The following is a 72,089-nucleotide window of genomic DNA, read 5'->3' as shown; positions in this document are numbered from 1 at the left end:
ATATGGGAAGCGGTGATTCAAATTCATGAGGGAAATGAAAGAACCAAGGAAAACAAGATAATGGTGGCTACTGTTAGGATCGGGGACGCCCTTGGAGGACCGGGGTGTTTCCGGTTTTAGAAAGGGTGGCCTCTTACAACACACACAACACTTTGGTGATAGTCCGGTTAGAGACTATAACTGTTCTCAGCACTTAGCAAACTGTCACAGACTCTTGAACCGGGTTCAAGGGTGGAAATGTCTGTTTCAGTCTGAAGCAACGTAAGCGACTTAGATGATGTTTTAGAAGGAGTAGGTTTTAGAGATATTAGTGGACCGGTTTACGGAGTAAGATTGATTTTGGTTAGGTTAGTTGAGCAAGCAGTAAATGAAGGAAATAACACGAGACAAGATTTTTTATGGATGTTCGGAGCAAACCCTCCTACGTCACCCCTTCTTCTCAGGTTATGAGAAGGATCTCCACTAACCTTCAACGTTACAATAATTACAATGCCGGTCGAGCCCAACTCGCTACTCGCCGGTTACACCAATTCACTCTTTGATGTAATACACAACACAGTACAAACACACACAGACAAAGCTTCCGGTTAATGACACACCGATTTTGGATCGTAAGATTTTATCTCTCTAAGATTTTTGTAACCTATCGCTTGCTTTCGTATATGTTTGTGTCATTAATGAGGTCGCTTCATCTTCCTTTTATAGTAAATGAGATCCCAACGGTCACTTTCTTCTCTCACCGTGGGATTGGTTGATCCAGCATCACGCCGGTGTAGGAAGGTTACTTGCACGTTTCACCTTCCTCAACACTTGGCAAGCATGCAGGGATTCCTCAGGTAAATATGACGTTGCCGGTTTGCAGATTTGGACACGTGTCAGGCATGCACCTTCCGGTTGTCAACATCGGATCAGTAAATCATCATCGCTTTCCTCGCATGCTTCTGATCGAATCTTATCTTATTTTATCCCTTCGAAACACGTCTATTTCGTCATATTGCGTCACTCCTGCAGATTGAAGTTTCCGGTTTGTTTCTTACATAATATAGTCCAGCTGGAATGTGAATTTTGTCTTTGCTAGCCGGTCTCTTGAGAGAGTTAAAACCGGTTCATCTGATCTTGACTTGATCACTTGGAACTGGATTTCTTTGAAGTGTTTCAACAGCCAGTTCATGAGGCTCCAGCCGGTTTATACGATTTGATCTGTTCCTGCACATAGAAGTTAACAATTGTTTAGTTTTTCTAGCCGGTTCCAAAAATTAACTTTACTTAATTTTTCTTATCAATTTCTCCCTTTTTGATTATTTAGAATAAATATTCAAAACTTGTAATGTATGGCCGGTTTGAAAATTAACTTTCTTAATTTTTCTTATCAATTTCTCCCTTTTTGATTATTTATAATAAATATTCAAAACTTGTAATGTATGGCCGGTTTGAAAAATCTGTTTAGCAATTTCCAAAGACATGTGTTGAGTTTTCAAAGGATATGTAAAGACTGATAAATTCAAAACATGATAGAACGACTGAGTTCTTAAACCAAATCAAACATAAATTATTCTTAAGGAAAGAAAAGGAAACTAAGGCTTCGATGGTCCCCCCTTTTCAAGTTCTTTTTCCAGTTCTTTTTCCAATCGCCTCCTTTCTTCTTCCTCCCTTGCATTCCATTCCCTGTTTCTTCTTGCAGCGTCAATTTTCCATCCGTCAACTATACTTGATATGCCGGGGGTTCTTTTGCCGAATCCAAAACCGGCACAGACAGGTTTTGGTGGTCGAGGCGGTTGAGCAACAGTCGGTCTGGAGCTTGGAGTTGCGGTTGAACTTTCGATTGCCCTCTTTTTACGCCGGTTAAGTTCTTCGAGGTCCTCTTCTTCTTCTTCATCAAGAGGTTGTACGTTCAGTGCGACTGGTTCGATCACTCTTTGACTGTTTTGTTCTGCCCGCTTCATCACCTCTGCAACCGCTTTCCTCTTGTTTTTATTCCTTGTCTTCATAGCGTGTGAGGGTTGAGCCGGTATTTGTTCCTGGATAGCTGCATGTTCTTCCTCATTACACTGCTGGGCGAGCGCATGGTCTTTGTCTTCAAGTTCCTTCCTTGACCGTTCCCTTTCCCTTTCTTCGTCTTGTAGTTTCTTTGCGGTTTCGACGTCAGAATTGATTTGCTCTTGAGTTTTGCTCACTTGGAGTTTGGACAACTCCCCAATTTGAACATCCATAGCCTGTAACATATCGACTAAGGGAGCGGTTGCGGTTTGAATGGATTCTGCGATCAATGATTTGACGGAAGTTTGCACGGCTTCATCTATCATGGATCTGATCGAGGTTTGAACGGTGTTGGCCATTTCGGTTTGAACGGATCCCCGGATGGTATTCGACAGATTGGCTTCAGCCGTTGCAATCTTCTTATTGGTTGCGATGTTGTAGTTCCCAAGGCACGACTCAAGTGTATCGATCACCACCTGCTTTACCTGCTCAAGTTCCGGAGCCTTATCAGTTTGAGGAGGATTTCGTCCCCGGTTTTCTGCTGTCATGGATGTCTCCCCGGCAGCAAAGAAGGGTTTTGCTTTGATATAAGTCAGCATTGATTAATTGATGTCTGCAGTTGTTTCTCCATTGTGCATCGAGCCGGTCAAGATTTTTAAGAAGCTTTTCTTGTACTGGGTGAAACCGTTCAGTCATTCTTAATTCAATCGGAGTTAACGCTGCTCCTTCTGCTTCCTTTAATGCGTCTTCTACTGCTTATAACCGAGCGTATTCGAGAATTACCATGGTTTTGCTGAATGCGGGTTGGATAAGGTTGGTGTTTGCCAGCTTGAGGGCCGATTCTTCTAATTCTAAGAGTTTCTCCCAGTGTTTGTTACCGCTCATCTCCGGGATCATATCTGACAACTTTGTTTCACAACGAAGCTGTACCCATAAGAGGTATGGTGATATCGCTCACTAGCATCTCTGTTCATTTCCCAAATGAGCCCCTCAAACATCTCCTCCTCTTCTTCTGCGGAAAAAGTGACCTTGGCCTCGGTTATAATCTCGGGTTAGGAGCCGGTTTGCAGAACACCTTTTCCCTTTACCGTCGAATCTTCAAATAAAACCTTTTTGCCCTTGTTAACCTGAACTGGCCCTTCAGGTATGATTGTTGAAGTAGTTGGCCCATCTTGGGCCGATTGGATCGTTGTATCATTTGGAGCAGACTTGTTCCCTGCTGAACCGGATGGTTCCTGTTCTTCAGTATTACCCTCCTGAGCCGGAGGGGTGATGTTCACGGTTTTGGCCGTTTCTTCGACCAGTTGAATTTCACTTTGATCGGGTATCTCACCCTGATCAGCTGACTTAAGACGACTTGACACATCGTCTTCGGTTTCCCTAGCAATATTTTGGACTACGTCCACAATGACTTCCGAGGTATTTAAGCCTACGTCGGCTATTACCTTGTCTATCTTCTTTCTTGGGGATTTGGAGTTTTCAGAGTGAATACTTACCTCTGCTGCCTCCTTTAATGCTGACTCGGTTTCGTGGCTCCCCGAGGGTTCGGTTTGCCTTGATGGTGGAGAGTCAACATTGATGGGACGAACGATGTTGATGGGAATGGGCTGGAAAACGTTTCCGGTTCTCTCAAGTGAATTGTCCGAGGAAAGGGTTTTCTCGGAGTCAACCGGTTTGTGGGAGCTCTTCTTTGCAGAAGACTTCTTCCTTCCCTTCTTCTTCTGTGATGCTTCGGCTTGAACCGCCTTCCTCTTCGGTTTTTCTTGTTATGAACTTTCTTCTGCCGGAACGGAAGAACTGGTCCCTTTTGAAGACTTCGTTCTGGAAGACTTCGGCTTAACCGCTTTGTTAGTCTTCTCACTCATTGACTCGGATTTGAGAATATTGTTGGGTGGGAGCGGTTCACCTTCACCAAGTTCCATCTTAAGGAACTTGAGAATTTTGACGATCAGCATTGCGAATGCCTGAACCCGGCCATCCTTCTGTATTACCATTTCACAGAACTCTTCGAAAATGACGGCTCCCCAATCTATCTTGTCACCGCGGACAATAGTCATCATCATCTTAAGCTTAAGTTTGGTCAGGTTATCGAAGTTACCTCCTCTACCCTGAATTGAACGAGAGATGATGTTCAGCAACCACTTGAACTCCGGTTTCAGTTTGTTCTTCCGGGTTGAGTGAATCACCAGATCCTGATCGTTAGCTGATATCACCAACCGGACCGCATTAGATTCTGCAGCGGTTAGGTCAGTTTGAAGTCCAAGCCGGTGTTAGGCAAACCGAGGGCTTCAAAGAAAAGCTCCTCCGTGATGTTCACCTCTTTGCCGTTGACGGTGGCGGAGACTTTCCTCTTCGTCAGAGTCGCCGTCGCCAGAAACTCCATAACTTCTGTTGGATACACGACGAACGGTCCAGACAAGAACGCCTCCAATCCCGAATCTCTTAGAGATTGAAGCACAACCTTGTTTTTATCCCCAGTGTGTTCGTCGATGTCGTTGAAATCGACCTGCAACATCCATTGAAAGGGTGCTTTACCTAGAGCCATGATAAATTTTTGAAGGAAAGATGTAGAACAGCGATAAAAGAAAGTTGGAGAGCCTTTTGAAGATTTGAGAGTTTTTAGAGAGAGAAAGCGTATGTTGAAAGTGAACTGGTCTGAACTTATATAGGAGGCGGTTTCGAACGGTTGGAAGGCGAACTGTCACTTGATAGTGTTTTGGCGCCATTTTTTCCCTCCAAAAGTTACTGTAGTAACTTTCGGCGGTAAATGCGGAGAAAACAATGGGTGGTAAATTTTGTGCGGTAAAACCGTGGGCGGTAAATTTTTCAAACTTTTTATTTTTTCTTGAGATTCCAATTTACTGGAAGCGTTGTTAACCGGAAGTTTCGTTTAACATGAAGTCTTATGTTTTTTTTTTAAACTTTAAAACCGGAAAGAAGGATATGGAAAGAAAAATCGGAGACTTTAAAATTAGAAAGTATTATAAATAAGTCTAAAAGATGTCGTTAAGCGGTTTTTTGGTCGTACAACAAAATGACCAAAAACCGGAAAGAAAGACAAACAACTTAGTTTAGATCGACCCAATCCCCTTCCACCATTCTGTCAAGCCACTTGTCCACGGTGTTGTCGGGTGTCCGTTCCTCAATCCTCGATATCCATCTATCTAGCATGGATAGAGTCATAGTGTTGGCCGGTCCGACAGGAACACCGGGTCCAAGGTTGCGGCGCTGAGCCTTCAGAAGTCGAGTGACTTGAGGAGCGAAACCGGTCCTTCCCCTTGAAGCGGTTATGAGCTGCTTCAAGTTGTTGAAGAGGTAGGTAGCCCAATTGATTGATGAGTTGCGGATGATGGCTATCATGATGTCGAAAACCTCCCGGTTGTAGTTCTGGTTTGGCATTCGGCCCATGATAGACCGCTGAACCAAGTCGTGAAAGACTTGGTAGTGAGGAGCAAATCTTTCTTTCTTCCCGTGGTCTTTGACCGGTACGATGGAAGAGGAGAAGATATGAGTGAAGTCTTCCTTAGCCCGAAAGAATGGCGTTGGAAAGTCAGAGAAACCTTCGGTTGGAAGGTGGAAGAAGGCGGTAAATTGATCTTCGGTAAGCCAAAGAAATTGTCCTTCAATGATGGTCTGAATGCTACCATCGTCTAGAATATGCCCATTGTTGAAAAACTCGCACACTTCCTCTATGAGGATGGTGTTTGAGCCTTCAAGGAATCCCTGAAGCCCCGATTCTATGATCGGTTGGAAGATGTAGTCCTGATACCGACTATCTTTTACTTCTTCGAAGTTGACGATGAGTGTGTTTCTTAGCTCAGCAGACATTTATTGAGGAATGATGAGAATGAGAAATCGAAAGGAGTTCTTTTTGAATTTTCAAGCTTTAGAGAGAAAAGTGAAGGAGGCGTGTGTTTAGAGATGCAGGATTGAGTCCCTTTTTTTATAGCATGAGCGGTTGGATGCATTAAATGAGGATATTTTGAAAAATCAGACCGTTTATGTCTGGTCATAAATGTTTTGTAACTTTTCTAGAGAATAAAGGCATGTCTGGTCAAATCGGATCAGGCATGCTTCTTGAAAAATTGAGATTTTTGTTTCCAAGAGTGATTCGATTTGATTTGATACGGCACATTAAATTTGATAATTTATGATTTTAGATTTTAGACTAAAATGGAAGGAAATGATCTTCATTAATTCATGGTACCAAACCGGTAGTACACCAAAATTACCGGTTTGGAGAGGAGACAAAGGACTAGAGATAATTTAAACATTGGATGACCCAGCCGCTTGATTCCTCTTTTCTTTGGCTGCTTCCCATCGGTCGATCAGCTCTTGAACTCTCTCCTTAGTGAGCACATGCTTTGGATGGAGGGTTACGAAGGGTCCGGAGTGGATGTCCAGACTGGCACAGAAACCGCTTAGCTGAGGAGCGTAGCCGTTTTTGTTTGAAAGAAGCATCTTCTTCAGGTTGCTGAAGATGATCCAGGACCAATTAACCGGTGTCCCAACCGTAACAGCGATCATCATCTCGAAAAGCCTTTGGGTGTAGTAATAGCTTTTCTCTCTGCCCAAGATTGATTTTCTCAGAATCTCATAAAGAAGCTGGTACTTGTGAGAGAGTTGGCTTTTAGCACCCCAGGGTCTAATCGGGATGTCAGAATTGGAGAACCGATGACACATTTCTTCCATGGTCACCGAAGAGTAAGTTAAATCGGTTACCCCTTCAGTGGGCAAACCGCAGTATTCAGCCAAATCCGTATCGCTGAATAGAAATGACTTACCGTAAACTTGTGCAACGATTATGTCTCGATGCACCTCCTTTGCGGTCTGGAAGAATTCTTCGACAACTAGGTAGTCGAGAATGAATCTGTTTTTGAGAAATCCTCTTAGCCCGCTTCTTTCAACGGCTAAGAACATTTCTCTAACCTCATGATCTTCGTATTGGTAGATTGAGTTGAAATTAGCCAAAAGAATTTTCTTTGCTAGAGAGTTGGAGTTCATGTTCTTGAAATGGTTTAAGCTCAAGACTGTTTTTGTGAATAGTGAACTTTGTGAAGATTTATGAGGATTTAAGGGTGGTTTATATAGCCAGGGGTTCAGCTAGATTAGTAGGTTAAGCATGCTCGATGATGTCATCAATTAGTTAATAGGCTTTAACTTGTTGAAGTGTATAATGTTTATTTCCAAAGCAAAACTAATTATTACCAAGATATTCATGATGACAAAAATCTATTGACAAGATGTGAGTCTCCCTCTCTTGATGATGGACACATGTCGTCATCTCGATTGCGGTAGACTGTTTTTATTTATTACAGGCTTCATTTCTCAAGGTATGCATGAAAACTCAGTTAGTTATCCCAGATGAACTGGAAAAGTTCATTCCATCAAAACCAGAGTACATTTGTACTGAGCAGTTTTCCATGACCGGTTTTAGTTGGATATTTTGTTCCGATTGTGAAGAAATGTTGAGTCACGTCAACATTTGTTCAACTTTGGATTGAGTATATCCACTTCTACTAGGTCATTTCAACCATGTAGTAAGTATACACGTGATTTGACGTTATGAAGTAATCAGGCATAACCGGAGACTTCCTCCCGGTTAGCATTCTTGAATTTTCAATGGCCTATTTGAATATGGTTTGAGAAGCAAGAGCTTCTCCCTGAACACATATCCCGGTTTTTCATTATGTGTTTAAGCAATATGCATGCAAGATCATGATATAAGTTGCTTAACATCAGTAATTCCCAGAATATTTCTAAAGTGAGAAAACTTAGCTTCCTGTAGCGGTTTTGTGAAGATGTACGCTACTTGTTGCTCGGTCGAGACGTATTCCAACCAGATGTGTTTCTCCTGAACGTGCTCCAGTATGAAATGGTGTCTTATATCAATGTACTTTGTTCTTGAGTGCAACACGGGATTGTATGTAATCGCTATAGCGCAGGTGTTGTCACAGAATATTGGAGATTCCTTGGCTTCTACACCGAAGTCCCTTAGTTGTTGTTGGATCCAGAGGAGTTGTGCACAGCAACTTCCGGCTGCTATATACTCTGCCTCTGCGGTTGATGTTGCAACTGAGGTCTGTTTCTTGCTGCTCCAGTTTACTAACCGGTCACCTAGGAATTGGCAGGTTCCACTTGTACTCTTTCTATCAATCTTGCATCCTGCGTAATCAGCGTCTGAGTAGCTTATGAGGTTGAAACTTGAGTCTTTTGGATACCAAAGTCCCACTTCTTGAGTTCCATTCAGATATTTTAAAATTCTTTTGGCCGCAGTATAATGTAATTGCTTTGGATTGGCTTGGAATCTTCCGCATACCCCGACCGCAAACAAAATGTCAGGTCGGCTGGCTGTTAGATAAAGCAATGATCCAATCATTCCTCGATATGCTGTGATGTCAACGGCTTGACCATCCTCATCTTTATCTAGTTTACGGAAGGACTCATTGGCGTAGCCGCTTCAGCGCATGTATCCATTCCAAATTTCTTCAATAGTTCAGCTGTATACTTCGGTTGACTTATGAAGGTTCCGGCTTCAATCTGCTTAACCTGAAGTCCTAGGAAGAAACTCAGTTCTCCCATCATACTCATTTGAAATTTGTCAGTCATCATCTTTGAAAATGTATCACATAATTTTGAATCGGTTGATCCGAAAATAATATCATCGACATAAATTTGAACGAGTAATATCTGTTCCTTTCTCTCAAATTTAAAAACTGTTTTGTCTACTGAACCTATTGTGAATTTTTGATCAAATAAGAATTGTGTTAATGTATCGTACCAAGCTCTTGGAGCCTGTTTCAAACCGTAAAGGGCTTTGTTCAGCCGGTAAACATGGTTTTCGTGTTCTGGGTTTTTGAAACCTGGAGGTTGATTAACATATACCTCTTCATTTACTTTACCATTTAGAAAAGCGCTTTTAACATCCATTTGAAAGACTTTGAAGTTTTTGAAAGTTGCATATGCTAAAAATATTCTGATGGCCTCGAGTCTAGCTACAGGGGCATATGATTCTTCAAAATCAACGCCTTCTTCCTGTTTATAGCCTTGAGCCACTAACCGGGCTTTGTTTCTCGTAACTAAACCGTCTTCATTGAGTTTATTTCTGAATACCCATCGTGTTCCTATAACCGGTTTATTTTTCGGTCTAGGGACTAGGTACCAGACTTTATTTCTCTCAAACTCGTTTAATTCCTCTTGAATTGCTAGTATCCAATCGGGATCTGACAATGCTTCATCCACATTTTTCGGCTCAATTTGGGATATGAAAGCTGAGTTTTCATAGTGTTCCAAATTTTGTTGCCTAGTTCGGACGGGTGAGGATATGTTACCTATTACTAGTTCAAGAGGATGATTTTTGTTCCTTCTGAGGTTTATCCGAAACGTGTCTATCAAGCTTTCGGTTGGCTGATCAAGGTTAGACTGATCGGTAGGTTGAACAGAGTCAGACCGACCAATTTCTTCAGTCAAAACTGAAGAGTCAAATTTCAGCGGTAAAGCAACTTGAGCAGGCTGAGGTTCAGCATCAACCGCTTGGTCATTGACAAATCGTCTAAAAACCGGAACCTCGTCTTCATCATCAGAATAGATATTGAAGTTTTCCATTCTGTTGTGAAGGTCGAAGGGTAATGCAATGTTTCGTTCAACCGATTCATCAAAAACAACGTGGGCTGTTTCTTCAACTGTTAAAGTCCTAGTATTGTATATCCTGTAGGCTTTACTTACAGCTGAATATCCCAACATTATTCCCTCATCGGATTTAGCATCAAAAGCGGTCAAGTAATTTTTGCCGTTATTGTGAACAAAACATTTGCTACCAAAGATTCGAAAATTCCGTATGCTTGGAATTCGATCATAGTATATTTCAAAAGAAGTTTTGGAAAAGCGTTTAGTTACTAAAGATCGGTTTTGTGTGTACCATGCGGTGTTGATAGCTTCAGCCCAAAACTTTTGATCAATACCCGAATCAGCTATCATTGACCTTGCGGCTTCCTTGAGAGTTCGGTTTCTTCTCTCAGCCAGGCTGTTTTGTTGAGGAGTTCTGGCACTAGACAACTCGTGTCTAATACCGGAATCATCAAGAAAAGTTTTTAAATTGCTGTTTATAAACTCAGTTCCTCTATCACTTCTGATTTTGTTTACTCGAATAGATTTTTCATTCTGTATTCTCAAAATCAATTTGATCAGGTTTGGAGTTGCTTGATTTTTAGAAGTTAGAAATGTTACCCAAGTAAATTTAGAATAGTCATCAATAACTACCATAGTATAATGCATGCCTCCTAAACTGGTTACTTTAACCGGACCAAACAAATCCATATGCAAAAGTTCTAAACACCGTTCAGATTGATAGTTTCCTTTACTTTTGAAAGATGACTTTATTTGTTTGCCCATTTGACATGCAACACATACTTTGTCTTTTGAGAACTTAATACTTGGAAAACCGTGAACTAGTTCTTTGGAACATATGAAGTTAATTGTTTTGAAATTCAAATGGTTTAGCCGTTTATGCCAAAGCCAGTTTGGATCATTTCCGGCTATCATGCACACGGGTTTTTCAAAATCAGTTTTCCAATTAACTTTGTAAATATTTCCCATTCGGTTACTGGTTAAAAGGATATCATTTTCCTGATTCTTAACTAAACATGCATTTTTATGAAATTCAACTTTGTAACCCACATCACACATTTGACTTATACTCAATAGATTAAAACGCAGTTCTTCTACCAGTAATACATTATTTATGGATATGTTACCATGGACAATCTTACCCTTTCCCACGGTTTTACCTTTCGAGTTGTCACCGAAAGTTATGATTGCTCCGGTTTCATACTTGATGTCGGTTAGTAGCTCATTGTTGCCGGTCATATGTCTTGAACATCCGCTGTCCAGATACCATTCCGAGTTCTTTAGCCGGTTGCTTCTCCTAACCTGCAAAAGAAAATTATTTACACCTTTTTGATACCCACATTCAGTTGGGTCCATGGTTGATTAGTCCCTTTTGGATCCAGACTTGAATAAGTCGGATCACTCTCCCGGTATCTGTTCTTATAAAGTTTGACTTGACTTCTTGACCGTTGCTCAAGAATGCCTTATGTTGTGAGTTTCTTTGAGACCGAGATCTGTTTGTTTTGTTTGGTTTCCGGTTGGCTTTTCTTCTCTCAGGATGAAGCCAGTTTTCCGATTCAGTCGGACTTACATATTTAAGTTCTTCTTCCGGTTTTAAGTCATTTTCGGTTGTTGAACTCTTGACAAATCTTATGAATGGAAGATTGTCTTTCGTGAGTTTCATCCCGTTAGGTTGTTTTGATTCGTTTTGTTTATTTGGTTCGTAACCGATACCAAATCTACATTTAGGATGTCTTTTATAATTACACATTTGTTTTACGGCTTGAAGAGATCTCTCCCACGCAGCCGTAACATATAGTGCTCGTTCATCGGTTTCAGTTACCGGTTGAACTGCTCGTTCATCGGTTTCAGTTACCGGTTGAACTGTCTCTTTATTGTCTAAGGATAGTTCATCCGGTTCATACACTACGGTTTCACATGTTTTAACAGTGGTACTATTTGACTCTACGGTTTTAGTTTCTACCGGAGTCGGTATGTATGCAGATATGTTTCTGAACTCAGCGACCATTTCGTTGAGTGTAGAAATCAAATCTTCTTTAGTAAACTCATCAGAAGAGAAATCAAATACCTCTTCGTCGTTTGCCATGAAACATGTTACCCTTTCTTCATTGTCTTCGTTGTCGGAGTATGCCCACTCGCTTCCACCGTCAGATGCGATGAGTGCTTTCTAAATCTCCTTCCCTTCATCGGCATGCTGGTCATGGTTTCTCTGATAGTCGTTCCGTTGGTTATCATTTCTTCGGTAGTTGTTCCCTTTGTAGTTGTTACTCTAGTACCGGTTGCTTTGATAGTTGTTGCCTTGATAATTACCTTCCGGTTTTCTATCGTCTCTCCTTGGTTTTCTACATTCTGACCTGAAATGTCCAAAACCGTCACAGTTATAACATCTTTTATTTGATTTATCTACATAATTATAATTAAAGTTGTTGTTAGATGGTGGCTGGCTCTTCTTCATGAATCTCCCAAATTTCTGAGCTAACATCGCCATCACATCTTCACTGATCTGATCAGCATTTTTGACTGGAGCCGGAACGGTTGATACTTGGACCGCCGGTTCCACTGATGTAACCAAAGCTCTGGTTGCGGTTGACGTGGATGCTTCATCTTCGATCCGAGACTTAATCTCGAACTCGTAGGCTTTTAGATCCTCAAACACATCATGTAATTTTATTTGCCCGAGGGTGCTTGATTCCCTCATCACCATGGTCTTGATATCCCATGTGCTCGGTAGTGATCTTAAGGCTTTGATGATTACTTCTCGGTTGTCATACTTCTTTCCGAGTGTTTGAAGCTCGTTGACCACACTGGTGAACCGGTTACTAAATTCCTTCATGTTTTCCCCCGGTTTCATCCTGATGTTTTCATATTTCTGTGTAGCCACCAAGATTTTGTTCTCCTTTGTTCTTTCGTTTCCTTCATGGATCTGAATGATCGTTTCCCAGGATTCCTTTGCATTATCACAGTGTGATATCTTATTCAGGGTGTTATCATCTATAGCCTTATAGATGTGCCTCATGAAATGGTTGTCCAGGTTACTCCGTCTTCGATCTTCATTTGTCCATTGGTCTGACTCCTTGTTGATCTTGATCGATCCTTCTTTCAGGACTCGGCTCATTTCATCATCTAACGTGATCAGATGTAGATACATCTGTTTCTTCCAACTGCTAAACGCTTCACTATTTAGCATTGGCGGCTTGTCGCTGTGGGTCATTCTTCCCATCTTCTTCTGTTGCTTGAGTGCTAAGAACCTCGCTCTAATACCACTTGTTAGGATCGGGGACGCCCTTGGAGGACCGGGGTGTTTCCGGTTTTAGAAAGGGTGGCCTCTTACAACACACACAACACTTTGGTGATAGTCCGGTTAGAGACTATAACCGTTCTCAGCACTTAGCAAACTGTCACAGACTCTTGAACCGGGTTCAAGGGCGGAAATGTCTGTTTCAGTCTGAAGCAACGTATGCGACTTAGATGATGTTTTAGAATGAGTAGGTTTTAGAGATATGAGTGGACCGGTTTACGGAGTAAGATTGATTTTGGTTAGGTTAGTTGAGCAAGCAGTAAATGAAGGAAATAACACGAGACAAGATTTTTTATGGATGTTCGGAGCAAACCCTCCTACGTCACCCCTTCTTCTCAGGTTATGAGAAGGATCTCCACTAACTTTCAACGTTACAATAATTACAATGTCGGTCGAGCCCAACTCGCTACTCGCCGGTTACACCAATTCACTCTTTGATGTAATACACAACACAGTACAAACACACACAGACAAAGCTTCCGGTTAATGACTCACCGATTTTGGATCGTAAGATTTTATCTCTCTAAGATTTTTGTAACTTATCGCTTCCTTTCGTATATGTTCGTGTCATTAATGAGGTCGCTTCATCTTCCTTTTATAGTAAATGAGATCCCAACGGTCACTTTCTTCTCTCACCGTGGGATTGGTTGATCCAGCATCACGCCGGTGCAGGAAGGTTACTTGCACGTTTCACCTTCCTCAACACTTGGAAAGCATGCAGGGATTCCTTAGGTAAATATGACGTTGCCGGTTTGCAGATTCGGACACGTGTCAGGCATGCACCTTCCGGTTGTCAACATCGGATCAGTAAATAATCATTGCTTTCCTCGCATACTTCTGATCAGATCTTATCTTCTTTTATCCCTTCGAGACACGTCTATTTCGTCATATTGCGTCATTCGTGCAGATTGAAGTTTCCGGTTTGTTTCTTACATAATATAGTCCGGCTGGAATGTGAATTTTGTCTTTGCTAGCCGGTCTCTTGAGAGAGTTAAAACCGGTTCCTCTGATCTTGACTTGATCACTTGGAACTGGATTTCTTTGAAGTGTTTCAACAGCCGGTTAATGAGGCTCCAGTCGGTTTATACGATTTGATCTGTTCCTGCACATAGAAGTTAACAATTGATTAGTTTTTCTAGCCGGTTCCAAAAATTAACTTTACTTAATTTTTCTTATCAGCTACCCAGAAGTTTGAAAACATCAAGATGAAACCAGGAGAATCAATGAGGGAGTACAGTGACCGGTTCACAAATGTGATAGACGAGCTATCAACGCTTGGAAAGAAGTATGACAACAAGGAAGTCATCATGAAAGCGTTAAGATCTCTTCCAAGTGCATGGGACATAAAGACAATGGTGATGAGGGAATCAAACTGTCTAAGTAAAATGAAGCTACACGATGTATTCGAAGATCTTAAGGCATATGAGTTTGAAATGAGATCTATGACTGAAGATGAAGTCTCAGCCTCAACCTCAACCAGAGCATTGGTCACATCCATAGAACCGGTTGCTCCTGCACCAATCAGAACCGTTGAACAGTTCACCGAGGATGCCATGGCAATGCTTGCACAGAAATTTGGCAGATTAATGAAGAGAAACCAACCGATAAACAACAACTATAACTACGGTGATAAATTTAATATTAGATGTTATAACTGCAATTGTTTGGGACATTTCAGGTGGGAATACAGAAAACCAAGACGGGATGACCGGAAACCGGACGATCAGAATCACCGAAATAACTATCAACAAACCGGTGAAGGAAGTGAAGTTCAGAAAGCACTGATAGCCGATGACGGAGTAAGCTTATGGGCACAAAGTGACAGTGATGATGAACTCACATGCCTCATGGCAAATGAGGAACATGTATTTGACTCTCCCTGTGAAGAATTTACTAAAGATGAGTTATTTAATGCACTGAATGATATGGTAGCAGAATATAAGAACCTATTAACATTAATACCTACCCAACTCAACTTTAGAACCGAACCCATAGCACCTACCTTGACCGAACCAAAAATCATCAAACCTGATAAAACCCTGGAAACCGAGATAGCACGGGAACTATCCTCTAAAACCAAACAGTTCAAGAAATCAGTCCAAGAGTCGACCGAAGACGATGATGCCCGAATCCAGTATCAAATAACTGCATGGAAAAGATCTAGTGACATGGTGAACCAGATGTCTAAGTACAAAAGACATCCCAAATGCAAACTGGTGCAATGATCACCTTCGGTGATAACTCAAAAGGTAGAACTGTGGGCAAGGGTAAGATTGTCCATGGTAACTTAACAATTGACAATGTACTTTTAGTTGAAAACCTGCATTTTAACCTGTTAAGCATTAGCCAAATGTGTGATGCTGGATACACTGTAGAATTCATTAAACATGCATGCTTAGTTAAAAATTCTCAAGGTATTATACTGCTAACCGGAAATAGGTTAGGAAATATATTCAAAGTAGATTGGAAAAATAAAGTAGAATACCCTGTTTGCATGGTGGCTAAAACCGATCAAACCTGGCTGTGGCATAAAAGGTTAAACCACTTAAACCTGAAAACTTTAAACTATATCCGCGGTAAAAAGCTAGTTGAAGGAATTCTAGATATAGTATTTAATAAGGATAAGGTTTGTTCATCATGTCAAATGGGTAAACAAACTAAGTCAACCTTTAAAAGTAAAGGACACATTCAATCTAACTGATGTTTAGATCTCCTTCACATGGACCTGTTTGGACCGATTAGGGTCGTCAGCCTAGGAGGTATGCTTTATACTATGGTAGTTGTTGATGATTATTCTAGGTATACATGGGTAATATTCTTGGCATCCAAACGTGAAACCGCCTCAAATTTAATTACACTGCTTAAACGGTTAGAAAACGAAAAATCAACACGCATCAATAGCATTAGGATTGATAGAGGAACCGAATTTACAAATAGTACTCTAAATGCATTTCTTGATGAATCCGGTATTAGACACGAGTTGTCTAGTGCTAGGACTCCTCAACAGAACGGCCTGGCCGAGAGAAGAAATTGAACTCTCAAGGAAGCCGCAAAGTCCATGATAGCCGATTCGGGTGTTGCCCAGAAATTCTAGGCTGAGGCTATCAATACTGCATGCCACACACAAAACCGGTCTCTAATTAACAAGTTCCACAACAAAACACCGTATGAAGTATACTTTGATAGGATACCTAACCTTAAGTATCTTAAAATTTTCGGTTGTAAATGTTACATTCACATACATGACAAAACTTACCTATCTGCTTTTGATGCAAAATTCGATATTGGGAACATATTAGGTTACTCAGCAGTAAGTAAAGCTTATAGAGTGTACAATACTAGAACTTTAACCGTAGAGGAATCACTTCATGTTGTTTTTGATGAATCGGTTGAAAGTAACACTGCATCATCCTTTGATCTACACAACAGATTGGAAAACAACAATATCCATTCTGATAGTGAAGATGAGATTCCGGTTTTCAGACGGTTTGTCCATGACCAAATGGGTGATATTGAAACCCAGCCGGATCAAGCTGTCACGCGGCAGGAAGCTGACACCTCAGTTCAAACTGAGGAAATCGATCGGTCTGACACTCCTGTTCAACCTACCTATATGTCTAGCCTTGATCAAGTAAACAGTGATTTGGTAGACATTCCTGAACCGAATCTCAAAAGGAACACAAATCATCCTCCCGAGCTAATTATAGGTGACCCTTCAAAACCTGTTCGAACTAGGCGACAAATCTTGGAGGAATACTTTAATTCCGCTTTCATATCCCAGATTGAGCCGAAAAGAGTGGATGAAGCATTGTCAGATCCGGATTGGATCTTGGGAATGCATGAAGAGTTAAACCAGTTTGAGATTAATAAAGTCTAGTACCTAGTCCCTAGACCGAAAGATTAACCGGTCATAGGAACAAGATGGGTATTTAGAAATAAACTCAATGAAAACGGTTTGGTCACGAGGAACAAAGCCAAATTAGTGGCACAAGGATACAAACAGGAAGAAGGCATTGATTTTGAAGAATCATTTGCCCCTGTAGCTAGGATTGAAGCCATTATGATTTTTCTGGCCTTTGCTGTATGCAAAAATTTTAAGGTTTTTCAAATGGATGTCAAAAGTGCATTTTTGAATGGTGAACTACGTGAGGAAATATATTGAACAACCACCCGGTTTTAAGAATGCCGACCTGCCTAATCATGTATACCGCTTAAATAAAGCACTGTACGGTGTAAAACAAGCTCCTAGAGCTTGGTATGATACGCTAACCATATTTTTCTTAAAACATGATTTCACCATCGGTTCGGTGGACAAAAACCTATTCAAATTTGAGAAAAAGGAACACATCCTACTTGTTCAAATATATGTAGATGATATCATCTTCGGCTCAACCGATCCTAAGCTATGTGATAAATTCTCAACCTTGATGACTAACAAATTTGAAATGAGTATGATGGGAGAATTAAATTTCTTCCTAGACCTTCAGGTTAAACAACTCGAAGGAGGAACTTTCATCAGTCAACCCAAATACACAAAGGAACTTCTAAAGAAATTTGGGATGGATACATGCTCGTCAGCCGCTACCCCAATGAGTTCATCGGTCAAATTAGACAAGGATGATGACGGTCAGGCAGTAGACCTGACAGCTTACCGAGGAATCATCGGTTCTCTCCTATACCTGACAGCTAGTAGACCGGATATACTATTTGCGGTCGGTGTGTGTGGAAGATTCCAGGCTAATCCAAAACAGTCTCACTACACAGCCGCAAAGAGAATCTTGAAATACTTAAAGGGAACCCCTGAAGTCGGTCTGTGGTATCCAAAGGCCTCATCTTTTAACCTCACAAGTTACTCAAATGCAGACTATGCAGGTTGCAAAGTTGACATAAAAAGTACCAGCGGAACCTGCCAATTCTTATGTGATCGGCTTGTTTCATGGCACAACAAGAAACAGACATCGGTTGCGACATCAACCGTAGAAGCTGAATATCTGGCAGCTGGAAGTTTCTGTTCACAACTTCTATGGATCCAACAACAACTGAAGGATTTTGGAATCACAGCCGAAGAATCTCCGATATTCTGTGATAATACAAGTGCCATAGCAATTACATACAATCCGGTGCTACACTCTAGAACCAAGCACATCGACATAAGGCATCACTTCATCCGGGAACATGTCATGTTGAAGCATATCCGGTTGGAATACGTATCAACAGAACAACAAGTAGCCGATATCTTCACAAAGCCCCTGCAAGAAGCTAAGTTTTCTCACTTCAGAAACATACTCGGTTTAACCGATATTAATCAACTTATATCTTAGAAATGTCTAAAAAGGGAAAAACGGTTCGGACAGACAAAACCGGTAGTTCCTCCTAAATTGTCGGATTCCGAATTCACCATGGTACCTATTGAAGAACTGCTTTGTCTATCAGTTACAGTAAACCGACCGGTTACTTAGTGCACGCACCAATTAACCGCATCGGAACAAATAACTGAAAACCGACCGGTTTGGAAATAATGTACTCCGGATTATTTGGTCTTCGAACAAAAGTGGAATAATTATCTATGTTTAGAGTTATCTGTTCTGAAAAGATACCTTTTCAAAGCAAAATGGTCATACCTCAAAAGACGTGAAGATATGATATATTTCCCCGTCCAGGCCTATGACTCACATCCTAGGTTGTAGACATGCCTATTTTATGCAATATGTTTTATCCTATGGTCAATAGAATACATCAACTGTCACACACTGGATAATACTATCATCCCTCTACTAATATATAACTTAGGCAAACATCAGACAAAATATTCACAAGTATCAACTTATCCTCTCAATAAGACAAAAATGTCTCAGTTTCCAAACATTCTTCAAGTTGATTTCGATTCAGCTCAAAGTACAAAGTACTATGAAATCTTCAAAATTATTAAGTCACTTGAAGATACCGGTCTAAAATCCTTCCTAGATGACAAATATGTCATCTTCCTCGAAACCGTCCTAGAGTTCTTTTATAATGCTAGGGTTTTCCGTGGTACCCCTCATTTCGACACCCTCATTCAATCTAGGGTCGGAGGGACCGTGTTTTATTTTTCGGAGAGTGACTTCGCAAGATGTTTCGATCTTCCAAAGCAAGGGATCATTAATATGAACGTCCCGGTCGGACTGAAAGCCGGAATTTCCTTGAGCTTCTCTCGTTCAAACCATCCGGTCAGTGACCACGGTGCTAGGTCATCATTGAGAGCTGAATATCAGCTTCTCAATCATATCATCGGTCGTGGCATCCTAGGTAAGGATGTGACCAACACCTACTGTGCTACAACTTTCAACATAATGACCGCTATCACAACAGATACGTCGGTCAACTAGTCCAGGGTGTTATTCGATGTCCTAATCTGGATGATCAGCATCCTCCAAACCGACCTTATTCCTCCAATCAGCTGCCTACTCATGGAACTCGGGGTTCCACTCTATCCGGGTGAAGGACTGAATCAGGCCCAGGTCATTACCAATGAAGTTGCCGACTCATTCTATGAGCGGTTCGAGAAGGCCTGGAAAAGTAAGAACCGACACCTCAACTCCTCCGGCAATTAAGTCACTCCTTCCTACAACCGGTCATTTTGCTGTACGCACCGGTTGTATTATTATCCCACTCCATTATGATCATTTCGGTTTAGTCTATGTCGTTTTCAGTTTCAACTATGTCTCTTTCGGTTTCATGTACTTCAAGCTCATTAATGAAAAGTAACGTTCAACTTCCAACTACATGGGAAATTACACAAACTTAGTTACTTTCCAACTAGATTCTCCACCTCGAGCTCCGCAACCGGTCAAAAGTAACTCCTTCCCAAGGCGTTTTGGAAACATAAATATTCCATTCATAAATAAGACAAAACTGAATTTCAGCATTAAATGCCCTATTTTCCCTCCAATCTCAAATCTATATAAGGAACCCCATGTTATCAATTCACCATACCTTCAAACAAATCAGAATTTCTTAAAATCTCTCTCTCTTGGAAAAATCTGAAAAAATGTCGAACCGCACACTAAGAAACTATCTGAGCATTGATTTCGACTCAGTCCTTCAATTTGATGATCTGGAAACGAAGGAACTTCTCTTTGAATCCCTAATCGACACCGATCTTCGTGATTTTCTCGAAGAATCCGGACCTATGCTCATTCCATAAGTGTTGGAATTCTTCAACAATGCATCCAAAAGTGGCGATATCATTGTTTCCATGATGAAAAGGCGCACTGTTTTTCTGAACGAAAGCGCATTCGCTCAAATGTTTAATCCGTCCACTGAAGGGTTTTCCGATTTCCCATCCCGGGTGGGCAGTGCAGCGGCTGACTATGCACAATTTTTCTCCAGAACCGAAGTACCGGTGGAGAACCACGGTCTGAAGACCCGCCTTGCCCATCACATCCAACTCCTTCACGAGATTATCAACTGTTCCATCATCTGCCAATCTCCGAACCAACATTACTCTAAGAGAGTCTTCGACATGATGACTTACATCGTCAGCAACACCCCCATAAATTGGTCATCGGTCATCTTCAATAACCCGAGGACTATGGTCGAGACTAAGAAAGGTCTCGGCTACGCCCCTCACATAAGTTGACTCCTTCTTGCACATAGTCCAGATTTTGGACCGGGTACACCGGCGTACCTATCAAACGTTCACAATGAGGAAGGGGTGGAAAGACAAGCTCTCTAGAATAATTATTACATAAGTTATAATCTTGTATCTTGTGTATCTTAAACCGATCTATATATCGGTCTATATTATGCTCTCTATCATGTTCCTTTTCATTGAATGATTATTTGAGTTTTTAAGCTAGAGTCAAAATCACATTATTCAAATATCTATCTAAATGACTAACCGGCTAAAAACGCTAAATACCTCATTGAAAAACCGGTCAAAATCGTAAAACCGCTTGATCATCGGTTACATGACCGCTTCACTTAATAATCGGTTACAAGAAAAACCGCTTCATCGCCGGTTAAATAACCGCATCAAAAGCCCGCTCAAAGTTTCCCGCCCATAACTTGCCGCCCAAAGCATTTTGGAGGGAAAATTCCCGCCCAATCCTGATGTGACGGTTCGCGGCGGTTGAAATTCCAACCCGCGACTATAAATAGGGTCCTTAGCCATTTTCTTTCATTCTCACGCGAATCGGCTTTCTCTCTCTAGCTCTCAAACCTTCCAAAACCCTCAATCCTTCGATCTTTCATTATATTCTACCTACAATGGGTCGCGACTCTGTGCTCTTCACCCACATCGTCCAGGTCGACTTCGATGAAGTTCGAGCAAATGGATCGGCGGAAGCAAAGCGGGTGTTAACCCAGATCTCCGAGTCCGGTCTCGAACATTTCTTGAACGGACCGTTCGTCTTATATCAGGATGCGGTCAACGAATTCTTTCAAACCGCCGTCCTCACCGAAGGGACGATAATCGCAACTATAGGCGGACAACCGCTCAAACTAACGAAGGAGTCGGTTGCTGAAGTACTACATCTACCAACCGAGAGGAGCGACTTCTCGGTGGTCACAGACGAGGAAACTTTCTAGGCGGCTTGCCGGGATCTCTCGGATACGGAGGTCCCTATCACGGTATCCGGTAAGAAAACCTCACTTAAACCGGAATATAGACCGCTGTGCGAGATTTTCACCAAATCGGTTGAGGCGCGAGGAGGCAACTATGATAGCCTCACCCGGATAAAGATTGAGATGATTTCCGGTTTGGTCAACGGCATCAAAATCAACTAGGCGAAAGTGGTCTTCGCAAACTTATGTGAGATGGTGGATCCGACATCCAAACGGTCATGGGGATACGCCGTCCCACTTGGTAAACTGATGCGTCACTTCAACGCTAACACTGGCCCTGGTGTTTTCCTCGCCCCTAGTAAAGTCATTAAATCCCATCAATTTCTTAAACCGGAGGACAAGCAAGGCAAAAAGAAGGCCTCCGGTTCTACAAGCGGCCGAAAGAAGAGACAAGCTAGAAAGAAAACGGCTCCGGTCAAAGAAAAATCCGGAAGCAAGGCGGATAAGCAATCAACCGGATCGGCTAATCCGCAGTCCGACACCCTCAACACTGAAAATTCGGCATCCAGCTCGGGCCGAACCGCTTCACAACACACCGGAGAAGATCAGACTGGCAAAAGGAAAGGACCGACGGTCGAAGACCAATCGGTCCGACATGATGATGTTGATGCCGACTCGAACAGACAACAGGGGGAAGATGAATCCGCGGATGAGCACATCCGATAGATGGGCGAGGACCTCGTCACCCAAATCATGAAAGAAATCTCGGTACAGGCTCATGAGCAAACGACGTCTACTTTCGGTGGGCCCTGAACCGACAATAGATTTTCTACTCCAACATGCTACCGGACCTCCCTGCTGACCGGAAATTCCAGAAGCTGGTTGAGATGGAGGCGGAAGTCATCAACCTCACAAAGGCTCAGAGCGTCCTGACCGCCCTCCGATGAAGTAGGTAGGTCGAACCGCATGCCCGATTACTGGGGCTCACCGAACACATCCAACATCTTCAAGGAAAGCATATCCCAAGGACAGTGGACTCTTAGTTTGAGCTGATGGTGTTGGACATGTTAGCGGTCAAAGAACGGGAACTGACCGAGGAGATGGCACGATTGGAATCTGAACCCGAACATCAGGAGGCGTCGCATTTCTCTAGATCTCCACCTAAGGATGTTGGCGGTCCGAATCCGACCGAAGACGAACATTTCTCTCCTCCACCAGAACAGGAAATCAACAACACCAAACTCAGGACGAGTACACCGCCCACCGACCAACGAGTTTCTCTTCAAACCGGGGATTCGGTAGCGGCTATAACAGAAGATAGGGTAAAGTACCTTATCGAGGAATTCGTCAATGTCGCGATTCTGCTGTGGTAAAAGAAGATAAAAGGAACCGCGACTAGATCCATCGAAATCATTGAGTCTACAAATAAAGAGCTACAAACCGCGGTCAGACGGATCACGTTCGTTGAAGACAATTACGGCATGACCGATCAGTTGTACAGTGGCTATGCTGACAGAACTAAGGCATTGGAGGAGGAAACTAAGAAACTGGAGACCGACCTCGCTCTTACCCGCCAAAAGGTCGGTATGACGGAACAAACCCAATTAACAACGATCAAAGGTTGAATAAGATTGATGAGGATTTGGCTCAATTCGGTGTCCAGGCCGGTTCTACACTTGGGAGGGTGGCGATGCTTAAGGAGAAGCATGCCAAGACCGAGGCCGAACTAAAGGCGGTCACCGAACAGATGGCGGAGTTGATAGCGGCAAAGCTGACTGCCGATAAGGCACTTGAGGAAGCAAATGAGCTCGCGGCTCAAAAGATTCAAGATGCCTTGGACGAGCAAACTAGGCTTCAAAAGGAAACGGCGGAGGCAGATGCGAACCTGGCCGGACATCTGCAAACATTAGAAAACATTGCACCAATCGTGGCGATCCAGTAAAATAGAGGATCACCTATTAACAAAAAAAAACAAAAATCCTCCATTTACTTACTCTCACAAAATATATATTATCAAAACTAATCATTACAAAAAAAATTAAATTAATTATTTTTTAAATAATAATGAAGTCTCAAACTTATCCTACATTCACACAGTAAGTATACGGATCTATTACTAATTTAAATAAAATATATTAATATCCTATACAAATTAAAACATAAAAAAATTAAAGATTTTCACAAATATACGGAATACGACAAAGAAATTAAAGAGTTTCACACTCATACAGAATACGACAAATAAATTTAAGAATTTCACATTTTTGCATTATACGACAAAGAAATTGAAATGTTTCAAGGTTTGAGATATTTTGGTAGCATAATAGTAAACTTCATAATTTATATAGTCTAATATCCATATTGTGTTTATTAGATTTTCCTATGTTTGTGATTTTAATGTTTTATACATATTTTCTCAATTTTAACAAGCTTTAATTCTAAACCACATATACCTTATTCTAACTACTTGTAATTATTTTGTATAATTTATTATAGACATATACCTTAAAATTTTAATTAATTAAATTTTATAATTATATTTCATGTTTGTTCAAGTGGGAGATTATTCTATTCATTTATGTTAACAATTTAAATTTTGGACTTCAAGAAAAAAATGATTCTATATTATTAGTTTTTTTTATTTATTAGATTATTAATTTAATTTAAATATTTTTCTCAATAATTTATAAAGATAACCAATAAGTACACCTAAGTTTTTTTTCCTAATAATAATTTTAAAAAATCTTCAATTAAATTTAATATATAATATTAATATTTGTATTCTAAAGTGCTTATATTATTCAGGTTTGACATATAATATTTCTATTACATTAAATAAACTTTTACATTTTAAAATAATTCTAAAAAATAAACACTTAATTTTAAAATACTTTAAATCTCAATTTCAAAATTTTCCGATTAAATATGTTTATATTTGAGTATAATCAAAAAAATTGACATTCACTATTTAAATAGACATATATATATATATATATATATATATATATATATATATATATATATATATATATATATATATATATATATATATATATAATATTAATATGTTATCAAATATTTCATTTCCAAAATAAAAATATAAGTCACTCTTTCTTTATGTTAATTTATGGTGTTTTGATAGTACTAAATTTTTTATTTTTATATAGTATAATGATATTTTAAGATGGATGTTTACTATATAAAAATTTATTTTAAGAGCTATAGATGGAAATTAATCAAAAATATTGAATATATCTCTATCTAAAAAAAATATTCATATTAATAAGTTACTTACATATATTTTTGTATTAAACACATAAAATTTATTTCTAAACTCTAAGCATGATTATAACAAGTTTAATATAATTTTTTTTTATCTAAATTGATATATATAATAAAATATTAATAATATTTCATTTTCAAAATAAATAGATAAGTGATTTGATCTTTATATTAATTTATTGTTTCTTACATTGTAAAATAATATTTTAAAATTTATGTTTACTAAATGAAAATATATTGTATGAGATATTTAAGGAAATAAATCTAAAATATTAAATATGTATTTATCTAAATAAAGAGTTTATTTTTTTATTAATTAATTACATAAATCATATTTTATATTATACATAAAAGTTTTTTCTAAAATCCTGATAAAAGTTATTTCTAAAATCCTGGCTAAAGTTATTTCTTAAATCCCTGTAGGATTACAACAAGATTAATACAATTTTTATTTTTATTTATTATATTATTTTAATATAAATTGAATATCTAGATCAATAGAACTATATAAATATAGAAGTTGTTTTAACTTTCTTCCTCATACTCCAATCTTCTCTAACTCCTTCATCAATCATTCATTATATATTTTTATTTTTATTTTCAATTACTATTTTGATGTAGATGTTTATAATTTTATTATATTCATTACATAAAATCAGAAATATTATATATTAATTTATTTACATTGTCTTCTTTCAGTATAAAGTAAATTTACTTTGTTAATGGAACGATTTTTTCATTCTTAGAATCAACATCTGATGGACACAATTATTCCTCGTGAAAAACATATTCGTACTCTTTATCTTGTTTTAGTCAATTAAATTGTTTCCGTTTATTATAAAAATTTTCTTATTTTTAAAATATTTTATTAATTAAAATAGTTAAAGAGTGGTATATTAGTAACATTAATAGGCAAATATTTTGCATTTTAGACGAATAATACAAAACATAAATATGTTTTCGAGGTTTATGATAGGTAAAAAAAAGTATCAATAATAAGTTACATGTTTATGATTGCTTATATAGACTTATTATAAGTTAGTAAGATTTTTATATACTTTTGTTTGATGTTTGAAAACATCCAATTCATATATATCTTAATCAAACTAATTTGTGATATCTCTATATAAACCATCATAAACATATAACTTAATATTAATACATATCATTTGATAAACCTCACCCACTTGTATTTTTTTTTATTGTATTTCATGTCTAACTTTTTTATTTCTTAATAATAACATTATTGTATCATTTTATAAACCTCACCCAATTTTTATTGTATTTCATGTCTAACTTTTTATTTCTTAATAATAACATTATTGTATGCATTTGTCTTCTACTCTACATTTAATAAGATTCTTAAATATGAGTGATTGTGTCAGCATCATGATTTGCTTGGGAGGGATGGAGTGGAGTCTTATGAGATGATTTTGAGGATTAATTGTAATTTAATATAAACAAAAATTATTTAGAATTTTTGTTAATGATGCAGGTCAGACTCATTCCTCGTGTTATGTTATAAAACGTGGAGCTATTTGTATTTACATTGATTTTGTTTATTATTTCTTCTTTATATCATTTAAAATACTCCAGTAATTCCAGGTAATTTAGAAGTAAAATATTTCCTTTAATATTATTCATTTTTTATCAATCATCTATATTAACTTTACAAACATGGCTTATTGTTGTTCAATCTAGATTAATAGTAGTTCTCTCTAAATAAGATTATATTAATGCTGAACAATTATATTTATAAGTTCAGATAAAATAAATTTTGAACTTTGTGCATATATTAATTGTGTTATTCTTGTGTATAACCAAGATACCAAAAATCATTAATTTCTTGTGTATAAGAAGATCATTTTACATTATTTATAAATAAATATGTTCACATAATATATGTAAGGAGTTTGTGCATTTTTCTCTTTCCAATTTAAAAATAATCAATAAATAATGTTATTCTATTAATTTAAAATTTTGAATTTTTTTATATAATCTATTTTTTTAGTAATAAATATTTTTAAATTCACCATTTGAATTAAAATCATAACAAATATTTCTCGAAGATATTCTTGAAATAAATAAAACAAATAAATGTTTAATGTTATCCAAACTTTGTAAGCATCTTTAATAAATATTTCAAACATTGTTACCTAACTAATTAATTTTTTATATTAATATACAAGAATAAAATATTAATTTATTATATAAATATTAAAGTATATAAACAAATAAATTCATTAGAAAAATATATTCTAAGTTGGTTAGATAGCCTTACTTTCAAATTTGTTTATTATTCTAAATAGTTTGGATATAATATTTGGTTTAATATAAGTTTAACCCCATATTTAATATTTATAATTATTAACAATCAACCTCCATTCATTTTCTCTCACAAAATATATACTATCAAAATTAATCATTACAAAAGAAAATTGAATTACTTATTTTTTAAATAATAATGAAGTCTCAAACTTACACCTACATTCATGCAATAATAAGTATATGGATTTATTACTAATTTAAATTAAATATATAAATTTCACACATATACAAATTAAGACATAAAAAAATAAAAGATTTTCACAAATATACTGAATACGACAAAGAAATTGAAGGGTTTCACACTTATACAGAATACGAAAAATAAATTCAAGAATTTCATAATTTTGTAAAATGCGACAAAGAAATTGAAGTGTTTCAAGGTTTGAGAAATTTTGGAGGCATAATAGTAAACTTAATGATTTATATAGTCTAATATCGATATTGTGCTTATTAAATTTTCTAATTATATTTCTTGTTTGTTCATGTGGAAGATTATTCTATTCATTTCTGTTAACAATTTAAAACGATTTTGGACTCCAAAATTTAAAACAATTTTGGATGTACGTGGAGAATACATGAGAATACATGATTGTAGGATAGCTTGCTACGATCCTACTTTAAATACAGTTAAATTATTCTTGTATGTATTGACACTTCTTACAGGTACTTTGCACGAACTTCACTACAATTACGCATGATTCTTTAAGCATATATTCCCCAAGTAAGGTTAGGCAGAACGGAAAATGCACAACTCCAAGTTGTCTTTTTTTTTTCTCAAGAAAATTATTTACATATTAGATTTACAAAGATGTTGTTTTCTCCAAACTTTGTTCAAGAAGGACATTTTGTATATGATCATAATATGATTTTGTACATTTTGTATATGACCTCAAAATTAAAATGAACTAGCCTGATCTAATATGATGATCATACTTGATTATTGGACCAAGAAAACAAACCTCAGTAACACTTTTGAGAATTTGCGCAAAATGACAACCATTGAATATCGTTCTTAACGCCAATTTCCAAAACCACTCAAGCTTGAGATGATCCAACACCTTCAAATTGACTAGTTTGGAAAATCATGAATTTTGAGTATAATTTTATTGTTGGAAAAAATGTACCTAACACTTATTTTTAGGCTTTTTTAGATCCAAACGACAATTTTCATAAGATGTTGGAATTCGGGTGCTTGATACATTATGATTAACGAGTTCGAAAAATTAAGAATTTTGAGTACAATATTTTTATTGACAATTTTGTTTAGGAGGCTTTCAAAAGGGAAAAAGTGTGAAAATATAGTCAAACTGGCCGGGTCATGAACGAGTCAGCAGAACTCAACACAAGAAGCTTTCGTCCGTCTAGGCTTATTTAAAATAATCTGATGACTTCATGCTAATGTTCGACGCTCTATATTTGAAAAATGCCCAAAAATGCTAGTTTTGGCATTGGTTTGATTATGGAGGTTTAACAAAGATCACCTAACTAAAAAATGCACCCATATCTCTATATTCGATGATTTTAGATGATATTGGATGTTTTGGAATTCCTTATGGTTAATTTTGTTCCATTTTCACACCAGACCACCTTATTTTATTAATTGGAGCCACTATATCATTTTAGAAAAATTCCAAAAATTCATGGATGGTTCAAAATATTATTTCTTCAAGAATTATTATTTTCCATAATTTCATGGCCCGTTTTGAAAATGACGTAATTTGAAACGCTCATATCTTGATCTCTACAACTTCAAAAGTGGGTCTACAAAATTATTTTTGACGTCCATGAAAATTTTAGTGGAAAAAAATAATTTTAGTGGAAAGTGTTCCTAAAAATATTGTTTTCATGCACAATGATTTAAAAAATATCATTATTTTTGGGAAAATTCTTGATTTCGGTTGTGACATAAATGGGGATCTAATTCCCCTCTTCATCATTAATCTACATTTTTTACATTCTTGAACTCCTTTTGGTATAAGGATTCATAATTCGAACTCGGAAAGCTAACTTCAAGCAACATACAAATCAGTGAATTCACATGTATGTTGACATGTGCCCAAGAAACATTCTATTGTTTTATTATATAGTCTTTTGTCTAGAGAAAATCAATCGAGAATTTAAAGTTACCTTTGAAATAAGAATATGGTTATTCTCCAATTAGACTTAATAGATGATATTAAAAACTTAGAGAATTCTAAATTGCTTTATCTCAACATTCGTCTAAATCAAATTGAAGTTTATAGTCATCTTAAGCAAGGAATATGGTTAATTCATTAGTTTAGACACATGTTAGAATATACCGAAGCTAAAGAATTCTAAACACATAATGCAATGTGTAACGTACACTCATAAATATATGGCCAACTACTTTCAAGTAGAGACTATCGCTTGGGATAAGAACATAGGGCATAATAGTTATGGTCTTTTTTTTAATGTGCAACCAAACACATAACTCTTAATTAATAAATACTTTGATTTTCTTTTCTTTTGTTTCTTTGTTAAGTAAACTAAAGCGGCGAATTGTTGAGTCAATTAGAATGAACTTAGGAAATAAGTTTATTTAAATCAACATCGTTCTAATCATGAGCTGGAATTATTCTGATGATGTGCGGATTAATTAAAATAAAACTTAGTTATGCATAAGTAAATGAATAAGACTAAACTGTGAAACTATCGTTGTGCAGGTACAGATCTAAAGAAGACTGCCTATTTGAATGTCGTCTAACTCCTTTAGACGTGTGATAGAAAAATTAAGTAGATTAATTTTGGAACCGGCCAGACGAACTAAACAGAGGTTAATCTTCATGTGCAGGTACTTCTAAAACCGTATGAACCGGTTGGGGCATCAGAAACCGGTTGCTGATATACCTCAAAGAAACCAGCCTCGAGTGATCAAGTTAAAGATCAGAGGAACCGGCTCTACCTTTCAAAGCAACCGGTTAACGAAGAACAAAAGATTACACTCCAACCGGATCATAATGCACAAGACACAGAAACCGGATAGTACAGATCAAAAGTCAGAAGATTCAAAATTCAAAGAGTTACGTACCATGACGGAAGAAACGTGTCTCGAAAGAATAAAAGAAGATCGGATCCGATCAGAAGCATGCGAGGAAAGCAATGATGCTTTGTTGATCCGATGCTGACAACCGGAGGCGGATGTTCAACACGTGTTACAATCTGAAAAACCGGCTATGTCATCATATGCTCAGAGTCACCTGCATGAATGCCATGTGTTGAGGAAGTTGAAGCGTGCAAGCAACCTCTCTGCAAACAGGCGTGATGACGATCAACCAATCCAGAAGAGAGAGAAGAAAGTAGCCGTTAGCTACTTTCAGCTATAAAAGGAAGACGGATCGTCTTCATTCAACGCAGTTCGGCAGTTGTAGTTGTGAGCATCATAAATTCTGAAAGTCATAAAGCATTAAATTCTAGAGAGATAAAGTCCTGTATTCAAAAACCGGTGTACTTAAAACCGGAAGCTTTGTGTGTGTTGTTTTGTTGAGTTGTTGTATTACATCAAAGTGTGAGTTTGGTGTAACCGGCGAGTAGCGAAGTTGGGCTCGACCGGAAGTGTAATTGTAACTCTAAAGAGTTAGTGGAGATCCTTCTCATAACCTGAGAAGAAGGGGTGACGTAGGAGGGTTTGCTCCGAACATCCATAAACAAATTTCTTGTCTCGTGTTCTTTCCTTTGCTTTCATTTCTCGCTTACTTAACCTTAACCTCAAAACCAATCATACTCCTAAAACCGGTCACTCATATCCATAAAACCGACTCCTTCCTAAAACATCATCTAAAAGTCGCATTCGTTGCTTCAACCTGAAACAGACATTTCCGCCCTTGAACCCGGTTCAAGAGTCTGTGACAGGTTGTGCAGTGCTGAGAAAGGTTTTAGTCTTTAACCGGACTATCACCAAAGAGTGTTGTGTTGTGTAAGCGGCCACCCTTCCTGAAACCGGAAAACAACCCGGTCCTCCAAGGGCGTCCCCGATCCTAACAAGGCAGAAAGGTTTTAGTCTTTAACCGGACTATCACCAAAGAGTGTTGTGTTGTGTAAGCGGCCACCCTTCCTGAAACCGGAAAACAACCCGGTCCTTCAAGGGCGTCCCCGATCCTAACAAGTGGTATCAGAGCAAGGTTCTTAGCACTCAAGCAACCAAAGATGGTGGGAAGCATGACCCACAGCGACAAGCCGCCAATGCTAAACAGCGAAGCGTTTAGTAGTTGGAAGAAACAGATGTATCTACATCTGATTACGTTAGATGATGAGATGAGCCGAGTCCTGAAAGAGGGACCGATCAAGATCAACAAGGAGGAAAGCCAATGGACGAGTGAAGATCGGAGAAGAAGCAACCTGGACAACCATTGCATGAGGCATATCTATAAGACTATAGATAACAACACTTTGAACAAAATATCAGAGTGCGAAAATGCAAAGGAAGCCTGTGAAACGATTATCCAGATCCACGAGGGAAACGAAAGAACCAAGGAGAATAAAATCTTGGTGGCTACGCAGAAGTATGAAAACATAGGGATGAAACCGGGAGAAAATATGAAGGAATTCAGCAACCGGTTCACCAGCGTAGTAAACGAGCTTCAGACACTCGGAAAGAAGTATGACAACCGAGAAGTGATCATCAAAGCTTTAAGATCTTTGCCAAGCACGTGGGATATCAAGACCATGGTGATGAGGGAATCAAGCACCCTTGGGCAGATGAAGTTGCATGATGTGTTTGAGGACTTGAAAGCCTACGAATTCGAGATCAAATCTCGGATCGAAGATGAAGCATCTACATCAACCGCAACAAGAGCTTTGGTCACATCGGTGGAACCGGCGGCTCCAGTACCAACCGCACCGGCTCCAGTCAAAAACACTGATCAAATAACCGACGATGTGATGGCGATGCTAGCCCAGAAATTCGGGAAATTCATGAAGAAGAGCCAGCCACCATCTAATAACGATTTTAATTATAACTATGTAGATAAATCAAACAAAAGATGTTATAACTGTGATGGTTTTGGACATTTCAGGTCAGAATGTAGAAAACCAAGAAGAGACGATAGAAAACCGGAAGGAAACTATCAAGGAAATAATTATCAAGGGAATAACTATCAAGGCAACCGGTATCAAGGAAACAATTATCAAGGAAACAATTATCGGGGAAACAACAATAACCAACGTAACAACTATCGAAGAAACGATGATCAACATGCTGATGAAGGAAAGGAGATCCAAAAAGCTCTCATTGCATCCGACGGTGGAAGCGAGTGGGCATACTCCGATAATGAAGATGGTGAAGAGAAAGTAACCTGCTTCATGGCAAACGACGAAGAGGTATTTGATTTCTCTTCTTATGAGTTTACTAAAGAAGATCTAGTGTCTGCACTCAACCAAATGGTTGCTGAGTTCAGAAATATATCTGCGTATATGCCAACACCTGTAGAACCTAAAACCGAACAAATAAATGATGAAAACGATAAAACATGTGAAATCGAAACGTATGAACCGGATGAACTATTCTCCGATAATGAGAAGACAGTTCAACCGGTAACCGAAATCGATGAACGAGCAATGTACGTCACGGCTGCGTGGGAGAGATCACGTCAAGTAGTGAAACAAATGTGTAACTATAAGCGACATCCTAAGTGTAGATATGGTATCGGTTATGATCCAAGTAAACAAAATGAAACAAAACAATCCCACGGGATGAAACTAACGAAATATAATCTTCCGTTTATAAAATTTGTCAAAAGTTCACAAACCGAAAATGACCTAAAACCGGAAGAAATGCTTAAATATGTAGGCCCTAACGAAACTGAAAAATGGCTTCATCCTGAGAGAAGGAAAGCCAACCGGAAACCAAATAAAAATAATAAAAACCGACATCAAAGAAGCCCATCACCACATAAGGCATTCTTGAGCAACGACCAAGAAGTTAAGCCAAATATTATCAAAACAATAACCGGGAAAGTGATCCGACTAATTCAAGTCTGGATCCCAAAGGGACTAATCAACCATGGACCCAACTAAATGTGGGTACCAAAAAGGTGTAAATAATTGTTTGTTGCAGGTTAGGAGGAGCAACCGGTTGAAGAATTCTGAATGGTACTTGGACAGTGGATGCTCAAGGCACATGACCGGAAACAAGGAGCTACTGACCGACATCAAATACGAAACCGGAGCATTCATCACATTCGGGGATAACTCAAAAGGTAAAACCGTGGGCAAGGGTAAGATTGTCCATGGTGAATTATCCATAAATAATGTGCTATTAGTAGAAAAACTAAGCTTTAATTTACTAAGCATAAGCCAAATGTGTGATGTGGGCTACAAAGTTGAATTTCATAAAAACTCATGCTTGGTCAAAAATCAAAATGATGACACTTTGTTAACCGGTAACCGGATAGGAAACATTTATAAAGTAAATTGGAAAACTGATTTCGAAAAACCTGTGTGTATGATAGCCGGAAATGATCCAAACTGGCTTTGGCATAAACGGCTAAATCACTTGAATTTCAAAACGATTAACTTTATTTGCTCCAAGGAACTAGTTCACGGTTTTCCAAACGTTAAATTTTCAAAAGATAAAGTATGTGCTGCATGTCAAATGGGAAAACAAGTGAAATCATCTTTTAAAAGTAAAGGAAATTATCAATCTGAAAGATGTTTAGAACTGTTGCATATGGATTTGTTTGGTCCGGTTAAAGTAACTAGTTTAGGAGGAATGCATTATACTATGGTGGTTGTTGATGATTACTCTAAATTTACTTGGGTTACTTTTCTAGCTTCTAAGAATCAAGCAACTCCAAACTTGATTAAACTGATTTTGAGAATACAAAATGAAAAATCTATTAAAGTAAACAAAATCAGAAGTGATAGAGGAACTGAGTTTATTAACAGTAATTTAACTACTTTTCTTGATGATTCCGGTATTAGGCACGAGTTGTCTAGTGCCAGAACTCCTCAACAAAATGGCTTGGCTGAGAGAAGAAACCGAACTCTCAAGGAAGCCGCAAGGTCAATGATAGCCGATTCGGGTATAGCTCAAAAGTTTTGGGCTGAAGCTATCAATACCGCTTGCTATACACAAAATCGATCTTTAGTAACTAAACGGTTTTCGAAAACTCCTTTTGAAATTTATTTTGATCAAATTCCAAGTGTACGGTATTTTCGAATTTTTGGTAGTAAATGCTTTGTTCACAATAACGGCAAGAAGTACTTGACCGCTTTTGATGCTAAATCCGATGAGGGAATAATGTTGGGATATTCAGCTGTGAGTAAAGCCTACAGAGTATACAATACTAGGACTTTAACAGTTGAAGAAACCGCACACGTTGTTTTCTATGAATCGGTTGAGCGAAACACTGCATTACCCTTCGACCTTCACAACAGAATGGAAAATTTCAATATCTATTATGATGATGAAGACGAGGTTCCAGTTTTTAGACGTTTTGTCAAGGACCAAGCGGTTGATGTTGAAATTCAGCCTGATCAAGCTGCTTTACCGCAGAAAGTTGACGCTTCAGTTTCTACTGAAGAAATCGGTCGGTCTGACTCTGTTCAACCTACCGATCAGTCTAACCTTGATCAGCCAACCGAAAGCTTGGTAGACACGTCTCGGATTAACCTCAGAAGGAACAAAAATCATCCTCTTGAACTAGTAATAGGTAACATATCCTCACCCGTCCGAACTAGGCAACAAAATTTGGATCACTATGGAAACTCTGCTTTCATATCACAAATTGAGCCGAAAAAGGTGGATGAAGCACTGTCAGATCCAGATTGGATCTTGGCAATGCAAGAGGAATTAAACGAGTTTGAGAGAAATAAAGTCTGGTACCTAGTTCCTAGACCGAAAAACAAACCGGTTATAGGCACACGATGGGTATTCAGAAATAAACTCAATGAAGACGGTTTAGTTACGAGGAACAAAGCCCGGTTAGTGGCTCAAGGCTATAAGCAGGAAGAAGGCATTGATTTTGAAGAATCATTCGCCCCTGTAGCTAGACTTGAGGCCATTAGAATATTTTTAGCATATGCAGCTTTCAAAAAGTTCAAAGTTTATCAAATGGATGTTAAAAGCGCTTTTCTAAACGGTAAAGTAAATGAAGAGGTGTATGTTAACCAACCTCCAGGTTTTAAAAATCCAGAACATGAAAATCACGTTTACCGGATAAATAAAGCCCTTTACGGTTTGAAACAAGCTCCAAGAGCTTGGTATGATACATTGACTCAATTTCTATTTGATCACAAATTTACAATCGGTTCGGTAGACAAAACCCTTTTTAAATTTGAAAGAAAGGAGCAAATTCTACCTGTTCAAATTTATGTTGATGATATCATATTCGGGTCAACCGATCCAAAATTATGTGACAAATTTTCGAAAATGATGACTGATAGATTTCAAATGAGTATGATGGGAGAAATGAGCTTTTTTCTAGGACTTCAGGTTAAGCAGATGGAAGCCGGAATCTTTATAAGCCAACCGAAGTATACAGCCGAACTGCTGAAGAGATTTGGGATGGATACATGTGCCGAAGCGGCTACGCCAATGAGTCCTTCCGTGAAGCTGGACAAAGATGATGATGGTCAAGCCGTTGACATCACAGCATATCGAGGAATGATCGGATCGCTGTTGTATCTCACGGCAAGCCGACCTGATATTCTGTTTGCGGTTGGAGTATGCGGAAGGTTCCAAGCAAATCCAAAGCAATCTCATTATACGGCGGCTAAAAGAATATTAAAATATTTGAAGGGAACTCAAGAAGTGGGACTTTGGTACCCAAAAGACTCGAGCTTCAATCTAATAAGCTACTCAGATGCCGATTACGCGGGGTGCAAAATCGACAGAAAGAGTACAAGTGGAACTTGTCAGTTTCTGGGTGACCGGTTAGTCACTTGGAGCAGCAAGAAACAAACGTCCGTTGCAACGTCAACCGCAGAGGCGGAGTACTTAGCGGCTGGAAGCTACTGTGCACAACTCCTCTGGATTCAACAGCAACTCAGGGACTTCGGAATAGAAGCAAAGGAGTCTCCAATCTTCTGCGACAACACCAGCGCCATAGCAATCACATACAATCTGGTGTTGCACTCAAGAACAAAGCATATCGACATCCGACATCATTTCATCCGGGAGCATGTTCAGGAGAAACACATCCGGCTGGAATATGTGTCGACCGAGCAACAAGTAGCGGACATCTTCACGAAACCGCTAGAGGAAGCTAAGTTTTCACATTTTCGAAATATCTTGGGTCTCACTAATCTTAATCAATTGATATAATCATAATGCATGCGTGTACATAAAACCGGGATATGTGTTCAGGGAGAAGCTAAAGCCTCTCAAACCATATTCAAATAGGCCATTAATAAATCAAATATGCTAACCGGGAGGAAGTCTCCGGTTATGCCCGACAATTTCAAAAAATTCAAATCAAATGTATGTTTACTAATACGGTTGAAATAACCAGGTTGAAGTGGATGAAACAAGTCCAAAGTTGAACAATTGTTGGTATCAATCAACTGTTTTTCATAAACGGAAATATCCTACTAAAACCGGTCATGGAAAACCGCTTAGTACATATGCACTCTGGTCTAATGAAATGAACTTTTCCGGTTAACCTGAGATGACTGACCGAGTTTTCGTGCATGTTTTGAAAAATGAAGCCTGTAATTAATTAAAACAAGTCTACCACAATCGAGATGACGACATGTGTCTATCATCAAGAGAGGGAGACTTACATCTTGTCAATAGATATTTTTCATCATTGCTATCTTAGTAATTATTAGATTTACCTTGGAAATAACCATTAGTTACTTCAACAAGTTAAGTCTATTAAATAGCTGATGACATCATCAGGCATGCTTAACCTCATTAAAGACCAAGCCGAATCCCCGGGCTATATAAACCATCCTTAATCCTTTTCAAAACATCACAAGTTCACTATTCACAAGTATCACTCTTGAGATAAAAATCCCCTCTCTCTCAAAAACATGAATACCAACTCCCTAGCCAAGAAGATCCTATTGGCAGATTTTGAATCAATCTACCAATATGAGGATCATGAAGTAAAGGAAATGTTCTTAGCCATAGAAAGGAGTGGGCTAAGAAGTTTTCTTGAAAACAGGTTCATCATCGACTACCTTGTAGTCGAAGAACTGTTTGAAACCGTGAAAGAGGTGCATCGAGATATACTCGTTGCACAGGTTTACGGTCAAAAATTCCTATTCAGCGAGACGGATTTCGCTGTATACTGCGGTTTACCCAATGAAGGGGTAACCGACCTAACCTACTCTCTAGTGACAATGAAAGAAATGTGTCGCCGGTTCTCAGGATCTGACATCGCGGTTAAACCCTGGGGTGCTAAGAGTCAACTTTCTCACAAGTACCAGATTCTCTGCGAGATTCTGGGAAAATCTGTCTTGTGCAGAGAGAGAAGTTACTATTACACTCAAAGGGTATTCGAGATGATGATCGCCGTAACGGTTGGGACACCGGTCAACTGGTCCTGGATCATCTTCAGTAATCTGAAGAAGATGATTCTCTCCAACAAAACCGGCTACGCTCCTCAGCTGAGCGGTTTCTGTGCAAGTCTGGACATCCACTCCGGACCCTTTGTCACTCTTCACCCAAGGCACGTGCTCACCAAAGAACGAGTACAAGAGATGATCGACCGGTGGGAAGCGGTTAAAGCCAGAAAAAATTCAAGCGGCTGAGGCTTCAAACGCTCAAGCGGCTGAGTCATCAAATGTCTAAACCTGTCTTTCTTCTTTTCTTTTATCTTTTCTTTACAAAACCGGTATTTTTGCTGTACTACCGGTTTCGTACTTCAATTAATGAATCGGATTTCTTTCCTTTCCAAGTCAAAATCTACAATATTCAATGCGTCGTATCAAAAATAAATCATTTCACTCTTGGAAACATAAACTTTCATTATCAAAGAGCATGCCTGACTTGATTTGACAAGACTTACCTTTATTCTCTTGGAAAATCACAAAACATTAATGACCAAGTATAAACGGCTAAATTTTCAAATCCTCGCATTAAATGCTCTCATTCACTCCAGGCTATAAAAGGGGCTCAACTTCCATTTTTCAAAACACGCCTTCAAGCATTCTTCTCTCTAAAAACTCGAAAGCTCAAGAACTCTCTTAAAGATCTCCTTCACTCTTTATCATCATGTCTGCCGAGATAAGAAACACCCTGATCATTGATTTTGAAGACATCAAACACAGTTCTTACTATGAATGCATTTATCAGCATGTCATAGAGTCTGGCCTGAAAGGCTTTCTCAAGGGTTCGGACCTCATCCTCGTGGAGGAGGTGTGCGAATTCTACAACAACGGTCATGTTTTGGATGATGGCAGCATTCGCACCATCATCGACGGTCAGTTCCTCCAGTTTTCTGAGGAGGAATTTGCCACCTTCTTTCACCTTCCAACGGAAGGTTTCTCTGATTTTCCGACGCCGTATTTACCGTCTAAGGAAACCTTTTTCAAGATCTTCTCCTCTTCATACACTCCTGTTAAGGACTTTGGGAAGAAAGAAGATCTCGCTCCTCACTACCAAGTCTTTCACGATTTGGTCCAAAGGTCTATCATAGGCCGAATGCCCAATCAGAACTACATCCGGGAGGCATTCGATATTATGATAGCCATCATCCGCGAAACCGCCATCAACTGGGCGTCCTATCTTTTCAACAAGCTGAAGCAGCTTATGACCGGTAAAAGAGGAAGGATCAGCTACGCTCCTCAGATCACCCGGTTTCTCATGTCCAAGCGTGCAATCTTGGAAAAGGTGTTCCGGTTGGATCTTTCAACACCATCACTATAGATATGATCTATAAATGTGTGTTAAGAATTCAGGAACGGTCTCCTCAAAACACCATGGAGAAGTGGTATGAAAGGAGGTTGGAAGGAGGATGATTTACTGAATAATTCTCTTTCTTTTCGTTTTCTTTCCGGTTTCTGGTCATTTTGTTGTACGACCAGAATCGCTCCTATGTTAATCATTTCCTTTCCCGTATTAATGAAATATTTCAACTCTTAAAAAGTCTCCGGTTTTTCATTCACATTATTCCTTTCCGGTTTTTCAAACTCATACAAAAAGTTAACTTAACTATCTCCGGTTAACAAGACTTCAAGAGAAACCGGAACTTCGAGCAAAGATGAAAATTTGAAAAATCTTAACCGCCCATGGTTTTACCTCTCAAAATTTACCGCCCATCGAATTTCCGCTTTTACCGCCGAAAGTTACGGCAATAACTTTTTGGAGGGAAAGTTGGCGCCAAAACATCAAATTGACGGTTCATCTTCAAAACCGCTTGGAACCGCCATCTATATAAACTCAAATCAGCCCATTCAACACATGTGCTTTCTCTCTCTAAAATTTCCAGAACTTCAAAGCTTTCCTCTCTCCGATCATCATCACTCTTCATTTTCCTCTTTCAAATACTATCATGGATCTAGGCAAAGCTCCATTTCAATGGATGTTGCAGGTAGATTTCGCAGATATTGATGAGCATGCTGACGACAAGAACAAGGCTGTTCTTCAACTTCTACGAGAATCTGGGTTGGAGAAGTTCCTTTCTGGTCCGTTCACCATTCATCCGGCGGCGGTGACGGAGTTCTTAGCGACGGCGACGCTGTCGAAGAGGAAGATCTCGGCTACTGTCAACGGGAAGGCCGTCCTCATCACTAAAGAAATCTTTGCGGAAGCCCTTGGTCTGCCCAACACAGGTTCGGACCTAAAGATTGACTTAACCGAGGCAGAATCAAATGCTGCCCGGTTGGTTGTATCTTTCTCAGGTCAGGATCTGGTGATTCTCACCAGCCGAAAGATCAAGCTAAAACCGGAATACAGATGGTTAGTGACCGTCATCGCTAAATCACTCCAAGGAAGGGGAGGTAACTTCGATAACCTCACAAAATTTAAGCTCAGAATGTTGTTGGCCATTGTCCGCGGAGACAAGGTGGACTGGGGATACGTTATATACGAAGAGTTTTGTCAAATGGTGATAAAGAAAGATGGCCGGGTGCAGGCCTATGCTATGCAAATCGTCAAAATTCTTGAGTTCCTTAATGTGGAACTAGGTGAAGGCATACCGCTTCCGATCTCCAACATTCTTGACTCTGAGTCAATGATAGAAAAATCGGAGAAGACGATCAAACCAAAATCCTCAAAGACTAAATCATCCAAGGGAGCCAGTTCATCGGTTCAGTTGAAGAAGAAACAAGACAGAAGAAACCGTCAAGAAAAGCGGTTGAAGCAGAAGTACCACCAGAACCGAAGAGGAGGAAGAAGGTAGCTGCGAAGAAGAGTTCAAAGAAACCGGCGGACTCCGAGAGAACGCTTTCCTCGGACAATCCACCGGAAAGAACCGCAGATGTATTTCAGCCCATCCCAATCAACACCGTTATTCCAGTTCCCATCCCATCCAATTCTCCAAGGCAAACCGAATCTTCGGGGAGCAAGGAGAACAAGTCAAACTCAAAGGAGGAGGCCGAGGCAAATGTTCACTCTGCAACCTCCAAGTCACCCAGTAAACAAGTTGAAGAGGTATTGGCCGATGTGGGCTTGAATACCTCAGAAGCAATTCAGAATGTGGTCCAGGAGATCACAAGAGAAACCGAAGAGGACGATGTTTCAAGTCGTCGAAAGCCAGATGATCAGGTTGAAGTACCTGATCAGAACGAAGCACAACCGGTCGGTGAGACGGCCAACACAACAGAAGTTGCATCTCCGGCTCAGGAGGGAAATATTGAAGAACGGGAACCGTCCGGTTCCACAGGAGGAAAGATGGTCTCAGAAAATCAACCAGCACCAACACCTGAAGGTTCCTCTCAGGTAGACAAAGGCAAAGGAATTCTCATTGAAGAAACAACGGCAACCGGAACAGGCACGCTGCAAATCGATCCTCAACATGAAGCCATAACCGGGGACGATATTCCTTACACCATAGAGCAAGAAAATGAGATTTTCGAGGAGTGTATTCAAGATATGAACAAAGGGGCAAGTGATGCGCTAGCGCCATACATCTTGTGGGTGAAGCTCCGATGCGAAACCAAGTTAGCCGACATGCTTCCAGGTTTTAGTGGAAACAAACAATGGGACAAGCTCATCCAGCTGGAAGAAAGGGCACTTACTTTAGCTAACACCAACCTATTCCAACCGGCGTTTAACAAAGCTCCAGTAATCCTTGAAAATGCTCGGTTACAAGCAGTTGAGAATGCGTTTCAAGGAACCCAAGGAAAGACACTAAACCCGATCGAAATGAGGATGGCCGAACGATTCCTTGGGGTACGAGAACAGCTTGTGCGAAATCTTGATCGTCTTGACATGCAGTGGTGGAAAAGTTGCCAACGTCAATTCAACAATGCTGAATTATATCAAAGTAAGCCATTTTTTATGAGTAGTGAGACATCCGGAACCTCTGAAAACCTGGAACAAGAAGCCTCTCAACCGGTCAAAGCTCTGAAAATAGATCAGATCAAGCAAGCAATGGCTGAAACGGTTGAATCTTGCATTGGAAAGTTCAAAGCCGTAACCGACGAAAGAATTGCAGTGGCTGAAGATAAACTGTCAACTTCTCTACAAACCATGATGGACACGACCATGCAGACAACAGTACAAACCATGATTGCCGAGTCTGTTAAAGCCGCAACCGCTCCACTTTTGGACATGCTGTAGGCAATGGCAATTCAAATCGGGGAAATGTCCAAGGTTCAAGACACTACAACTCTGACTCAAATCGAAAAGGATGCTGAAACCGCAAAGAAACTGCAAGAGGAAGAGATAGAAAGGGAACGGTTACAGAAGGAGACTGAAGATAAAGACTATGCGCTTTCCCAACAATGCAACGAGGAAGAGCAGGCCAACGCCCAGGATCTCTCACTAGTTCAACCGTCCCACTCCATGAGTACAAGGAACAAGAAAAAGCGAAGTGCAGTTAAGAATGTGATAAAGAGGGCAGAACAGAAAACAGCCTTACCAGTTGTGATAAATGCACAACCGCTTGATGAGGAAGAAGAAGAAGATCCGGAGGAACTCCATCAACGGAAGAAAAGGACAACCGGAGAATCCACAGCAACTCCAAGCTTCAGACCTCCAAATGTTCCACCGCCTCCACCACCAAGGCCAGTTTGTGCCAACTTTGATCTCAAGAATAAGGGCACCGGTCATTCAAGCGTATGGGCCGGTGTGATGATCGATGCCGAAAGACGTGCTAAAGAACACAGAGCAAGGCAAGAAGAAGAAAGAAGACGGTTGGAGAAGGAGCAAGAAAAAGAGCAACACAAGGGGGGATCATCCAAGCCCTAAACCTCTTTATTTCCTTACTTTGAACAATTATGCTTTATTCTGTTTCAGAAACTTGGTTACTCTGCTCTTTCTAATAGGTTCTAACATATTTCTCTCAAAAATCATACTCATGTTTTTGAAGCATACTTCTTTCAAAAATCATACTGATGTTTTGAAACATTTTTCTTTCAAAAACAATCAAACTCATGTTTTTAAACCGGCCATATATTACATGTTTTGAATATTTATTCTAAATAATCAAAAAGGGAGAAATTGATAGAAAAATTAAGAAGGTTAATTTTGGAACCGGCCATACATTACAATTTTTGAATATTTATTCTAAATAATCAAAAAGGGAGAAATTGATAGAAAAATTAAGTAGATTAATTTTGGAACCGGCCAGACGAACTAAACAGAGGTTAATCTTCATGTGCAGGTACTTCTAAAACCGTATGAACCGGTTGGGGCATCAGAAACCGGTTGCTGATATACCTCAAAGAAACCAGCCTCGAGTGATCAAGTTAAAGATCAGAGGAACCGGCTCTACCTTTCAAAGCAACCGGTTAACGAAGAACAAGAGATTACACTCCAACCGGATCATAATGCACAAGACACAGAAACCGGATAGTACAGATCAAAAGTCAGAAGATTCAAAATTCAAAGAGTGACGTACCATGACGGAAGAAACGTGTCTCGAAAGAATAAAAGAAGATCGGATCCGATCAGAAGCATGCAAGGAAAGCAATGATGCTTTGTTGATCCGATGCTGACAACCGGAGGCGGATGTTCAACACGTGTTACAATCTGAAAAACCGGCTATGTCATCATATGCTCAGAGTCACCTGCATGAATGCCAGGTGTTGAGAAAGTTGAAGTGTGCAAGCAACCTCTCTGCAAACAGGCGTGATGACGATCAACCAATCCAGAAGAGAGAGAAGAAAGTAGCCGTTAGCTACTTTCAGCTATAAAAGGAAGACGGATCGTCTTCATTCAACGCAGTTCGGCAGTTGTAGTTGTGAGCATCATAAATTCTGAAAGTCATAAAGCATTAAATTCTAGAGAGATAAAGTCCTGTATTCAAAAACCGGTGTGCTTAAAACCGGAAGCTTTGTGTGTGTTGTTTTTTTGAGTTGTTGTATTACATCAAAGTGTGAGTTTGGTGTAACCGGCGAGTAGCGAAGTTGGGCTTGACCGGAAGTGTAATTGTAACTCTAAAGAGTTAGTGGAAATCCTTCTCATAACCTGAGAAGAAGGGGTGACGTAGGAGGGTTTGCTCCGAACATCCATAAACAAATTTCTTGTCTCGTGTTCTTTCCTTTGCTTTCATTTCTCGCTTACTTAACCTTAACCTCAAAACCAATCATACTCCTAAAACCGGTCACTCATATCAATAAAACCGACTCCTTCCCAAAACATCATCTAAAAGTCGCATTCGTTGCTTTAACCTGAAACAGACATTTCCGCCCTTGAACCCGGTTCAAGAGTCTGTGACAGGTTGTGCAGTGCTGAGAAAGGTTTTAGTCTTAACCGGACTATCACCAAAGAGTGTTGTGTTGTGTAAGCGGCCACCCTTCCTGAAACCGGAAAACAACCCGGTCCTCCAAGGGCGTCCCCGATCCTAACAAGGCAGAAAGGTTTTAGTCTTTAACCGGACTATCACCAAAGAGTGTTGTGTTGTGTAAGCGACCACCCTTCCTGAAACCGGAAAACAACCCGGTCCTCCAAGGGCGTCCCCGATCCTAACAACGTGGTCTAAGGAGTGTGCATTGTTAGATGTTTTCTAACTCTTTTATACGTAATCTAAAGGGAACCGTAGTTAGACACGGTCTAACTCCTTTAGACGTGGTCTAAAATTGAAGCGTAGTTAAATGCGGTCGAACTCCTTTAGACGTGGTCTAAAGGGAAGTGTAGTTAGACGCGTTCTAACTCCTTTAGACGAGGTCTAAAGGGAGGTGCAGTTAGACGCGGTCTAACTCTTTTAGACGTGGTCTAAAGGGAAGCGCAGTTAGACGTGGTCTAAAGGGAAACACAGTTAGACTTGGTCTAACTCCTTTAGACGTGGTCTAAAGGGAAGTGCAGTTAGACTCCATCTAACCTTCTTAGACGCGGTCTAAAGAGGAAGCACAATTAGACGTGGTCTAACTCCTTTAGATGTGGTACAAAGGGAAGCGCAGTTAGAGGTTGTCCAACTCCTTTAGACATGGTCTAAAGGGAAGCGCAGTTAGACACGGTCTAAAGAAGGAGTGCAAGCAGACATTGTCTAACTTGATCAGACGTCCGAAGGTGCGTCAAACTACGTCACTCAACTCATCTGCAGTTATAGTTTTCAATAGTCTGACAACTCATCTGTAGTACGAATGAACTACTGCCACGTTCTCCAATATTCAAATTGCCCATAATGTGTTGTACCTTCCATGGTACGACCACAATCCCAATGCTCAGTCTGATGTAACTTTTTACTATTGGCAACTGTACAACAAAAGGAGGAAACATGTCTTTAAAGATGTTTCGATCGTTGGTGCACTTCAAATATAAATAGAACCCAAGGACAATAGACTAACCACTAACCAAAACGAATCACTTGTTAACGTGCACATTCTTGTCGAATCGGTTACCAACTTACCATATCTCAATCATTCTTCCTAGCTTGTTGAACTTGATCACTACTATCAAGTCATATTCTCTATCTAAAGCGTTGTGTATACATTGTCTAGAGATCATTCTGTAATTCATTCATTGTTCTTTCCAGAGATCATTCTATAATTCATTCACTGTTCTTTCTATGTGAAATCTTAGTATTGTAAGTTGAACATAGGGTGTTCTATTCAACAGAGAGTTATCTAGAAGTTCAAAATATACGGTCAATTAAGTCTTGGGTTTCTGACTCGGTTTGTATAGTGTGTTTTATATTGATCAAAGTTTTCTAGTGAATATATTTCTTGTTGAGGAAGAAGGGGTGACGCAGGAGTTTTATCTCCGAACATGCATAAAACTCCTTGTGTTCTTTACTTTCTTCCATTGACATTTATTCATTTGAAGCTTCAAATCCAACAAACGGTTCCGCACTTGAATTTGTTCAAAAGTTTGTGAAGATTTGTGAAGAATGGAAACAGAGCTTAAGTTTTAACAGAGTTAAAATCGAATTGAAGTGTATAAGTTGTTCACAATAGCTAGACCCCTATCTCTATTGTTAACACAGGTCCTAACAAGTGGTATCAGAGCCTCTGTTAAGATCGGGATGGCCGATAAGGGACTGGGGTCCGGCTAATCGGTTATCGCTTACATCACAACACAAATTGGAACTAATCCGGTTAGGGACTAGAATCATTCTTAACACTGCACAAATTGTCACAGACTCTTGAACTAAGTTCAAGTGCGGAAATGTCAGTTACAATCTGAAGCAACTCACACAATTTGGTTTGGAAGGTATTTAGGAAATATCGGTTTAAGGAGAAAGCCGGTTCGGTTAAAAGAGTTATTAGTTATTTCGGTTGAGATGTTAGATGTTTCGGTTCGGTTAGAGTAGGTAAGCCAGAATGTGAAAGTAAAGAACACGAGACAGGATTTTTATGGATGTTCGGAGTTTAATCTCCTAGGTCACCTCTTCTTCTCAAATAGTGAGAAGGATATTCACTAATCGGAATATTACACAACCCAATACACAATCCGAACGATTCTTATTTACTACTCGTCGGTTACACCACTCACACAACGATGTAATACTTTTACACTTGGTAAAATACACAGATTTCTTCTTAGAACACTTTCACTTTGAGAACAAATTATCTATATCAACTCAGGATGTTCTTCGGGCTTGATTATATAAAAAGCTTCATTGATTCTTGCTTGCGTGCGTTGTATTTTGTTGGGTCAAATTATTTTAACTAAGTGATGAAATAATTTAACCACTGATATTTTGGTGATGAAATAACTTATGAGTTTTGATACAGGTGTATTAAGACAATGTGTTATAAGACCTGGATCTAATGAGTATCATTAGATTGATTTTGGCTTTCATTGCATAAAATTAGACTTACAGTCTAACTCATCGGAGTTAGACGTGTAGTCTAATAGACGTGTGAAGAATTAGACGGATGGTCTAATGAATACACGGAATTAGACGTAAGCCTAATAGAATTATACATACAGTCTAACAAATCAGAGTTAGACGTGTAGTCTAATAGATGTGTAAAGAATTAGACGGATGGTCTAATGAATACACGGATGTAGACATAAGTTTAATAGAATTAGACGTACAGTCTAACTCATAAGGAATTAGACATGTAGTCTAATAGATGTAAAGAATTAGACGGATGGTCTAATGAATACACGGAATTAGACGTAAGTCTAATAGAATTAGACATATAGTCTAACTCATCGGAGTTAGACGTGTAGTCTAATAGACGTGTAAAGAATTAGACGGATGGTCTAATGAATACACAGAATTAGACGTACAGTCTAACTCATCGTAGTTAGACGTGTAGTCTAATATATTTGAATAATTAGATGTGTGGTCTAATTAATGAAAGTTAGACATGCGTCTAACTCCTTCAGACAAGTCTGAGGTAGAACCGGAATTAGACGTGCAGTCTAAGTCAGTGGAGTTAGACGTGTAGTCTAATGGTTAGTGAATAATTAGACGTGTGGTCTAATTAATGAAAGTTAGACGTGCGTCTAACTCCTTCAGACAAGTCTGAGGTAGAACCAAAATTAGACGTGCAGTCTAACTCAGTGGAGTTAGACGTGCAGTCTAATGGTTAGTGAATAATTAGACGCGTGGTGTAATTAATGAAAGTTAGACGTGCGTCTAACTCCTTCAGACAAGTTTGAAGTAGAAACGGAATTAGACGTGCAGTCTAACTCAGTGGAGTTAGACATGCAGTCTAATGGTTATTGAATAATTAGACGCGAGTCTAATTCTATTAGACTAGGTGGTCTAATAGACGTTTTTCTATTAGAAGGAGATGACTTATTTCATTAGACTGATTTTCACAATCCGTCTAACTGAAATACGTCTAATGCTCAGTTTAAGCAGTACGCTTGAATCTAGCATTTCACCTACCCATGTACTATAGCTGTACCATACTTCTGCTCCACCTTCTAGTGAAGATTAGTACAGCAGCTATACGCATCCAATCAAGGAATGCCACGTAAGAGAATTTTCCTCAAATTACTTGTTTTACAGGTACATCCTTGATGAAATATTCGGCGCACTACTAGTTCTGTACGGTCACGATCCTTGTGCTCAGATCCTGCTGTGTACAATGGAGGCTTTCCAATAGAAGAGTGCCACATATCATTCTTGAAGTTTCGACTGTTAGCTCCTGCTCAGTATTTAACCAATCCTAAGGACAACGGACGAAGCACCTGTTACTTGCCAATCTTGCTTACTGAAACTACAGAGAATTCAAGCCTTTGAATATTGTGAAGCTTCTTTCTGATTGTACTGTGTGTGAATCGAGAGAGAGAGCTAGAATCAAAACACCTTTAGCTGAGTGATATTCTTCATCTTGTAATTGAACAGAAAGTGTTTTGTTGAATAGTGAGTTAAGTGTGTGTGTAAACTGTATTTGATTCTAATCATATTATAGTGAATCCTTCCGGTGGTTGGAAGAAGAGGTGACGTAGAAGAGTTTCTTCGAACATCCATAAACAAACTGATGTTTTCTTCTTTTCTGTTATCTTTTCATATTTCATCTTGTGCTTCAAACCCAAGTAAACAATTCCGCCTTGAATCCGTTTCAAGTGTTCACACAAGTTTGCGTAGAATAGAAAGCGAATCAAATCCCTAACAGGATTTCTTTCAAACCGTTCTTCATAAGCCATCATCCTTAGCCAGACCCCTGTCTCTATCGATAAAGTCGATCCTATCAATTGGTATCTGAGCCAAGTTTCTATTATCAAGCATCAAAAACCCAAAGCATGTCTTGCATCAATGAAATTCCTCTTCTGTCAAAGGACAACTATGATTGTTGGATGATAAGGATGCAAGCTCACTTGGATACTTCCTGAAACTCGGAGATTACCAGAGTCAACCGATTTATGAAGTCGGTGAATCATCCAAGAGGATTGGTCATCCTACCTCTCCATCCGGAAAATCATCAAGTAAGTCCATTCCTCATTCTAACTCTAAAGATAAAGACTCAGCCGGTCAAGAGGAACCGAAAACGGCTATGTCGGTTTATTCCCAACTCCTTGAACAGAGTCAAGAGGTTGATCACCTCTCCGGAAATATTAAAGGCCTCATCGATAATGTTGTCGACATCTCCATGAGCAAGTGGCACCTCTCTAAACTCTAAACTTCTTGAATCAGTTAAGGCGATAGTTGAGTCGTTAACCGCTCCGCTGCTAGAGATGATGTAAGTCATGGCGGCTCAGATTGATGAACTGAAAAAAGCAAAAGCGGTCACTACTCAAGAGCAGATCTGAGCCGATGCGGAAACAGCCCTTCAAATCCAAGCCGAAAAAGAACAAAATGAGCTACTAATAAAACAACTTGAAGAAAAGGACTTTCGGGTAGTAGAGAAAAAGCATGAGGAAGAAAAGGCCCAACAGAAGGAGACCGAACCGGTTCAAGCTGAGCAAACAACCGGAATGGTGACAAGGGGTCGGAAAAATAAAAGAAAGAGAATTGTCGAACTACTATCTAGGGTGGAGCAGAGTGGTCTTCAATGACCTCAACCGGATAACCACCTTAACAACCCACTAGCCGATGAAGAAGAAGAGGATGATAATCCTATACAACCAAGGAAAAGGAAAGCTGCACCGAGTTTATCCGCTCTTTCAACAAGTTAGGGTACATCAACCGTTCCTCTAACTCGACCACCTAGACCGACAGGCGACTTTTTCAACTTCAACTGATTCCCTTCCCAAAGAACAAATCTCTTCACTGGATGGTGCATGGATGCGGATAGGAGGGAAAGGGAATCACGAGCAGAAGAGGAGGCAAAGCTCAAGGAAAAAGAACAGGGGGACCTCCGAACCCTTGAACTCCGGCTCTCCCTAATTTATTTACAATGCAATAAACTATTTTTTTTGTTTCGGTCATAACTTTATTTTCAATATACGTATATATATAATATTATCTTGTTTTATTAAACTAATTTTGATGCTTCTCGGATAAAAGCATCAAAAAGGGAGAAATTGATAAACTTTTTCAAAAACCGGCCAACACTTGCAAGTTTTGAATATTTATTCTAAATAATCAAAAAGGGAGAAATTGTTAGAAAAATTAAGTAAGTTAATTTAAAAAAAAAACGGCCAGCACTTACAAGTTTTGAATATTTATTCTAAATAATAAAAAAGGGAGAAATTGTTAGAAAAATTAAGTAAGTTAATTTTAACCGGACAAAAGAACTTAACCGGTCTTAATATTTCTTTTACAGGTAACCGCACCGGACCAGCTGAGACTTCCTATCTCAAAGAAATCCGGACAATCAAAGAAGAACAGTCTTACTCTCCAAACCGGATCAGCTAAATTGAAAAATTGGATGAAGCTTTCTTTCTGACTGGCTCAAAAATCGAAGATCTTAAGGCCAACGGAAAAATATTCAAATCGATGAAATTTGTGAAAGATGACGTAATGGATTTCTTGAATAATGAACCTAAGAAGGGCCCGTGATCTGAGTCAGAAGCATGCAACAAAAGCAATGATGATTAAATGTTCCAAAATCTCAAGCAAATCTCTAAAACAGGCGACCGGCTAATGTATGCCTACCATGTGTCCAAAATGGCAAAACATGCACGCAACTTGAACCTGACTGGCACGGCTTCAGATGATCAATCCAAGGAAAGAGAAAATTATGACCGTTGTCATATTTTCCATATTAATAGAAGCTCATGGTGCTGAAGACATATACGCGTTAAATCTCCAAGAAAAGTTTATATACACGAAACGCATATATACAACGAGCGCAAGCAAGAATCAACGAAGCTTTTCATATAATCAAGCCCGAAGAACATCCTGAGTTGATATAGATAATCTGTTCTCAAATCGAAAGTGTTCTAAGAAGAAATTTGTGTATTTTACCAAGTATAAAATTATTACATTGCTGTGTGAGTGGTGTAACCGACGAGCAGTAAATAAGACTCGTTCGGATTGTGTATTGGGTTGTGTAATATTCCAGTTAGTGAATATACTTCTCACTGTTTGAGAAGAAGGGGTGACGTAGGAGATTAAACTCTGAACATCCATAAAAATCATGTCTCGTGTTCTTTAATTTTACATTCCGACTTACTCACTCATACCGAACCGAAACATCTAAGTATCCCAACCGAACCTAAATATCATTAACTTCAACTGAACCAACTTTCAACTCTCCTTAAAACGATTTCTCTTTAATGTCTTCCAAACTGAATCGCATACGTTGCTTCAGATTGAAACATGCATTTCCGCCCCTGAACCCGGTTCAGGAATCTGTGATAATCTGTGTAGTGTTAAGAGCGGTTCTAATCTCTAACCGGATTAGTTCCATTTAGTGTGTTGTGTTGTAAGTGATTACTGATTAACCGAACCCCGGTCCCCTATCAGCCATCCCGATCCTAACACGTAGTTAGACGTGCAGTCTAACAGACGTAGTTAGACGTGCAGTCTAACAGACGTAGTTAGACGTGCAGTCTAACGGATACGTAGTTAGACGTGCAGTCTAATAGATGTAATTAGACGTGCAGTCTAATAGACGTAGTTAGACGTGCAGTCTAACGGATACGTAGTTAGACGTGCAGTCTAACAGATACGTAAGTAGACGTGCAGTCTAACGGATACGTAGTTAGACGTGCAGTCTAACAGATACGTAAGTAGACGTGCAGTCTAACGGATACGTAGTTAGACATGCAGTCTAACGGATACATAGTTAGACGTGCAGTCTAACAAACGTAGTTAGACGTGTAGTCTAACAGACGTAGTTAGACGTGCAGTCTAACGGATACATAGTTAGACGTGCAGTCTAACAGATGTAGTTAGACGAGCAGTCTAATAGATGTATTTAGACGTGCAGTCTAACGGATACGTAGTTAGACGTACAGTCTAACAGATACGTAGTTAGACGTGCAGTCTAACAGACGTAGTTAGACATGCAGTCTAACGGATACGTAGTTAGACGTGCAGTCTAACGGATACGTAGTTAGACGTGCAGTCTAACGGATACGTAGTTAGACATGCAGTCTAACGGATACATAGTTAGACGTGCAGTCTAACAAACGTAGTTAGACGTGTAGTCTAACAGACGTAGTTAGACGTGCAGTCTAACGGATACGTAGTTAGATGTGCAGTCTAACGGATACGTAGTTAGACGTGCAGTCTAACAGATGAAAGTTAAACATGCAGTCTAACTCCTTCAGATTAGTCTGAAGGGATACGTAGTTAGACGTGCAGTCTAACAGATGAAAGTTAGACGTGCATTCTAACTCCTTCAGATTAGTCTGAAAGGAACCGTAATTAGACGTGTCGTCTAATCCCATTAGACTAGGTGGTCTAATGGATCCTGCTATTAGACGTGGGCGTCTAATTTCATTAGACGAGGTCATCCAAGTGAAAAACGTCTAATACCATGCTTAGGTAGTTGCTTGAAGCTAGCACCTGTCTACCCACGATCAATTAGTTGTACTCTACACCTACTCCACTTTCCATTGAAGATCAGTACAACAGTCAGTTACAACCAATTGATTAATTCCATGTAAGCAAAATAATCTTCCCACTAATTGTTTCTTATAGGAATATCCTAGAAGAATATTTGACGCACTACCAGATTGGTACGGCCACGATCCTGGTGCTTAGAGTGTGTTGTATAATATGGAGGCGTTCCAATGGAAGCTCGCCACGTGTCATTATGGAAGATTCGACTGTTGGTTCCTACTCTCTATTTAAAGATCTTCAAGGACCACGGATGAATCATCGATCTATCGATACTTAGAGAATCATACGAAAACATACAAACTGATATACGAAAGAGTTTCTTTCTTGCTTTACTGTGTGTTTATCAAGAGAGGGTTAGAATCAAAGCATTGTTTTAGCTGAGTTATATACTTCATTATATTTTAAGTTGAACAGAGTCTGTTCTGTTCAACAGTGAGCTAATCGTGCAAATGTATTTGATTATAAGAAACTTATAGTGAATCCTTCCGGTGGTTGGAAGAAGGGGTGACGTAGGAGAGTTTGCTCCGAACATCCATAAACAAACTGCTGTGTCATTTACATTCTGCCATCTTCTCATTCTTTGGTTCTTAGCTTCAAACCCGAGCAAACGTTTCCGCACTTGAATCGTTCAAGAGTTTGCAAGGGTTTGTGTGGAATAGAAAGTGATTTAAATCCTTAACATGATTTCTATCAAACTATTTTTCTAAAGCCGTCATCAATAGTCAGACCCTCGTCTCTATCGATTACGTCGATCCTATAAAAACCATTTCATTAAAATTCCAAAAGTGGGAGGGTCAAGAATAATATCTAGACAAATTTTAGCTATGATTAAATGATGACATTCAAACGACCTTAAATAACCTAATTATTAGTAATCAAACATACAAATAACAGATATTACAAACAATGATTACAAATTGTATTAAATCCTAATTATCCCAATTAGGATTTTTCTTTCCATACCAACCTGATATTTCAACATGTTGTCTTCCTCTTACTCTTCCCCTTCCCCTTCCTCTAACAATTTAAGGGGGATGAACTGAAGAGGTTGATGAATATTGCCTATTCTCATTTTGATTTCTTTATTTATATGAACCCGTTCTGATTTGATATAATAATTATTATTCATGATTTCCAGGCTTTTCACCTTGTTGTTCTCAACTTGAATTTCGAGATCATTGTCTTTATTTCCTTCAACTTCAGCTTTGGAATTTTCAGCAACTTTGGATTCCTCTGTATCAATCTTGTAATTCTCTTCTTCCTATTGATTAACTTGAGTATCTTCCACTCTATTTTCATCAACAACCACTTCAACTTAATTTGATTAAGAATCCTCAATTATCTCTTCAAAATGATTAAGTTGAGGTTCCACCTCCTTCTTCATACTGCTTTCTTCTTGTACATAATTTTCTTTATCTTCTGTTTCATGCTCTTTAACCACATTTTGCTCTTTAAAAATAGTCACCTCTGTTTCATTTTCCTGCATCTTTACTTTCTGGTCTTTATGGATTTTCTTATCTTCTTCCTTAGAAAATCACATTTCTGGCTTGTATTTTGGAAGGTATTGCATAAAGAGCATCTATCTGGCCTCCACTCATAAGTGATGTCCATGACAACAGATTTTCCTTTTCTATCTACTACGGTCATATTTTTCGGCAGCGTGCTTCTAGGATGCACCTCAATGCTAATTCTAGCAAATTATAGGTGCTCTCCTCCTTCAGTAATTGGATCTATGTATAATAATCTACCCAATAAACTTGTAAAATGACTAAGTGCTTCAGAATTGTATATATGTATAAGTATATTCCAGAGCTTGAACCATATCTGTGCAGTTTCTTTTGGCTTAATCAATAGGTTCAAGTTTTCAGACAATTTTTTAATTTCATACAGTTGGATTTTATTTATGTTTGCCCATTTTCTTGAATTTCCTCCAAATTAGATCCCTTTTTGAATTTAAGAAAATATAAATCATGGACATTTGATGAAATCTTCTCCAGCCCTTTTCCTTCCCATTACTTCAACAGTGCATCTTTAGTAATTGGAAAGGATACTCTATTTTTCCCTATATAGTTTCCCACAAGTACATTTCCCATTCCATTATACAGTTTTCCTCTACTTTAGTAGGCAATTTAAATTCAAATTGATAATTCAATACCTCCACTTTTGTTTGTGTATTGCCCAAATAGATTTTCCTTTTATAGACATTATCTTCTAACTTTTTGCATTGTTATTCTTCCAGACTTCATTAATTTTACATGTCGAGTTACTCCTGATAGTATATGACTTAGATTTGGGAGAATTCATCAGCTCCTTTATTATAGTAACTGACTATTGAACATATTCTTGTTTTTTCAGCAGATTCCAGTCTTGAAGATAATGGATGTTGAATTGAATTGTAATCTGTTGTTCTTTCTCCTTATTGAAGACAATTTCTCCTATTTTTGCATGCATAAAGACTTTTGTAATCTGATTCTTAAGCCCATGCAGATTGGCTCTTTCATTATAGTGTATCTTCCAAGATCCTTCATTATCCCCCTATTTTCCTGCATCATTTTCAACAGGAATTTTCCCAGTAGCAGTTGAAGCAGATTACTTACATGTGTTGGTATCTTTTTGTTCTTTGATAACTTCTTCAACAATTCTTTCAATTTCTTTGACAGTTGCTTCCTTAATTCCTTCCTACACAAAATCCCAAACTTCTTTAGATTTATTACTTTTGTTCTTTCCCTTCTCCATGATGGCAGAAATAGAGAAAAAGAACAGAGTAATTGCAGGAAACCTATGAAATGATCAAAGATAAACCGCAATCGAGAGAAAATTCTAGTGATGTTTATAAATGCACAAGAAATACTAGACTAGAGAAATTTAGTTGATCATTTATGATGCAAGACAATATCGTGTCGTCCGTGCAGATCGAGTTGTGCCGCCTGTGTGAATCGTGCCACATGTTCCAATCGCACTTCTTTTGATAAATGGTGATTTCGGTGCCGATTTGACGACTTCCAACTCAAGACAATATTGTATCACCTAAGGCGATCGTGTCGTATGTGACTATCGTGCCGCTGTGCCGATCTTTTCTTGATGTGTTTGTTGCCTGTGTCGATAAACATTTTTAGTGTTTATAGAGTTCCTACCCATCTCGAATATAGTTTGAATACAACAAACTAGTTTTGAAAATGTTGATTCGAGGATGGCATGTTAACACTAAGTTATATTCATTTTATAATGCGGGAGTTAGGAAAGATAGAACTTGTAATGTGCTTTAGTTGGAGTGACCTATTCATGCTATGTGTAGCAGTTGTAAAAGTGCTTCTAAGCGTTGCTTTTAGTGATCTTTCATTGGTAAATATTCAAACAAGGGTAATTGTAAGCATGAAAATTTGACATATCCAGATTTATAATAATATTAATAAATTTAAAATAATATTTTAAATTTTTTAATTCAAAATAATTCAAAGGAGAAGTTAAAACTAAATTACGGTAATTATTGTTATAATTAAACCTTAGTTAGAAAATTAGGTGAAAATCCAAAAATAACTTGGGGTTAAAATATTGTATTTATTGACCCAAATTAATCCCCAAAAGGGTTGAAATAATTTTATTGTGATTTTTAACATATATTAAGTATAGTTTATGTCTTAAAAATAAATAAATAAATACCCCAAAATACAAAAAAAAACCCAAAAATAAAACATATGGATATCATTTTTAATATGTGTGTATTAATTTTGTGAAGAAAAACATAAGAAAGGGTTAAAAATTCATTATTAAAAATATAAACTAGTGATCCTGTGTAATAAAAATTATGTCTGGAATTCATCCAACGCGCGAAGACATTCCATGCATCTGGATGTAGCCAAGCCGAAGCACACCCATGATGTAGTAGATCATGAGACGTTTGTTATCTAGGATGTTAACGGAACGCCCGATCGATCGATAGAACTAACATAATGCAACTACGACATCCAGAGATCAGCCCCTGACGCCGACGACCTTCTAGAAGCTCTATTTTCGCAATCTTCCATCATTATCCCTCTAGATTTTGACTACGTACATGTCTCTCCTTCACATTAAATTCATGTAGGATAGGAATTCAAACCCTATCCTAGAACTAGGTTGATGAGGATAAATTAAAAATCAAAGGATAAGGTTAAAGAAGCCAAATTGAGCACGAATTCTATTTCGAAACCGGCCTAGCTAGAGTATAAATACTCCATAGGTCTTATTTTTCCAATCCATTGAATAAAATCCAACCATTACTACCTATTTAAAGATCTTCCTCAAATCTTAGGCGACTATTTTTTGAAGAAACCGTTCCGACGTTCTAAGCTACAATTTAGAGCTTTGTAAAGCTTCATAAAGATCATTGGAATATTTTCCAATCCCTAGAAAGCTTACACACCATCTGTATTTCAAGTTGTGATTCAAAATTTAAATATTCAAGTTCGATCGGGTTGATCTTATTTATTGTTCAATTATATGCTTTCTATAACCGAGATCGATCCTTAATTGATTTCCAAGCTTTCTCTTGAAAGAAATTTTTTCAATTCAACCCCAATAATAAACCCAATTTGATTTGAAAATTTGAAAAATTAGAATTTTGTGTTCGAGCTTGAATTTTGATTCAAATAGTTGTTTAACATGTTTGTAAATATTTTAGGATAAATTTTAAATCATATTACATACATCAGGATCATGTTTGATCGAACTAAAATATTTAAAATAAAATATTAAATTTTAGTTTTAAAAATTGTTACAAAGCTTGATTAATGTTCTTGTTTTGATTAAATGATTATAAACATCATTTATAAGCTATTAGATAAAAATTAGGCTCTAAGATGACCTAATTCGAAAGTTCCCAAATCATGCCCTAAAAATCATTTTGTACAATTGATTATTCTAGGGCTTGATTGATTGGTTCTAGGATTAGGGATTATGATTCCTACATCCTACAAAGTTATAAGCAACTCACAAATAATATTTTCATGATCTGTATCAAAAGATATAAACTTGCAAAATTCAACCAAATGAAGACTTGAGACCGAGTCCTATAGGACCAACGACCGTGAAAATTGACCTAGGATCGAGCCCAAGAACCGATGTTCTTGAGTTAGGACCTAGTCTAAAGACCGATGTTCTTGACCTAGGACCGGAAAATTCGATTGAAGATTTTTGACTAGGACTGATATATGTGACCTAGAACCGAGACTCCCAAATGCTAGGACCAAGAGATCCAACTCTAGGACCGAATATCCTAAATGTAGGACGAGAAACTTAGCCCTAAGATAGTCCATGACCGGTAGGTTTTTGTACATAGACCGAGCCTCTCCGATCCTTCGACCGATGGTCCTGAGCCTCGACCGAGAGCTCCCTCAATTTACGCCGAGCCTCTCCGATCCTTAACCGATGAAAATGGACCCAAGCCTTAGGACTCCGATCCTAAGGCCGGTTTGGTTCCACTTTTCCAATTCCTAAATTATTTTTGGACCCCAATCAAAAATATTTTGACTAAAGTGTCATTTAGAGTTTATTTTTAAACACTAACATCTTGTTCTGATATTTTTCAGGGTTTTACTCAATCTTGTACAACACACAATCATATGTACGCACCTTTAAATAATTTTGTACAATTATTTATGTAACCAAAATCTACCCTTTTTAAGACCCCCAAACTTATAATTTGAGAAAATAAACGTTATAAAAATTTTTTTAGCTATCTAAGATTTTTAAAAAATTAAATAATTTTCAACCGGTGTAGAGGACATTGCGCGAAGCCTTTCCCGAGCGTAAATAAACAACGGACCCGTTATGGAAACTCTAGTTATATTACATTTTTATACGTACATCAAAAAGATTTGTTTTTAAATTTCTAAAGCGCCAAAGCTACATTTTTGTACAAATCATTTTCTTAAAAATATTTTACTTAAAAAACATTTTTGGCATGTAAATCGAAGCTATATTTTGGTACCTTTGATCAACTCAGTCCGATCTGACTTTTAAATCAGAACCTAAAAAAATCGGAAGAACCGTATTAGGGCCGGTCCCGATGGAAAGGGCGCGTACAAATTTTTGGCGACTCTTTTGTGGAACATTTGATTTATAAATAAAACTGTAGCTATATAAATTTTTATTTATAAATTTTCAAGCTCTCATAATCGTCCACCTTGAAGGATTCATCACTCAAAGGGTACCTAGGCTTTATCTTAATAGTTGCTAGTAACCAAACGGGTACATCAACCAGTAGTATATGAAGAAGTACATAATCGGAACTCTGCACTTCTACGAATTACGTGAAGATTGATCATACCGGTCTGTGACCTAGAGATGTTGCGTGAGTAAAACCTAGGAACCCGTAATTGATTCTTTCCTTTGTCTTTGATACATCCATTAAGATGCAACCTTAGCGACGGTGGGGGGAAAGTCCAAACTAAATCTCAACCAAACCTTACCACACAAAACCTAGATACTTTATCCAACCATTGTTTGACATCCCCAAACAACAGAATTGTGACAAGTCAACTTGTCCGTGCTTATTTATTATACATGCATACATCTATAATAGACATAATGAACATCTTTAAGAATGTTTTCTTTATAAAATCAAACAACATGTTTGTCAAGTGATTATATGATCATAAAATGTCCCTAATAGAGAATGAAGATATGTTCCTTTGGAACCACCACTTCTACAAAACGTAATGGGACTATCGAGGTTATAGCCTAAACGCCTCCCTCAAGAATACTCACTTTCGAATCCATCATAATTTTATGATAGAGATGCAGTGAAAGTGGGATCCAATACACATAGACTTTATCATAGGAGATTGCCCGATCTTCCCGTCTATCGAAGAGTCTAAAGTTATTATGATGATCAATAACAAGAACATCCTAAGGTTCAAGCCTTTTACCGAATCCATGTCTCTCATGTGCCTCATTCATGATGAGTTTGGGTATACAAAGACCACGGAGAACAAGATCCTGGCAAGAACATACACGGATCTTTCATGATGGATAAAGATGGATACTTAGGGCGTAGATATTCTGCATAATTTCAGTATCTCCCTACTTACCATGACGATCATGATGGCCCAGTTTCTCCTCGCCCCATCAAGAAACCGCATACCATCCACCAAGATACTAGAAGTGACTTACCACTTTAGGGAAGGAAATAAGGATCCCACTAGAATTATCCTAGTTGAAACATTGTTAGGACTAAATAAATCTTATTTTACCTACTACTTAAGCAAGAGAGGGCATCCATCATTCTCTATGTGTGTCATTTGAAAAAGATGGAGTGCATACCTCCCCTGGTTCACGATAGTGAGATGTGTGCCACCATCCAATGCCAACGCATTAGGAGTTCCACACTAGAAGTGCCGATCCATGACAATGATTCTATCCGTGAACTCCTACCGTGGTATGGCATTAAGAACATGGCTTATCTAATGGATGATGAACCCATAATTGTACTTTTGGTCTTGAGTGGGTCACCTCCTACTATACTAGTGAGCTGTTAAAACTATTTGGACGAGATTTTATGCCTCCTTATCGTGATTGTGTCGTTGCAATAGAGAGGCCTATTGACCATAATACTAAAGAAAGCTACCTCAAAAATTAGAATGTTGTTGTCAATATGGGTATCCCGAAAGACCGAAAAGATTATTTGGACCAAATTATGGAAGAGTACCTCCACCAACAAGAATAAGAGAACCAAGGTTCCATCACCTCTACTTGCTATAGTAGGACTCATTCTCCCTAAAAGTAAAAAAAGGCGGAAAATTTAAGCTTAACCACTATTGTAAGCCAAAGGATTTACAAACTAGTAGATATAGTTGATGGAATTCAAAAAACAATATAATATGGACTCCGAAATTTTGAACTATATAAAATCAGAGGTCCATAAAGAAAATATATAAAATACTTAGATGTTCATGCTAAGTCATATTATTTGCATATACATTTTATTTTGTTTTTACAATTGCAATCTCTACGTGATCGCAGCCCGCCAGCCTCTTTGAATAGTACGGCCCCGCAAAGAAGACACCTAAAACTGGATGTTTTGTGCTCCAAAAAATGGCCGAAGGAACTCCAAGGGTTGATACGGTATATCCGACTGAGTTTGCTGAAATGAATGCTACTTTTCAACAAATAATAGAACAGTTGACAGTATTAACAAATTTGTTCAGGATCAGTCATCCTCGTCACAACTACCACAACAATCTGTAACACCTATCTTCACACCGGTTAGGTTTTTTTATTAATTAAGTAATTAAATCATATTTTACATTATACATAAAAGTTATTTCTAGAATGCATGTAGGATTACAACAAAATTAATAAAAAAATTATTTTTATTTATTATAATATTTAAATTTAAATTCAAGTGTCTAGAAGCATTTATAGAACTATATAAATATAAAGTCCTCATACTGACATCTTCTCTAACTCCTTCATCAGTCATTCATTATGAATTTTAATTTTTTTTCAATTAATATTTTGATGCTTTTAATTTTATTATATTTACTACATAAAATAAGAAATATTGTATATTAATTTTTTAAAATTTTCTTCTTTCAGCATGAAATACATGTTAATGGAACAATTTTTTCATTCCTAGAATCAACATCGGATGGCAACAATTATTTCTCGAGAAAAATATATTTGTACTCTTTATCTTGTTTTAGTCAATTAAATTGATTTCTTTTATTAACACTACTCTCGTATTTTTGAAATACTTTATTATTTAAAATAGTTAAAGAGGGGGCATATTAGTAATGATTTTATTTTTTTTGGGAAAACGGTTAAAACTATTTCATTTAAATCCTAAAAGTGGGAGGGTCAGAAATCAAAGCTAGACAAACCCTAGTTATGATTAAGAATGATAATCAAAAGACCCTACAAAAAATTATTAGTAGTTTTCATACATTCTAAAAAATAGAGATTAAGAATGTTATCAAATATTTCATTTCCTAAACAAAAATATAAGTCACTTTTTCTTTATGTTAATTTATGGTGTTTTGATAGTACTAAATATTTTATTTGTATATAGTATAATGATATTTTAAGATGGATGTTTACTATATAAAAATTTATTTTAGGAGCTATAGATGGAAATTAATAAAAAATATTAAATATATCTCTATCTAAAAAAAATATTCATATTAATAAGTTACTTACATATATTTTTGTATTAAACACATAAAATTTATTTCTAAACTCTAAGCATGATTATAACAAGTTTAATATAATTTTTTTTTTATTTAAATTGATATATAATCAAATATTAATAATATTTCATTTTGAAAATAAATAGATAAGTCATTTGATCTTTATATTAATTTATTGTGTTTAATAGTACTAAATATGTTATTCTTACTTTGTGAAATAATATTTTAAAATTTATGTTTACTAAATGAAAATATATTGTATGAGATATTTAAGAAAATAAATCTAAAATATTAAATATATATTTATCTAAATAAAGAGTTTATTTTTTTATTAATTAATTACATAAATCATATTTTATATTATACATAAAAAATATTTTATATTATACATAAAAGTTATTTCTAAAATCCAGATAAAAGTTATTTCTAAAATCTGGCTAAAGTTATTTCTAAAATCCCGGTAGGATTACAACAAGATTAATATAATTTTTATTTTTATTTATTATATTATTTTAATATAAATTGAATATCTAGATCAATAGAACTATATAAATATAGAAGTTGTTTTAACTTTTTCCCTCATACTCCCATCTTCTCTAACTCCTTCATCAATCATTCATTATATATTTTTATTTTTATTTTCAATCACTATTTTGATGTTGATGTTTATAATTTTATTATATTCACTACATAAAATATTGTATTTTAATTTATTTACATTGTCTTCTTTCAGTATAAAGTAAATTTACATTGTTAATGGAACGATTTTTTCATTCTTAGAATCAACATCTGATGGACACAATTATTCCTCGAGAAAAACATATCCGTACTCTTTATCTTGTTTCAGTCAATTAAATTGTTTCCGTTTATTATAAAAAATTTCTTATGTTTAAAAGATTTTATTAATTAAAATAGTTAAAGAGTGGAATATTAGTAACATTAATGGGCAAATATTTTGCATTTTAGACGAATAATACAAAACATAAATATGTTTTCGAGGTTTATGATAGGTAAAAAAAAGTATCAATAATAAGTTACATGTTTATGATTGCTTATATAGACTTATTATAAGTCAGTAAGATTTTTATATACTTGTGTTTGATGTTTGAAAACATCCAATTCATATATATCTTAATCAAACTAATTTGTGATATCTCTATATAAACCATCATAAACATATAACTTAATATTAATACATATCATTTTATAAACCTCACCCACTTGTATTTTTTTATTGTATTTCATGTCTAACTTTTTATTTCTTAATAATAACATTATTGTAACCTCACCCAATTTTTATTGTATTTCATGTCAAACTTTTTATTTCTTAATAATAACATTATTGTATGCATTTGTCTTCTACTCTACATTTAATAAGTTTATTAAATATGAGTGATTGTGTCAGCATCATGATTTACATCATGATTTGCTTGGAAGGGATGGAGTGGAGTCTTATGAAATGATTTTGAGGATTAATTGTAATTTAATATAAACAAAAATTATTTAGAATGAGGACTTCAAGGATCTTAATGATGCAGGTCAGGCTCATTCCTCGTGTTATGTTGTAAAACGTGGAGCAATTTGTATTTACATTGATTTTGTTTATTATTTCTTCTTTGTTATATATTTTTAAATACTCCAGTAATTCGGGTAATTTAGAAGTAAAATGTTTCCTTTATTATTATTCATTTTTTATCAATCATCTATATTAACTTTACAAAAATGGCTTATTGTTGTTCAATATAGATTAATAGTTGTTCTCTTTAAATAAGATTATATTAATGCTGAACAATTATATATATAAGTTCAGATAAAATAAATTTTGAACTTTGCGCATATATTAATTTGAAACTTTTATTATAAATATCGAATAATTTTTTTAATCAAAAAATTGAAAACAAACCAAGAAGAGAACCATTCGTCCATTACATAGAATTTGAAATTCAAAAACTTACTTTTAATAAATATGCGATTTAATTAACTAATTAGATTTTAATATATGATTGTTAAAAAAATAAATGATTATGTGTATAAAGTGCTAAAAATATTACAATACAATAATACTAATTTTATAATATTTAATTTGAATTTAAAATAATAATTTAACTCTTTTTAAATGTTAGTTTGAATTAGAGTTTATAAAATATTAAGTAATAATTTTTTATTTCAAGCTAAAAATAAGGAAAAAATTTGAAAAAATATTAAAAATAGTGTAATATCTCTTTGCTAAATAATATATTATTATTCCTACCATAAAAAAATATATCAAATTAAACATAAGAAAAATTAAAGTGATCTTAATTGTTAGAGGTAATAAATTAAAGTCCATAATCCAAGCAATTTTTTTAATTATACTTTTACCCATTTATAAGATACCAAAAATCATTAATTTCTTGTGTATAAGAAGATAATATTACATTATTTATACATAAATATGTTCACATAATATATGTAAGGAGTTTGTGCATTTCTCTCTTTCCAATATAAAAATAATCAATAAATAATGTTATTCTATTAATATAATATTTTGAATTTTTTTATATAATCTATTTTTTTAGTAAGAAATATTTTTAAATTCACCATTTGAATTAAAATCATAACAAATATTTCTCGAAGATATTCCTGAAATAAATAAAACAAATAATTGTTTAATGTTATCCAAACTTTGTAAGCATCTTTAACAAATATTTCAAACATTGTTACCTAACTAATTAATTTTTTATATTAATATACAAGAATAAAATATTAATTTATTATATAAATATTAAAGTATATAAACAAATAAATTCATTTGAAAAATATATTCTAAGTTGGTTAGATAACCTCACGTTCAAATTTGTTTATTATTCTAAATAGTTTGGATATAATATTTGGTTTAATGTAAGTTTAACCCCAATATTTAATATTTATAATTATTAACAATCAACCTCCATTTAATTGCTCTCACAAAATATATACTATCAAAATTAATCATTACAAAAGAAAATTGAATTACTTATTTTTTAAATAATAATGAAGTCTCAAACTTACACCTACATTCACGCAATAATATGTATATGGATTTATTACTAATTTAAATTAAATATATAAATTTCACACATATACAAATTAAGACATAAAAAAATAAAAGATTTTCAAAAATATACTAAATACGACAAAGAAATTGAAGGGTTTCACACTTATACAGAATACGACAAATAAATTCAAGAATTTCATAATTTTGCAAAATGCGACAAAGAAATTGAAGTGTTTCAAGGTTTGAGAAATTTTGAAGGCATAATAGTAAACTTCATGATTTATATAGTCTAATATCGATATAGTGTTTATTAGATTTTCTAATTATATTTCTTGTTTGTTCATGTGGAAGATTATTCTATTCATTTCTGTTAACAATTTAAAACGATTTTGGACTCCAAAATTTAAAACAATTTTGGATGTACGTGGAGTCTCTACATGAGAATACATGATTGTAGGATAGCTTGCTACGATCCTACGAGAAATCAAAATGCAACAAGTTCTATACCCATACTTTAAATACAGTTAAATTATTCTTGCATGTATTGACACTTCTTTGCACGAACTTCACTACTATTACGCATGATTCTTTAAGCATATGTTCCCCAAGTAAGGTTAGGGAGAACATATGCTTTTTTTTCCCAAGAAAAATATTTACATATTAGATTTACAAAGATGTTGTTTTCTCTAAACTTTGTTCAAGAGGGACATTTTGTATACACCTCAAAATTAAAATAAACCAGCATGATCTAATATGATGATCATACTTGATTATTGGACCAAGAAAACAAACCTCAGTAACACTTTTGAGAATTTGCGCAAAATGACAACCATTGAATATCGTTCTTAATGCCAATTTCAAAACCACTCAAGCTTGAGATGATCCAACACCTTCAGATTGACTAGTTTGGAAAATCATGAATTTTGAGTATAATTTTATTGTTGGAAAAAATGTACCTAACACTTATTTTTAGGCTTTTTTAGATCCAAACGACAATTTTCATAAGATGTTGGAATTCGGGTGCTTGATACATTTTGATTAACGAGTTCGAAAAATTAAGAATTTTGAGTATAATATTTTTATTGACAATTTTGTTTAGGAGGCTTTCAAAAGGGAAAAAGTGTGAAAATATAGTCAAACTGGTCGGGTCAAGAACGAGTCAGCAGAACTCAACACAAGAAGCTTTCGTCCGTTTAGGCTTATTTAAAATAATCTGGAGATTTCATGCTAATGTTCGACGCTCTATATTTGAAAAAGGCCAAAAATGCTAGTTTTGGCATTGGTTTGATTATGGAGGTTTAACAAAGATCACCTAACTAAAAAATGCACCCATATCTCTATACTCGATGATTTTAGATGATATTGGATGTTTTGGAAAATTTCAAGGGTCTTCTAGAAGGCCTCGTTTGAATAAAAATTATAATCGAACTTCTTAACCCCAAGAGATCGGCGGTGCAACACAATCCAAACAAAATAGGATCAAAATAAAAATTCAAAACTTGACAAAAAAACTCTTTATATTAGGTTTACTATCTATGATTGGAAAGCTAATACACAACATGATCAAATGGTACCAGTTCCGAGTCTCCATTTGACGGTTAAGGTTGTCTAGGCAACCCGACAACAAGATGCAATCACAACAACTTCAATCCTAGAGCAAGCTTCATGTTACTTTGAAAATTCTTATATTTTAACATACTTGACCATTTAGTGCAAGTGAGTTACCATTGGAAAGATATTTGAGTTGTCATTCAATTGATAACAAGCAACACCCAAGCTTCAACTCGTTTACCGAGTTACCGGTCTACTAAAATCCCGAATTCTAATGATAACCTTTTCTAAGGGTATTTAAGGATATAACTCATTCATTTGAGGTACAGTTTATCATTTTAAAAAAATCTAGAGTACGTTCGAGAGAAAACCACAATTGAGAGCTAGTTAGACCAAATCAAGAACACTTTGAAGGTGATTCATACGAGAATTGCATATCCTCCAGTGAACTCTTCTTCTCCATTTGTTATTCTTTATTTTGCACATTCAGGTAAGTTCCTTATATACCCTGACTCCATGACATATATCAGTCGTCCATTATGTAAATCGATGGTAAATTAACATATGATAAGTACAATAAGTAATTTTTTAGTTTTATTAAATTGTTTAAATATCGTTTGATGGATTGGTTTACCCTAGTTGCTAGAAGTCCTTAAGTAGATTTAGTCTATCTAGGAAGAGGATAGGTTTTGACTAGTCTCAAATCCAATGTTCTAATCTCATTGGATTTTGTAAATTTTGGTCGTCGGAAAAGACACCGTTGAGCAGTCTTTCAGACGAGCACCAGATCCTCTCCAGATTGTAGCGAAGACTTCTATCCTCTCCAGATCGTAGCAAAAACTTCTGTAAAACTCACTGTCGCAAGGAAGATATCATCGAAGATCAATATGAAGATGCCTTAATAAAGACATGAAATACCCAAACGGAAGCTGCCTACCGGAATCTTGAACCGTAGTGGATTCTTCCTCTAATTTTCCTTTTCTTCCTTTCTCATGAACCGGTTCTCTAATTGACGATGATTATGGCACCTATGAGTTCCGAAGATGATGAGCTCCTCTACTTAAAGACATAGCAAAGTGAGATGTAGCCTCCATCAGAAACATGAAGTCAAAATTAGAAAAGAGAGTTCACCTCTGTTTTTCGTCACCACATCCCTTATGTTATTCTCCGAGTGTTTCGTGTGATTTCCATGTATGCAAGGTCAAGTAAGAAATCTTTGCAGAAGGTTATGCTGCATCGAAACTTGGCGAGACGCACGATGACAAGGAAGAAGACGACGAATGGTTTTAGGTCATTTCTTTATCTTTGTCTTTTTCAGAATCTTAAACTCTTTAGGGATGTTCATTTTGTCCCTCGAAGTTCTAATTTTTTAAAATTTTTCTGGAAACTCTAATTAAAATTAAATTTATTAATTAAGGATTAAATTGGACCTTAGACTTTCTACATATGTGCAATTTCAACCTAAAACTTTCAATTTTAGATTATTTTCAATAACTCTAAAATAATTCAACCCTTGAACTATTTTTCCATATCTAATTTGACCTCCATATTTTATATATGTCCAATTTTAGCTATAAAATTCAAATTTGTAAAATTTTAAATTCCTTATGGTTAAATTTGTTCCATTTTCACACCAAACAACCTTATTTTATTAATTGGAGCCACTATATCATTTTAGAAAAATTCCAAAAATTCATGGATGGCTCAAAATATTATTTCTTCAAGAATTATTATTTTCCATAATTTCAGGGCCCGTTTTGAAAATGACGTAATTTGAAACGCTCATATCTAGATCTCTACAACTTCAAAAGTGGGTCTACAAATTTATTTTTGACCTCCATGAAAATTTTCAAAATTTTTGTAACACTTTTGAGAAAAAACAGTTTTAGTGGAAAGTGTTCCTAAAAATATTGTTTTCATGCACAATGATTTAAGAAATATCATTATTTTTGGGAAAATTCTTGATTTCGATTGTGACATAAATGGGGTTCTAATTCCCCTCTTAATCCTTAATCTACATCTATCTACATTCTTGAACTCCTTTTGGTATAAGGATTCATAATTCGAACTCGAAAAAAAACTCCAAGCAACATACAAATCAGTGAATTCACATTGATGTTGACGTGTTCCCAAGAAACATTCTAATGTTTCATAATATAGTCTTTTGTCTAGAGAAAATCTATCAAGAATTTAAAGTTACCTTTGAACTAAGAATATGGTTATTCTCTAATTAGACTTAAAAGATGATATTAAAAACTTAGAGAATTCTAAATTGCTTTATCTCAACATTCGTCTAAATCAAATTGAAGCTTAGAGTCATCTTAAACAAGAAATATGGATAATTCTTTAGTTTAGACACAAGTTAGGATATACACAAGCTAAAGAATTCTAAACACATAATGCAATGTGCAACGTACACTCATAAATATATGGCTAACTACTTTCTAGTAGAGACTATCGCTGGGGATAAGAACATAGGGCATAATAGTTATGACCTTTTTTTTGATGCGCAACCAAACACATAACCCTTAATCAATTAATACTCTGATTTTCTTTTCTTTTGTTTCTTTGATATGTAAACTAAAGCGGCGACTTGTTGAGTCAATTAAAATGAAATTAGGAAATAAGTTTATTTAAATCAATATTGTTATAATCATTACTCATGAGCTGGCATTATTTTGATGATGTGCGGATTAATTAAAATAAAAGTTAGTTATGCACAAGTAAACGAATAAGACTAAACTGTGAAACTGTCTTTGTGCAGGTACAAATCTAAAGAAGACTGCCTATTCGGACCTCGTCTAACTCCTTTAGACGTGGTCTAAGGAGTGTGCATTGATAGATGTTGTCTATCTCTTTTAGACGTAATTTAATGGGAAACGTAGTTAAACACGGTCTAAATCCTTTAGACGTGGTCTAAAGGGAAGCGTAGTTAGACGCGGTCTAACTCCTTTAGACGTGGTCTAAAGGGAAGTAGTTACCAAACTAATTAATTTTTTATATTACTATAAAAATAAAACATTGATTTATTATTTAAATATAAAAGTTTATAAACAAATAAATTTATTTGAAAAATATATTTAATATCTGGGTTAATGTAAGTTTAACAACAATATTTAATATTTATAATCTTATAATTTTGTAATTAACCCATTCATGTTTTTGTTAGATAAAATTAGATCGGTTAAATAGAACTTAACAAAAACAAATTTCTTGTGCAAGAACAGTTAAAGAATTCAACCGGTCAAGTTACTCAACCGGTTAAGAAACTCAACCGGTCAAGCAACCCAACCGACCAAAAACCTGACCGATCAGAAAGACAAGACCGGTCAAATCAGAAGGCCAAAATCGTTGAACATTCAGTCAATCTGAAGTTATGGAAAAACCGGAAGTCATCCGGTTAACATAAACAACCGACCAGTACAAATAGATACTTCGAGTATCTGTTGAGGATGATACCGATGGGACAGATTTTAGTATTGTCGTATTCATACAAGTCTGAAGACAATCTGCAGGCTGCATAAGATCGTCCGATAATATCTTTCCACTCCAGGATAAATCAGAGGCGCAATCCTCTAGGTGTAGGCAAATGTCCAACCGACAGTTGCCATATTGAGTGAAAGACAAACCTAGCCGGTTTGACCTATACACTGGAAGCCTAGACCGCCAGGTCTGAATCACTGAACCTCTGCTCAACCAATCAAATTCAAGGAAATGAAATGTGACCGTTGGCACATTTCACCTATAAAAGAAGGAGCTCAAGAGGAATAAATGCAGCTCTAGAAACAAGTTACAAACGGTTACCAGTTCTACCAACTACAAGCTCTAAGATTTATTGCAAGTTTATCTCTCTACAAGATTTAGAGCTTAAGTGTCTATTTAGAGTGTGATCACAATTTCGGTGAGAATTGTACGAGTGTTTATCGAGCAGAAAATAAGTCTCGATCGGATTGTGTTTGTGTATTCCTTAGTGAATATCCTTCTCGCGGTTTCGAGAGGAAGGGGTGACGTAGGAGTTTATCTCCGAACATCAATAAAATTCTTCCTTGTTATTTACTTTCTGTCGGCCTTGTACTCTAACCTATTCTAATCAAACCGAATTACCGAGTCCTAAAACCGACCCACTATACTCCAAACTGACCTTATCTAAATCCGGTTCTGTCCATCTAGTGTGTGTGCTGCTTCAACCTGAAACAAACCACTTCCGCGCTTGAACTCGGTTCAAGGGTTTGTGACAGTTTGTGTAGTATTGAAACCCCTGTGTTAATCTCTAACCGGATTAAACACCAACCATTGAGTGAAGGCGCTAACCGGTCAGACCCCGATCCCCCAACTGTGACCTAGATCCTAACAATTGGTATTAGAGCAGTTAGTTTCAATACTCAAGCAAGCATGTCTTTTGATCGGCCCCCAATGCTAGAAGGTGACGACTTTGCCAACTAGAAGGCACGCATACACCTGCATTTAATCACCATGGATGACGAGATGCAGTTCATCCTGACCGAAGGACCGGTAAAGATTGATAAAGACATAAAGGACTGGACAACTGAAGACAGGAGAAGAAACAATCTGGACAACCATGCCAGAAACCGCATCACTAACGGATTGGACAGGAATACGTTTTGTAAGGTCAGAGACTGCAAAACTGCAAAGGAAATATGGGAAGCGGTGATTCAAATTCATGAGGGAAATGAAAGAACCAAGGAAAACAAAATAATGGTGGCTACTGTTAGGATCGGGGACGCCCTTGGAGGACCGGGGTGTTTCCGGTTTTAGAAAGGGTGGCCTCTTACAACACACACAACACTTTGGTGATAGTCCGGTTAGAGACTATAACCGTTCTCAGCACTTAGCAAACTGTCACTAAATCTTGAACCGGGTTCAAGGGCGGAAATGTCTGTTTCAGTTTGAAGCAACGTATGCGACTTAGATGATGTTTTAGAAGGAGTAGGTTTTAGAGATATGAGCGGACCGGTTTACGGAGTAAGATTGATTTTGGTTAGGTTAGTTGAGCAAGTAGTAAATGAAGGAAATAACACGAGACAAGATTTTTTATGGATGTTCGGAGCAAACCCTCCTACGTCACCCCTTCTTCTCAAGTTATGAGAAGGATCTCCACTAACTTTCAACGTTACAATAATTACAATGCCGGTCGAGCCCAACTCGCTACTCGCCGGTTACACCAATTCACTCTTTGATGTAATACACAACACAGTACAAACACACACAGACAAAGCTTCCGGTTAATGACACATCGGCTTTGGATCGTAAGATTTTATCTCTCTAAGATTTTTGTAACTTATCGCTTGCTTTCGTATATGTTCGTGTCATTAATGAGGTCGCTTCATCTTCCTTTTATAGTAAATGAGATCCCAACGATCACTTCCTTCTCTCACCGTGAGATTAGTTGATCCAGCATCACGCAGGTGTAGGAAGGTTACTTGCACGTTTGACCTTCCTCAACACTTGGCAAGCATGCAGGGGTTCTTTAGGTAAATATGACGTTGCCGGTTTGCAGATTCGGACACGTGTCAGGCATGCACCTTCCGATTGTCAACATCGGATCAGTAAATCATCATTTCTTTCCTCGCATGCTTCTGATCGGATCTTATCTTCTTTTATCCCTTCGAGACACGTCTATTTCGTCATATTGCGTCACTCCTGCAGATTGAAGTTTCCGGTTTGTTTCTTACATAATATAGTCCGGCTGGAATGTGAATTTTGTCTTTGCTAGCCGGTCTCTTGAGAGAGTTAAAACCGGTTCCTCTGATCTTGACTTGATCACTTGGAACTGGATTTCTTTGAAGTGTTTCAACAGCCGATTCATGAGGCTCCAGCGGTTTATACGATTTGATCTGTTCCTGCACATAGAAGTTAACAATTGTTTAGTTTTTCTAGCCGGTTCCAAAAATTAACTTTACTTAATTTTTCTTATCAATTTCTCCCTTTTTGATTATTTAGAATAAATATTCAAAACTTGTAATGTATGGCCGGTTTGAAAAATCTGTTTAGCAATTTCCAAAGACATGTGTTGAGTTTTCAAAGGATGTGTAAAGACTGATAAATTCAAAACATGATAGAACGACTGAGTTCTTAAACCAAATCAAACATAAATTATTCTTAAGGAAAGAAAAGGAAATTAAGGCTTAGATGGCCCCCCCTTTTCAAGTTCTTTTTCCAGTTCTTTTTCCAATCGCCTCCTTTCTTCTTCCTCCATTGCCTTCCATTCCCTGGCTCTTCTTGCAGTGTCAATTTTCCATCCGTCAACAATACTTGATATGCCGGGGGTTCTTTTGCCGAATCCAAAACCGGCACAGACAGGTTTTGGTGGTCGAGGCGGTTGAGCAACAGTCGGTCTGGAGCTTGGA

The sequence above is a fragment of the Impatiens glandulifera genome, chromosome 3 (genome assembly GCF_907164915.1).
Source record: "Impatiens glandulifera chromosome 3, dImpGla2.1, whole genome shotgun sequence".
Classification (NCBI taxonomy): domain Eukaryota; kingdom Viridiplantae; phylum Streptophyta; class Magnoliopsida; order Ericales; family Balsaminaceae; genus Impatiens; species Impatiens glandulifera.
The sequence above is the reverse complement of the archived record's forward strand: the minus strand, read 5'-3'. Positions refer to the sequence as shown.